The sequence below is a fragment of the Lethenteron reissneri genome, chromosome 19 (genome assembly GCF_015708825.2).
Source record: "Lethenteron reissneri isolate LAM-NWPU_2019-01 chromosome 19, ASM1570882v1, whole genome shotgun sequence".
Classification (NCBI taxonomy): Eukaryota; Metazoa; Chordata; class Hyperoartia; order Petromyzontiformes; family Petromyzontidae; genus Lethenteron; species Lethenteron reissneri.
Window position 1 is genome coordinate 7,551,301 of NC_083797.1, and position 60,948 is coordinate 7,612,248.

A 60,948-nucleotide genomic window follows, 5' to 3' on the forward strand; every position below is an offset into this window, starting at 1 on the left:
CCACGGAGTGTGTGGGGGTGGACAGAGCCAAACAAAGCGGCCGTGGTTTCACAACCGCTTACCAGCGTAACATCCAACCGGTAATGACTGCCGTGCATGCGGCACCTGATATTAAAAATCAAGTGTTGAATAAGGCTCCGTATGAATCTCAGCATGAAGCACTACTGTTGTGCGTTCAAGCACAACGTATGCATCACTGACAATAAAAATGGAATGAAAGCTGAATAGTGTGCAAAGAATCGTGGAGAAGCACCCCATCGATTGAAATAGAGACAGAAAGGACACAGAATCATGGCACAGACCAAAACCAGACGGCAGATTGTAAACGAAAGTGGACTTCGCCAGGATGATGCACTGCTAAGGATGATGACTGCTGATGGAATGGCAGACAAAGGAGAGAGTGGAGAACCAGCGCTAAGGCTGAGCTATGAGATTAGTAAATGTTTAGTAGGCGTGAGATGGATTGTGGCAATTCAGGAGCCATTCATAACAGCACCAGGCGGTCTTCATTCAGCAGCATAGACAATGGATTATGATGATATTCAAATTTTAATTGTAATCCCTGGGATGTATGTTGAACTTCTTTCGCAACATAACTAGCCAACCGTGCTAATCGGAAGTGCTATTGGAAAAGCAAATGGTGCAATATTATTCTTTACAATTCTATATTTTACAATGCAGTCGTAACTCTTTTAAAGCACTACAAAGCCATAGACAAAACCGGTTCACAGCATTTTCACAACATAGTTTACTCGCTTGTCAACATCTTGCGTACACAATCCCGCAATACTTTTACATCACGTAGATACATCACTGTATACCTTATGCAGTCGACACAATGATCAAACGGATATCTTAATAGGATCCACCAAATGTCAATAATATACACCGGGCATGACTTAGGGAAGGAATTAAAAAAGGGTAAATATTTATCAAAATCATGTAAAGTTTTAACATTAAAAAAGCACTCGTTACAACCATTCTACAATCCACCAGTGTTTGAGTGTAAACGAGCCCCATTGTCATGCCGCCGACATGACGTGGCATTTCCTACATCCCAAATGTGTGTCTTGTTCTCACCATAAACATTTACACCACGTTACCATGGCACGAACACACATTCGTAAATGTCGACTACCTTAGTGCATTCTCTGGAAGAAAAGAAGAATAAATAATTTAGGATGGTGCTTTGTCAATACATTTCTAGATAAAAGCCTAACCCACGCCCTGTGGATTGGGGTGCCCAAGATGGGTTCATATTTCACTCGCCACCGGTTTGTTGTTGTTGTTGTGGCTGGAAATCGAATTTGGGTCACGAGGTTTGATATGCAGTGCGCCAATCACTGCAGCACTGCTCCGATAAACTAGTATCTCTAGTAACCAACTAGTATCTACTGAAACAATAACCCATATTTTATACATTAGCGAAATAAAACATAACTGGTCACGATTTGACCACGATTGTGAGATTTAATTAATCATAAAAGTAAAAAAAGCATTTCAACTGGAGTCTCAAACTCTGATTCCACAAAGAGTAATGAATGACACCAAAACCATTTACAGTTGCACGTGAAAGAATAAAGACTGTTGTAAGCTGAACGCAGGACAAGAACATTGTATATTATGGAGAAGACACCAGCTTGCAGATCGTTTGTACAAATATAAATGGCATGACAGCAGGAATATTACGGATATAGATTGGTAAACAATATTGAGAGCATGTCGGTCTCCACTGCCATATCATGTGCTTAGTTGCTGACGCTCGCATGAGCAACAATGAGCGATGAGGCCTCCATTACAGAAAGTGCACTGCAAATATTGCAGACACGGGGTGTCTGCAAAAAAACATACGTGAGACACTCAAAGACGACGAACAATAACAGGGCAGCAACAAACATTGACAGTGATGGCAATGACTTGCCACAGAGGACGGTAACTGGTTTCCGGGAATGATTAGTGGGCGAACACAGCACGAGTTAGATTTTTCATGTGACAAGAAAACATCGCTTTATTTCAACAAAAAATAACAAATAGGAACAGTGAATGTCACATACTGGAACTCTAGGACACGTTGGACGATAATAAATAGGAACTTGCGGATTGCTCATTTTTGTCTGTCTGCTACATGGGTATCTGGAAGATATTTGTAATAACGGGGTACAGGATATGATATCCTCTCCTGGTGCCTGCCCTCAAATCGCTCCCACAAACGATCAACACCAGCATTTGCAATGCTTTATGATTGTGGAATGTGGAACCTTCCAAGCCTGCTCAATGAGTAATATCCAGGCAACATTTACCGCCACGGGGAGGATTTCAAAGCACTCCGGGTGTATATGGAGCATGTAACTCATTAAACTGGTGAACGTTTCATTGTTCAATACCAGCAACATGGCCCTGAGGTCAAATAGTGCGCGTGGCTCCAACTCCATTGCCCACCGAACTACTCGTCATTCTCATCGTCCATTTTGGTGCACCAAGACGCAAAATTAGCCGTCGATTGCCAGATTTGCCTTCACTGCCACATCCGTCGGGTTGGCTGTGTACAGTGCAAAATATGTTTTGTTTTGGGGGGAGTGAGAGGATGATCCAAAATTGTGTTCCAACTGCTGGGAGTGCTAGAGGGTTGCAAGCTCATCCATTTTGTGACCAGGTGTAAACACATTCAAGATCCGTTTCCCCGATACAATTGGGTTACACGCTGACCGTGCGCATTGGGATACTACCCCAACTTGATGCACGCTCTTTTCACGTCAGAGGAAACTACTGCACCGTCCCCATTGGAAGCATCCAACAAATGTGACCACATATTAACATGTTCTGACTAGACGCATTAAACTTCAGAGAATGAGGGTTGTGCTTGTTTATGTGCAAGCGATGAACAGTATGCCAGTGTTAACTGGACGTCATACAGGACCAGCTAGAGCAGTGTCAGAAAAAAGTAGTTGAACACATCTGCGTGAATGACTTACAGCAGACAGGAGATCGATGGCTCGTGGACAGGATACTCAACTACACGAGCAACAACACAATAACAGCGCTGTGGCAACAGTCTTAGTAAATAGCTGGTACATTGGCTATCAAAGGCGCTCATTTGAGTGAGCAAAGTGCATTGCCTGGCACGGCATGGCTTGCCTAGTATTGACGGCTCTCCTACAACCACGCGAAACTCAACAACGAGGCTTTAATGTCCTTGCAAATGGACAAAAGTGAGATGTGTTCGCCGATTCAAATGTTGTTCCATGTGGAAAACACACAGAAGATGCAAGGTTGGTAATAGCAACAATGGCAAAGGTGACTGAAGAATGTTTTAAATCTGTGCTTATTACCTGCTATGACAGATAGATCATCAAATACAGACACTGAAGAAATACAACATAATCCCAGAAGTACACAAGGCATAGAGAGATACGTGCTTGGAATTAAAATTTTAAACTACAAACTAAACTATTTTTCATTTTACCAGGTAAGGCCCACTAAACTACTTAGCTTTTTTCAGAAGACACAATTGATAGGTCAACGAAGTGGCTTATTATGTGGAAATGTATAGCAGCCAAGTAGTCTAAATGCACGTAGATTCTAAATGTGGAGGGGAAAAACTGCAAGACCTGGAGAAAAATCGACACGACCTAGGGGAGAATATGCAAACTCCAAATATACAGGTGTCAGGGTCGGGATCGACATCTCGCCACCGTGGCGCCCAAATTGCACTGACAGAAAGATTAAATTGTGCATCCGAGAATAGACACAGGTTAGAGACTTCTTTTTCACTGTGAACGAAAGTGGGCTTGGAGAGGACACACCGCCAATGAACGAGAATGGTAACAGAACAGCAGCTCATAGAACACACATCTGAGAATAGACCAACGACTAAATGCAGTGGCATTTGCTTATGTTGGCATCGTAACACCTGTGGTGCATGGGGAGGTCATTAGCCAGCAGTGAATAGCCAATAGCCGATGAATAAAATATTACTTTTTATTAAGTAAACGTCAAGACTCTGGTAATCTCCATGTGTTATATGTCCTAATTGCTTAAATCCTTAAAAAACATTTATCCTGTGCACCAGGAATAGACTTTTGGCACAAATCACAACTCCAAATATAGGTTATCTGAATGTCGACGACTCTCATGTGTTCATGTCATGATAACTTTCGAAAGCCACTGCAGCCAGCAAGTTCAGTCTGGCCTGTTTGTTCTGTGGGTAATCATTATTTATACTGCATTCAAAAGCAGGATATTTAACTGAAGCCGTCATGACCCGACCAGAATCAAGCTTCCTACCACGACGACAAGTCACAAAGGCCAATAAGACAACTCTTTTAGAGAGGGTGTCACCGACTGCAATTGAGAACCATTGTACTGAAAGGACCCTCACGAAGCAGAGATGTATCGATTGGGCAGGGCTACAGCTGCGCTATTTTCCAATTAACAACATCCAGAGAAGGCCTGAGTAGCAGAGCGAGGGTTAACAGGAGAGGCAAATAAACAGGGCACTTCCTTCTTCTGCTCCCAATGATCCACTCCACCATGGTGCACGCTGGACTAGCACTCCTTTTTGTGACTTACTTCAGTGGTTCTGCATTATTTGACAAAACATTTTTTTATCGTGTTAAACACATGACTTAAAAAATATATGTACAACAATAAATGATAACAGCCTCATGACGAAGAAGTGGATGCAGGATCAATTATCTTTCGAATTTACAACCGGTGCAATGGTCGTAGTATTTATCCAGAAACCAAAAAATGCCCGCAGCACATACTGTATGTCTAAGGCAATACAAAATAAAGTTTAAAACCCAGTTGTTCGTAATAAGACCTCAACAATTTATCTCAAACTTTTGCTCCAATTTCTGCAACTACAAAACATTTTAACTTTATGGCGGTACCCCGGCTCTCGCATAATGTCCGCGATGCAGTCATTTTTAGTCTATTGATGGTTGGCGATGCGGCAATCGACTCATCTCGACGAGCTGTACACGATGCACCACCACGGTGCGTTCGTGCGTGCAGGGTTTCAGCGCAATCGTCCTCGCTGCGTTTCGATATCGCGGAGTAGCACTGATTTCGGATCGATTGGTACCCGAGTTGCGGAGTTAAGTACACCCCTGGAAAAAATTGTGTCCCAGAAATAAAATATTTAATTGCCTCGGCCATTTTGTATCATTTGGTACCCCGGGGTACCGCCATAAGGATCATTTAAGAACCCCATTAATATGTAAAATGACAAACCTATATATTACAGTGGAAAGCTTTAATTCATGACTATTATAATTTGCCTTTCGTTTAATGTATCTTCCTGTAAATACAATAACGGTCTTTCCTTCTGGACTGCATAAAGTGCAATGGCCCTGTGTTTTGGTATCATCACATTTATCTTAAAACATCCCTGAAAGTCCACTTAAGTCTTCACTCATCAGTACAGAACAAAGTTTAACCAATTCATTCTTTCCACCGACTTTCTTGGGAACTTAAATTTCTCCATATGTGAAGCAACTTTATTTGAACCATGTTGACCCATCTATTTCTCAGACAAGCCTTTTACAGAATTCCAAAATTGAGATATGCAAACACTAATCTTGCATGCTATGAACTATTAGACGCCAAGCGGGGAATTATTTGTATGTCCACAAGGCACGAGCTCAAATCTTCCTGCTCTGAACACCGCGTTGTGTCTGTTGCCCATCGGCTCTCACTTCCCCATGCTGTTGAAAACCCTGGATATGCAAGGAATGCCCTCAGGGGGCGAGCGGCCAGTCACATTGCCACCGACGCAGCAGAGGGACCAGCGACAAGTAAATGCACATATATGGGCTCGGGCCCACACGCAATTTAAGCCCTTGTCATTCAGAGCCGTCTGCGGGTTGCAGGGTGCGCCCTGTTCACCGCCGAATCTTTGAACGTGCAAGCGGCGCAGCGTTAATTTTACTTAGAGGCGTAGCGCCGTTGTTTTTTAAAGACATTGTACTTACCGCAGAGAACTGTAGCGACACGGCCGCACTTAACAATAGCTGGTGCAAAACTGTGCCACACGCCCTCCCCCCATGGCCTTGTGGGAGCCTCGTTACGTCTTCCGATCTGAAGATGTACCCCGATAATGACATTTTCTTCCGATTCCGTTTGTACACGTTCGAATTCAATCGTACGTGTACGAACAGAAGAAAAACTGATGCCGTACAAGCAAAGCCAATTTTACACAGCACCCTCGTGCGTGCGAGAACAGGAGGCTTGCTTCTGCGAGTGGTTTACTGGCCCCTCGACGCTCGGCTCAGTGTCGCACAGAGCGGGCGAGGTCACTGCTCTCCATTGGGGGGGTCGCGGGCTTTCTCGAGTGAGGCCAACTCATTCTTCAGGCTGCTCACGCGAGCCTGCAGCTCCTTGTGGCGTGCAGCCATGATAACCACCTCATCCCAGGCTTCCTGCACACACTTGAAGCTTTGGTTCCAACGCAGGAACACACCTAGGGTGGAGATGCGGCACATCGCACAAAAAGGACGGGGAGGAAGAGGACACTTCGCACCATTGTATGTACGGCCAGTTACCAAAATCAACCATTTCATTAATCATCGATTACTTTAGCGCCATTTGGACCACATAGGTCCTGTCCAGCTTAGCACAGTAGGATTAAGCCCTGACAAGCATGGAATAGAGGAGTGTGATAAAATACCAAATTGGAAATGTATTCACAAATTCCGAATCACTTTCATGGGTAAAACCACGTAGCAACATTGTCCCCCTACCGCCAGACTATGTCCTTTGTTGTAGCATTGTGCTCTAAGAATGGCATGGATTCAAACATTATTAAATTATTATTTAAAAACACAACATTCAATTTTATCTAGAGCGCATGTACCGTGCGCTGTATATATTGTCGCAGCATTCACAACTGGTGCTCATTAAATGTAGAAAAGAGCCACATCGTCTCTCTTAGATTGACAGTATGAATACACGAGAGGGGGAGGAAAGGTGTTTGACTGGAGATATATTTGTTTACCTTCCCAGAGCACCAGGCTCTGCGGCGCGACTGACGGCCAAATGGCCAGGTTGTTGGGCTCGTACAGCGGGTTGAGGTACTGCTCCATCACCTCCGGCCTGTTCACCCACGACCACATTGACACTGTCTTTTGCTGCACCTTCATCTTCATTCTCTCGAGCTCACTGTTGCACAGGAAGGTGCCAAACTGAGAGGCGTAGGCGTGCTCAAACAGGAGGACGAGGAAACGCTCGCCAAACTCGAAGGAGCACGGGAACTGCCGTTGGATTTGTTGGCAGCAGTCGAGGAACAGCAGGAAGGAGGGCGCCTCCTGCCGTGGCTTGACGTTGGCGAATGCGGAGCGGCTGCACCTCTCCTGGAAAGGGTGGCCTGCCTGTCGTGGGGGTTGGGAGAGAGAGAGATTTACGCGGCTCGAGCACCAATTAGCCAACAATTAGTGAACTAGAAGCGGTGCAGCCCTGCGGTCGCTTGCTCACGCCACTGCTGGCACGCAAAGGACCTCCCCCACTACAGCAAGGTCTGTTTTGGAGAGTATTTGGCCTACTGTTTCACGCTGGCCAGACATGTCAGACGAGGGTGTGAGTACCCTTACTCTACTCGACCTCACGCGACCTGCCGATTGTTTTTACTGCGGTCACTGGCGGAGTGGGGGGGGGGGTGGCACGTGCCCCCCCATGATCCGATCAAAATCCCTAATTTAGATCGGATCATTGGGGTTTATTAGTAATAAATCGGCATTTTGCGACCCCCACTGCCACTGTGTAGCATATAATTACATGCCAGGGACTCTATGAGATGATAGGACAATAGTCTGAGTCCATAATTGGCAATAAGTAACGGCAAAGCAGGTATAAGTGACTCACAGAATTGTGCGCAGTTGCGTATACAGTACACGACTTCCCTGAAGGCATTCACCTTCAGCGAGCGCTATGCCGATCACACCACGGTTCGAATTTGACCCTCGATCAATGGCTGCGCCATTGCCACACATGCGTCAAATAAAAAGCAAGGGACAAGTCCTTACTTACTAACAACTCCTCTATCGTTTTTAATTGCTGGAGGGATTGCCCCCCCTACCTGAAAACCCTGGCTCCGCCATTGACTGCGGTGCAAACATATATACTGCTGGGCAGGCAGAGGTCGGGGGGGTATGTAAGAAAACTGCATTATTGTTTCAATGCTCAACCCTCCAAGAACCCGTCTGAAATCCCAGAAACCAATGTGGGATCATGCAAGACAATTGGATGACGCGGGGTCAACTGAAGACTGCTAGTGAACACTATGGAGTTCTGCAGAGGTTTCAAATCAAAGCCTCATCGACCACGCCACCATCGCGCCGCATGCTTTGATCTTCCAAGGGAACTATGGTGCTCCAACCGCTTCAGAACATCAACTGGTCGCAGCGCACACACCTCTCCTCCACAAGTGGAGAATTAAAGACAACCTATAAGTGTGACTGCGGCCACCCAAACAACTGCATCCTACTCTCCCGCGTTCTCCGCCCGACTGAGCAACATTAGTCGCCCAACTCTTGAAGCTGTCGCATGCCTTCATAGACTTATAACTTGGACGTGTGATTTGCACATGTTTGCCGCACGCTAGAGATTGTTTTCAATGGAAGTGTTAGGAGATCGCGTTGAACCGGTGACCTCTAGATTGCAAGACCAGTGTGCTACCGATTACACCACAGCAGCATCAAGATGAATTCAAATGTTTAAACATACATAGTTAATGCTATGTCCATATGTGCGCATGAAAACTATGTAACTAAAATCCGAGATGCTTTTGATTATTCATAACAAAACATTTTTTAAGGTACCTTCGAAATGACGTTTTCGTGCAAATGCAGTAAGTGCTGACTGCTGCTTTGTTATATAAACTGTCTCTTCTGTTGCTTGTGTGTGCGCAACTCAATACAGAAATCAATCTGACAACATGAGCACACGATACAACTCGACACAATGGATACCTAACACAAGGCAGACTTGCAGACCATCCCTGTGACATTCTCCTGCTTGGCCTTCCTACATTAAATATTCAATACACAATTTGCGGAAATGGGCTCTGCACATCATCCAAATGCACTCATCCTTTCTCCAAACAAATAAATCTGTATGGAGAAAATTATATTTCTATCTCCTGTCACTGTTCTGAATGGGTTTCCCCCAGGTATTCCAGTTTCCTCCCATTGCCAAAAACGCACACACAGAACTTGGCCATACATCCCTATGCAGTCTTCAGACTGTGTGGCTTTCCTGGGTAAGTGATTATTGTATTATTTTCACAATATCACTGCAAACCAGAAATACTCCTGCGCACGTGCGTGGTTAACGCACGTCAGGGTGGGGAATCGACTCAGTACCTGCAGCCACTCGCGCTCCACAAGCGCCTGGAAGCCACGCAGGGTGCGGCAGTCCTGATCGAGGATCACTTGGGCCAGGGCGCTGACTTGTAGAGTGGAGTCTGTGCCATCGGAGCCGTGCACCAACACAGAGGCACCCTCCCTGGTACGTGCACCAAAAAAAAGCAGCCCACAATCGTCAGATCACAGGAAAGAATTCAGGAAAATGTTGATTTATTTTTGTCCCCCAGGTAAGGCCCACTGAGCTATATAGTTAATTTTCAGAAGCAACCTGGCCACAAATCGTAGCTCAACTAAGTGGCTAATCATGTGGAAATTTATAGCAGCCAAATTCTTGGAACACACGTTTCTAAATGGAGGGAAAAACCAGAGGAGCAGGTGACAGACCTGTGTTGTATAACAAGACCTCTTTTATAAGTGCGACTCGAGTAGAAGAAATAATAGTAATATTCAATTAATTTATACAGAATACAGTACATTCGCCGAGCTTCAATACTTTTTCGTGTGGGTCCTGCCGTGACACGTTTGTACCAATCCAACTTCAATGTGTTGCATGTCAGCGAATAACATTCAAACACCCACACCGACTAGTTCACAACCCACTCTTCTCTGCATTGCCAACCCATGGCTTTCTCACAGCGCAGCAGGGCTTTGGGAGCTTTGTAAACCTGCACGAACCATCAACAAATGCCAAAATATTAATTGATTGCACGTGTGCATCATCATGTCCATCCCAAATCCTTTAGACAGCCATACAGCCTCTTCTGAGAGATAAATTTGTATTTAAGCATTGTAATAAAATAAAAAGCACATAAGTATGCTATTAATACCAAACAAATATACTGATAAATGCAAGCACTTTAAGTAGGTGTCAGTGATAAATCAAAGTCTGTATGTACATGTACGATCGGTTTTACAAAATATTCTCACGTAGAAATATTGCCAAAATGACTTCTATAAACACAGCAGATTAAAGTAGGTATGCTACTGACACATTTGACAGAGTTGTGCAGTGTTTTTTTTTACAAACACATTTTTCAGCAAATTGCGAGGAAAAAAAATATTCGGAAATAGTATCACGTGATCAATGGTGATGTCTAAAATGTTTTTTAAGGAAAATCTTTTTGGTAATTTACTTTAACCTGAATGACAACCTCACATTCATCAATAACACTGCCTTAGAGGAGAAGTATACAACAGGTGGCAGTTGAGCTATGCAGAATGGTCATTACCAGAAACATCATCTAGGATATACTTTTCATTTTAAGGCAGTATGCTTACCAAATGTGTTGAGTTTGTGTGACATGTGCACTACTGCACAACACAGTATCACCAAATACATTTGTTTACAATGAACGGTTAATGAATGCTGCCTACATTTTAGCAAAGCAAATCAATGAGACAAGAAATCTGCCCGTTTTTCTAGTAATCACACAATGCCCCCTGCTGTACAGAACGTAAAATGCTCTAAATGCGATCATGTTATGGTGACGTGGATTACACCCATTCCCATATAATTTGCTTCCATAACACTGAGCAATTATCTATTTTTTCAGAAGCGACCTGGCCAACAGATGATAGCTCAACAAAGTGGCTTACCATCATGCGGAAATTTAAAGCAGCCAAATACTCTAAACGCGTGATGTTCATTCTAAATGTGGAGGGGAAAAACCTAAGGGACCCGGAGAAAAATCCACGCTACCACGAGGAGAGGAGAGCGGCAGCCGAGGCATCATGGAATGCATCCGACAGGATGGCACCACCTGGGAGATGGAGCAATGAAATCGGGTCGTTGTGCATGGGGCTGGCTGGCTTTGACACGAGGTGTGCCTCGCTTGGTATATTGGTCATGGATTCGATCTCGACCCTGACGATGCCTGCTGCTGTATGTTTGGAGTTTGCATGTACATGGGGACTCTTGAAGGGATATAGAGGCCCAAAATAAGGACATAGGAGAGCAGGGAATGGCACGAGAAAGTCAAAGGGTCCTGCCAAATGGTGGCGTTTAAATCTGTTGAGAAATACCCCGTGTAAAATGTAGAGAGTTGGACGGCTTATAATGAAAATATATTTTGTGTACATTAATTCAATAACATCTGTTTCCTATGTTGGCCCCATGTCAAATAAAATGGTATACTTCTGTATACCATTCACGTAACATACATGAATTGCTACGAGCAATTCAGCCACTTGAAAACAGACATACCCAAGATACTTTTTACAACTCGGCATGTAATGATTCTCCAATTTAAAGTGATTGTTATGCGCATGACATATACACTCAATTGCTTCTATAAGAATTAGTGAACAATGTATGTAAATTGTGCCATTTGGCTTACGTAACAATACAGAACAATCGAAACATGACAAACGCGACACCACAAATCAGCGAAAGGTGCACCTCCGATCTGCACGGTTGGCTATGTATGGTGCGAAATAAGTTCTACACATATACATACATACAAGGATAATATAATTCTTGAATACATTCCTTATCGCCCAGTGACAACACTGGCCGAGGTACATCGCACTAAAAAACACACACATCGACGCTCTCAATCACTCCAGGCTTTATCAGTACAAATTGTATTATATCAAGCACCTGTCAAGACACTGTGCCGCCAAACAGGCAGGTGGTGAGGATGTCTTTGATGTGGCCAAGCCAGTTTGACGCCTCCAGTTTGCTGAGCCAGCGGTCCATGTTATGCGAGGGATCATTGCAGGCCTCCACAAGTTTGATGAAACTGTCCTGCATAAGATTGCACCTGACAGGCAGTAACAACAACAGAACATTGTCGATCAAAGTTAAATCATTCCAATTTTGAATTCTCACGTGAAAGCCAACCCTAAAGCACATTCAATATTTCTGAAAAGTTTTACGACCTTTTTCAATATTTAATTCTGAATAATGGTAAGATTGTGCAGCAGAATAGCGACTATGTGATATCCCCAAATGCACACGTTCAATGCATTCCAATTTTGACCACTGACAAATTGCGGTGACCCAGTGTTCTAGCAAAAAAACATTAAGATAAAACGGCTGCACTTCCCATCCGTAAAAATTAAATAAGATAACGTTGTGCACGAGTCTTAATGTTTTCCGCTTAAAATATATTAAAGTTGCTAAGTAATTGTATTGTCTATATATATATACAAGCAGGTATGTTATAAACACTTATAAATAATTTCACATTCCTTGTGCAGTGTTTTTCATCTGAAAAAGTTTTGCTAGCTGGACTCATTCTTGCCTGGCTGGATTACTGACTGGCTGGATTTCTGGAGCACGGTCAAGTGTACGTGTATGGGGGTGAGGTACCGTGCACATCTGCGTGGGCACGTCACCCACATCCCACGGTGTTGAGCCAGGTTCGTGCGTCGTGCTGACGTCATGCCTACCCGGCAACTACCTACCCCTCCACCCCGGCCATTTTTCCCGTGCAAATGCAATCGTCGAGAGGGAGATGATAGAGGGAGGAAGAGACAAAGAGGAGAGGGGGCAGGGAGAGAGTGAAACGGCGTTTCAAAATAGAGAGGAAAGAAATAGAGAGCAAAACGAAGAGAAGAGTAAGGGTAAGCGACACGCAGCCAAAGCTTAGGGAGAGGCAAGAGAGATTGAGATGGGAGAGGTAGAGTTGGGAATAAGGAGAGCAAGGTTGAGAGGTGAAAGACAGAAATATAGAGAGATATGGGGTGGAAGGTGGGTGAGGTACAGCGGAAGGAGGAGAGGAATCTAGAGGGAGAGCGGGGAAACAGGAAGAGAGAAACAGATTTTAACTGGAGACAGAGTGAGTACTCGACAAAATTAGGAGATACAGCACAGAGAAGGCAAGAGGAAGGCGGAGAGAGACAGGGCTCTATATATGATTAACCTACAAGTTTTTCTAGCTGGGAGGGATGGATGGTCACATCCAAAATATGTAATCTGTTGCTCGTTATCATACAAAAACAAATCTAAATCTGTTTATAAAGGTCAGAATTTTTTTTTTGCTTTATTGCAGAATATCTTACCAAACATTTCATGTACATGTTTGTTTAATCGGCCGCCTTTTTTCCCCCAGTACTACTGATATTGATAAGTAGTACTCGTGATACTGATAAGTAGTACAACTGATACTGATAAGTAGTACTGGTCCTAATGTGACGATCTGAATCGATCCTGGGCCTACCCTGAGATGATTCACTTTGTTTCCCCAGTACGACCTGCTCTTAGTGTCTCTGAGTCAGTCACTACACTAGTAATTAGTACTAATGGGAATCACCACAGATATTAGACGAGGCCGGGGAATTAAACTCAGGCCGCCATGGTCGTAGTGCAGCGTGTTAACCACCACGCCACCAGCCCCCCCTCCCTCCCCAGACAACAGAGAAAAGAGGCACGTGTGTGTGTGTGCACTGTCTGACCTCTCAATGGACTTGTTGATGCGACGCCACTGTGGGTAGTGTGCCTCAGGCTCATAGCCGCCCCCCTTGGCACGGGCCTGCTGGGCGATGTGCAGGGAGCGCGTATCGATGATGTAGCCACGCTTGCCGGGCCCCAGCACGGCGTTCACCAGCTTCTCGTCGTCTTTGCAGCGCTTCCCACCCGAGCCCGTCAGTGGCTGGCTGCAGCGCATCATTACCTGCGGCCGGTTTGCGTAACGAAGCGCGTTTTGTAAACAGTGACCTTTGTGAAGGTCTTGTTAAGTGCCCACTGTGCGGGATATGCATCTTAATGCAATCCATTACAGAGAAAAGCCTCTTAATCACCCTACCATTTTCTGATTTTTTTTTTATTATCAATGGTTATTTTAACATGTAGGCTTTCGCGACCAATGTTATTCATAATCAACGTTTTTGGGTTTAGATCGCGTTATTTATAAATCTGTCGTAACCCTCCACCACCCGACACGGCCAATCAGTAAAAAAGTGTCACGTTGACAAAAGACAAATAGTTCACTGCTTTAGCCCACCGGTGTGTTGAAGCCAATTGTAAATATAGTGGCTTCAACACACCGGTGGGCTAAAGCAGTGAACTATTTGTCTTTTGTCAACGTGACACTTTTTTACTGATTGGCCGTGTCGGGTGGTGGAGGGTTACGACACATTTATAAATAACGCGATCTAAACCCAAAAACGTTGATTATGAATCGATGGATATGTTTGGATATTTTTAAAAAGGAGTACCTCTCAAGTGGCAGCAGATCCTTCAGCACCTACCCCCTTCAACAACCTCAAACATGCTATACAATGCCGCTGCTAGACTTAACACGCACAACACATGACCACATCACCCTATCACTCCGATTCCTCCACCAGCTCCCAATCCCAGATTATATTCAACATTGCAATCGCAAACTTACAAATTCTCCACAGCCTCACCGTCTAATGCTCTCATCTCACTTTACTCCCTTCTGTCCACTTGCCACTCCAGCAAGCAAGGCCTTCATTAAAAACCTCCATTCAAAAGTGGGGGGAAATTCATCCTATTACCTACATATTTCCACGGATGGTCGACCGTCTAAGAGTAATTTCTTGTAACCAATAGCACCCTCAACATCAATTCCAAGTTTATTTGCTTAACCACGTAAGGACTCAAGAAATGAAAATAGTCTCATGTTCAAGCATGATGTGGGTCACCACATGGCAACATAGATCCGACGGACATACGAGCATGTAAACATGGATCTATATAAAACATAAATCACATGAAAAAATAAATTCAGATTACAGACTCTGAGATGCAATATATTCTTTACAAAGGGAACCTCAGATACGTGACAGGACTCAAACCCAGTCAGGACCCCTGCATGGAAGCACCATTCATGGACAGAGCAAAGTGTCTGCTTCGAAATGTGTCCAAGCTTAACGTAAGTATATATTTTGGAATGCAATATAATCTGTATTTCACAGTAATCCGAGCCATGCCAAGGCATGCATTGCTTATGATGGACTGTTTGTATGCTGCCCATACCGAGTGAGCTGCTGAAATGCGTTTGCATGTTGGTGCTTGCAGAAGAAACCCAAAGAGGCAATGATGTTTAACTTGTTTTTTGTTTTTCTTGTAAATTAAGCATACAAGTAAGCTTTACTGCATGAACTAGAGTGACATGCGACATTCAGATATATCGTTAAAGCGTGAATGCATTCTGAATAAAAATTAGTCCCTCCGTTTATCACCCTGCACATCTCCCACTGGCATGCGTAGAAAAAGAGACCAAAAAAGAAACAAGGCGAGCAATGCAGCACACAACTGGGCCTTTGTGCCATTGACTCGTTGGTACACAGGCTGTGAAAAAACCCATAATTCTGAAGCAGTAATCTCCAGCGATAGTAATCGATGTTCTAAGAGATGCGACATTTGTCAAGCGACTGACAAAAAGGAATAACCATCAGCGGTCGTGGTCTATCCACTGCTGGATGAAGATTTCTATACTCCGTCACCATAATCCATCTCATTCATGCAAGAGCTAATCTCATCCCTCCGTCTCTGTGGCAATCAGCCTCTGGGACGTTTTACTTCTTTGGCTGTCATTCCATTACCCGATGGGTCAGGCCCAAGTTCACTTTAGCTTTTAAGGGTCAATATAATGTCACAAACTTGTATTTGTTCTAAGATTAATGTGTTTCTCTCTCTGTGTCTCAGTATAATTCCACATCTGCACCTCTCCAAGCTCTCAGCTTTTGCACCACTTTCTTTGTCACCGTAAATGCTTCCGAGCAACATCATTGCAGGTAACATGTAGTGAATAAAACATCTTTCTTCTTCAAGCACACTGGTAAGTTAATTTTCATTTTCCGATTCAGTTTTACAAAAGGATGCCATCCTGTTCTTGTTTGCATTTGAGTTAACATTTTGATCCTGATCTGCCTTCAATAGCTACTTTGATCAGAATCGAGGTACTCAGCGGTGACCGCCGGACCCACGCGGCAACTTCAGAAGTCCATCTCATTCAATAAGTTACAATGCCCGCAGCTGTTTTGTTGGTAGGAAAAGTAACTTTGCACAGGAATGAAAGAAAAGGCACCAAGTGGGGCTTTTTATGTGTGGCAGCGAGGTGCGACGCACCATGCCATTGGTCTTGTGGTAGTAGCTGAGCACAGGGAATCGGCCGTTCTGCCGGAAGGCAGAGACCTTCTTGACCATCTCGTCGTCGATGGCCTTGGGGATGATGACAACCGGTGGGTAGGACGGACACACCGTGAAGTCCTTATTCACGTGACTCAGGCGCCAGTCGGCCGTCTGTGGAGCACATGAAAGTTTGTTTTTTTTACTTTACGTTTAGAGTGAATTTACAAGGTCTGAATACAGACGCACACACAAGCCTATTACATATTGTATTAAAACATTTTTTGACAATCTTGATTTGATAGATTGTGACCGAGGTAAATTCTAACATTGTTCTAGGACTATAAAAAAAATTGGAATATAAGCACGTTTATGCTTATGGATATAAAAAAAAATGTATCTGGGTTCCCAACATATATCGGAGGTTCATTGGTTTGACTCAGAGAGGGTCAGCCTAAAGTTCTATATCGCTTTAAATCTTGAACACCTTCAAGTTTAGATCTGGGCTTGGGAGAAGAGATTTGGATATAAACTATTATCAGGTGTGCGATTGAAACTATGAAACATTTTTTTATATTTTACCAGAAAAGGCCTAATGAGCTATACAGCTCTATTTTAGAAGTGACCTGACCACAAATGATAGCTCAACGAAGTAGCTTATCATGTGGAAATGTATAGCAGCCAAATACCTTAAACACATGTTTCTAAATGCGAGGGGAAAAAACCAGAGGACTCGGAGAAAAATAAACGCGACCAACGGGGAGAGAGACACGAAAACTCCAAACATACAGCAGGCGTCAAGGGTCTGGTATCAAACCCACGGCCTCATGTATACCAGGCGAGGGAGTTAACATCTCGCCACTGTAGAGCGTCGCCAGCGAGGAAACGTGGAGCTCACGTGCGAGGTGAGGCGTGCAAACTCGTGCTCGGGCAGGAAGGAGTGCCAGCCGTCCTCCAGCGCCTCGAACATAGGGCGGTAGAAGAAGGGGTAGTACAGGTTGACGGCCGCCAGCGTAGACAGCACCTGCACGCAAGTTACAACCAAACGTTTGCCCATTTATTAAAGAGCAGAGCAAGCAGAGCAAAAGTTAAACACGCGTCGATTTTTCACTGTACTCAGCCACTATTACCGCTGAATGAAGGCATTCATACTCCACCACCATCATTCACGGTTTCCTAATGCACCAAACCAACTAGCTTCCATACACGAGCGTGTTCTGCAATGCTTATTGGTGTGCTTTTGTTCCTTTTTCTTTGTCAATGTCTATGTTTCTGATCTCTATGCTATAGCAGGCACTGATGGAAAAACACTTCTTCTTTAGGCGTATAAATATGTTGCATTCCTTGAACTTTAGTTTTCCAAAAGTAATTCAACCTGGTCTCATCCACCATTTCATCAATTCCATCCTGATTTGCTTTCAACAACTGCACCTAACTATATTTAATTGCTTTGCAAACTTGTATGTGATTTTTGCTTTGCTCATTTATCTTAAGCCCCACATTGCATCTATCTTTATCAAGTTCTACTATAATTTCCTGTAGTTTTGTCCCCTCCCATTTAGTTGTTTTTACTTTACATTGGTTCATCTTCTTGGTTCTTTCGGTAAAGTCACGTAGAAGGGAAGTAATTAAATAATAAAAATAAAACATAATAAAACAATTCTCACGACGTTTCGGCCACAACGCAAGCAGCCGTCCTCAGGTGAAAACCAGGTCCGTCGAGGCGACAGAGTCTGAATGAAACAGCACACGAGCTTGGAGCATATATATAAGCTGGGCGCATTGACAAAGGAATTTGCATATCAAAAGGAATTTAGCATATTTATGGGAAATGCAGGAATGTGATTAGTACTGCATATGCATGTGCATTATGCAGGATTAACAGCATCAAAGGGAGCTGCAGTTGCTGCTGCTGCTGCAGTTGCTGCTGCTGCTGCAGTTGCTGCTGCTGCTGCTGCAGTTGCTGCTGCTGCTGTTACTGCTGCTGCTGCACTTGCTGCTGCTGCTGCAGTTGCTGCCTTATCCATTTTAATATAACACTATGTATTATTCTACCCACCCTAATGTGTATCACACTGCTATATGTTTACTATACAATTACGACACCATACATTACTCTGCACACTGCACCATGCCAGTGAGTGGAACGCGGTCTGAAAGTCACCGTAAACGTGAACACAATCAGTTAAGATCCGAAATGGTTTATTACGTCCTTCCAATGATTGCTAAGCCAGAATCCATCTTCTCGGTTGAAATTGTATATGTGGATCGCCTCATGAACGAATCTCTCATGATAGCCAGATGGCTTGCAGATAACCTCTGTCTTGGAGAAGTCAATATCATGTGAGCCCACTGAGTTGTAACAGTGATCTGCCACGGCTGAGGTGTTTGTCCAGCCGTGGCAGATCACTGTTACAACTCAGTGGGCTCACATGATATTGACTTCTCCAAGACAGAGGTTCTCTGCAAGCCATCTGGCTATCATGAGAGATTCGTTCATGAGGCGATCCACATATACAAACACAGAGACAATTTCAACCGAGAAGATGGATTCTGGCTTAGCAATCATTGGAAGGACGTAATAAACCATTTCGGATCTCAACTGATTGTGTTCACGTTTACGGTGACTTTCAGACCGCGTTCCACTCACTGGCATGGTGCAGTGTGCAGAGTAATGTATGGTGTCGTAATTGTATAGTAAACATATAGCAGTGTGATACACATTAGGGTGGGTAGAATAATACATAGTGTTATATTAAAATGGATAAGGCAGCAACTGCAGCAGCAGCAGTAAGTGCAGCAGCAGCAGTAACAGCAGCAGCAGCAACTGCAGCAGCAGCAGCAACTGCAGCAGCAGCAGCAGAAACTGCAGCAGCAGCAGCAACTGCAGCAGCAGCAGCAACTGCAGCTCCCTTTGATGCTGTTAATCCTGCATAATGCACATGCATATGCAGTACTAATCACATTCCTGCATTTCCCATAAATATGCTAAATTCCTTTTGATATGCAAATTCCTTTGTCAATGCGCCCAGCTTATATATATGCTCCAAGCTCGTGTGCTGTTTCATTCAGACTCTGTCGCCTCGACGGACCTGGTTTTCACCTGAGGACGGCTGCTTGCGTTGTGGCCGAAACGTCGTGAGAATTGTTTTATTATGTTTTATTTTTATTATTTTATTACTTCCCTTCTACGTGACTTTACCGAAAGAACCAAGAAGATGAATCCCTGCAGTCACGAAAGCTTTAAATCGAAATTTACATTGGTTGTTAAAACGGCTAGATCATCAATGGATGGCGAATATTTTGTAAACATATCTATGCCTTCAGTTCTCCAATCTAATTTTCATAAAACTTTTACGTAGCTGTGAATAATGTTGGCGAAAATTCATCTTGTCCCAATTCTCTCCATTATCTATTTTGTTACTTTCTTCATGCAATCTCGATCTATATATACGTTGCACTGTTGTAAATTAATGTAATTGTTTCTACATTTGTTTCATTCAGTGGAAATCGATTCAGTCACCCAAGCTCTCACAAACCAAAGCCACGGTATTTGCTACATTACAAAACATAGAGCAGATAACCATAACAAATACCCATCACAGCATTACTGAATAATCGATTAAATACTTTAGAAACAGTTCAACCTGCAACGCAAATATCACGACGTTGGATTACTTCAGAAAAGTGGAAAGTTCAGTTGATGGGAAGAGCACAATTGATGAACAACCTCGGGTTTACATTAACCTAGCCCGTATAAACTCAGCTTTCAATAATTAACAAGTCAACCTAGAATAATGGAGCTTCAGGTTTTCAAGTGAATAAAAAGTGTCATATGCAATTCATACGAGCAGTGGTAGCATGCACGTGTATTCCAGAACTGTGGAGGCGAGGGATGGTGGATTATACAAATGTATTGAATCTCCCTTCCTGTAGGGATCGAGGTACCATACCCTGGCTCGCCATGAAAGGGCAGTGCAGCAAGTGGACAAACCGCCATGGGTTTCCATCTGTATGGGGATAGAGTGTTGACCCCTTGCGCGCGTGGGTTTTTTTCGGGGGTTTAATCCCAGTTGAATGATAAACACTCATCTTTAATTGGCCGAAAACATCTTAAAATAACAAAATGCAGGATAATTCCTAAAAAAAGAGTCCTATGACTCAATGTGGCTTTCATGGATAAGTAAAGTAAATGTACGAAAGTGAACAAATGAGAATATCTGGGCAAACTCATGCATTGCCACTAAGAAATGTAAAAGGCTATTCTTGCATATGTGCTATCCAATCTTATGCTGCCACGGTGTAATGGTTAGCATGCTGGATGAGTAATCCAGAGGTCACCAGTTCAATCCGAACTCCTAGGGTGGCAGTTTAAAGAATAGGGCAAGTTTCTTAAATTCCCACCCACCCACTGCCACCGTCCACCCAGAAGTATGAATGGGTTCACCAGACAGTGATCGGCAAGTACCGTCTGGTGGGGTAAAGTGTGGGAACTCCCACATTTTACAGAATGTATTTGAAAAAGTGGCTCTCTAAAGCATGAGCAAGAAATTGCAGGGCTACACCATTCTGCATTTTACCATCCCATTATGGTTTCAAGGTAAATTGATAAGCTTAACATGTTAATCTCTCATTAACATGCTAATTTTCACCTGGCAGCCCTTTGATTGGTGGAAAACCAACCACCTTCGGGTTGGCTGCCCACCACTTGCATTAACATTGGCTGCTGACATTTGGGCTACGCCCATTTCAAACCCTTATAAACAGTTTGCCTTTGGACGCTAACCCCCCTTTTCCTGAAGACGACCGCCTGTGTTGCGATCGAAACGTCGTGGTTTTTTGTTATTTTCTTTGAACCTATCTACGTGATTTTACCGAAAGACCCAAAGAATATGAATTCCTGCAGTCTCGAAAGCTTTCAGTCAAGATTTTGGGCAATTGTTTTCAGTTGAGTAGGATTAAAAAGCATGGCTTTTAATACAGCTGCCACCTTTCTGCGATGGTGCACAGCTTACTTCAATGGAGCTGGCAATGTTGTGGCACTCTTCCATTCCAGGGATGTGCAGCAGTATGATCCGAAGGTCCTTGCACTTTATTGTCAGAGTCCCTACAGTCCCAGCAAATCTGATGAAGAGGAAATGTACCTTGGGTTAAAGGCAGCACAACAACTAACGTCAACACACTGTGTTTATGCGAATTCTACTCGAACATAGGTTCACGTGAAATTTGTATTACCTAACCCAATTGCACGTTTAAGTTAAGGTGGCAATGTTAATCCGTGGGATAGTCAAATCTAGAAGTTATTTCCTCCTCAAATGAACATTGAGGGAGGGAGTGCTCATTTGAGGTGGAAATTCCACTTTCCTATATTTTGTACATAAATAATAGTAATAAACACTAGGGGAAAAATATTAATCCAATTATTGTTTTAATCTAAACAGAGGTGAAATAATATATTCCTTGGGAACGTTCAACACAATGTAACCATCTATTATATGATCAATGCTACATGTGTAAACAACCCTGAGTGGAGTGAAGCGGTGGTCAATTGGTTAGCGTACTGCGGTTTGATCTTAGCGACACGAGGCTTATGCCCGGAGGCAAGTCATATTTGAACCAATCTGTGCTACCCCCTGCACCAACTGACACTCAGCAGCATGGTGAAGTATTGTCAAATAACCCCCATGGTGGACATGGTGTGGCGGAGGCCTTCATGCAAAGACTGTTAATTATTAATATTTTGTTAATCAATATGTACAATACTGGCATGCAGAGACTGGATAGCGCTCTGCTTTATATACTTTCATACGCAAGAATAGCCTTTAACAAATTTTCGTATGGCAATGCACGAGTTTGCCCAGATTTTCTCATTTGTTCACTTTCGTACCTGTTCTTTTCAGTGACGTTTAATAGGTGCACATAGGAAACCCTAAAACAAAGATTCTTTGTTCCAGTTCAATTATCTTCTTGGTTATTGTGGTTAAAGTGGGTTGACCCATTTGGTCAGCTAATTGGGCTCATTAATTTACAGTCTTATGTACATAGAACATTACTGGCATGCAGTGTGATGAGCACACTGCTCGATAAACTTGGCGATATGAGTTCAATGCCCGGCCACAGCTACTATCAGTGACGAGCAGTGTCTTATTGGGCAGTGAGCACTCTCCTTCACCGATATGCACTGATCAGCATATTGAAGTCAGGTCAAACAACCTCCTAAACCGACACACTGGGGAGAGGCCTTCATCTTGTTGGAGATTAGCAAAGGGATGAAAAATATTACTGAATTAACAGAGAGAAACCAAAATAGTTTTAATCTACCCATTGCAAACAATAACATCATATTTGAATATAATACACATAATTTGTTGTTTTGACCAGTCATGCTTTTTTCCAAAACCTCTTTTAGTAATTAATTGGCTCATTATAGGTCAAGTTCAATTCTGAAAGTTAGAGAGTTTGCATGCAGTTGGTTAGATATATTGTATACCGAGGAAGAGAAGAACTGATAATTCCCACAAAACTAAACAATTCAGCTCAGCGCTTAAAGTATTATTGTTACTTTTGAATAATATTCGAAAAAGATCTGCATAGGACCAGTCCACTATCAACAGGGCAGCGATTTAGTAAGAATTGTTCTATAAAGTATGCAGCTGTTGATTAACCATGAGAGTAAATCATTGCGTACTATGGAGGGTGCAAACTATAATTAAATAAAATCATCATTATTTGAATTTTAAAGACATGCCCATAACAGACACATTACCAACAACGTCTTTGCTATGGCACATCGGATTTAATTAAAATGTAGATAGTAGTTGAAATACAGGGTGTTTCATGTATAGATATCCTACTTATGTAATAGAATTAAATTAAAGAGAAAACGTTGCTTTCCAATTCTCTACATGTCTCGGACTCATTTCAATACCCTTATTAAAACTTTAAACACTCCCCATTCACTTTGTCCAACGTTGCTGGTGTGATGCAATGTGGGGCTTACGTTTTGTTGCATGCATATGATGTTGGATGTACCCCCGCAGGGTTATGTCATGCAATAGCCACACAACTGATCCACCTTGACCAATTGAACGCAAAAATGTATCTTGTAACGGCAATCAAAATAACAATTCGAAATGTGTGAGATGTCTATAAATGGAACACCCTGTACATGCTGCACGCCCACCATAGCACTCCAAATGGGTTACTCTTAAGCAGAACAGAATGGGAGCGGGGATGACAGCAGCTTGAGGCCCACATGGACAAAACACTTGAGTGTCCCCGAGGTGAACACTTCCAAGCATTTTCTCACCAAACCACATATCTTGCATTGCAAAAGTATACTAAAGGGCACAGTGTGCATGACAAATGATTATAGGACACAGAGCAGAAGAGGCAAACCTTTCCTCCTGCAGATCGGTAAACTTGACGACCTGGTTTCCACGGCTCTCAAAGCTACAATACAATCATGGAAGCAACATTTACACGCACGGAAACTTAAATGCAAAACAGGAAGCACAACGCACAAAAAAACGTAACGTTCATTGAGAGTGTGTGATTCTGTGGTGAAGTTAGGGCACAGGGAATGTGTGGATAAGGTAAACAAGTAAGGTAGAGGGTGATACTTTATTGAGGTGTGCAGACTTAAAGGAAACATGGAGTGGAATTAGTAAAATGAGTTAGATTTGAAATCTGAATAAATTTGGTTGAGTGCATAATCGAGGAGGCCATTGGGACGAACAACTTATCTATGGAAGCAACAGAAGGTGGTAAATAAGGGATAGGTGAGAACAGCGAGCTTATGGGAGATAGACAAGGCATCAAGTATGCGAACGAACCGGCCACGTTAAGATGATCAGAATCACGGTCATGGGAAGGAGAGGATGGGGCAGGGACTCGGTCAACTTCCTAGGGCAGGGGCCGGAAACCAAAATAACAAGAAAAGCCATTCTGTAGCGGCAGGTTGCCAACCCCTGCTCATGGTAAACTGGATTTCCATGGTAAACAGCGCTTAAATTGTGAACTGACTTCTCCAGTAAACTGGACTTCCTCGATACACTGGACGCCCGCGGTAAACTGGACTCCCATGGTAAATTGGACTTCCACCGTAAACTGGACTTCCACAGTAAACTGGGCTTTAATGGTAAACTGGACTTCCACTGGTAAACTGAACTCCCAGGGTAAACTGGACTTTAATGGTAAACTGGACTCCCACAGTAAACTGGACTTTAATGGTAAACTGGACTCCCACGGTAAACTGGACTTTAATGGTAAACTGGACTTTAATGGTAAACTGGACTCCCATGGTAAACTGGACTTTAATGGTAAACTGGACTCCCACGGTAAACTGGACTTTAATGTTAAACTAGACTCCCATGGTAAACTGGACTTTAATGGTAAACTGGACTCCCACGGTAAACTGGACTTTAATGGTAAACTGGACTCCCACAGTCAGGAGTCAGCAACCGAAATAACCCGAAAAACATTTTTTTCGAATTCAGAAAAGAAAACTAAATATTTAAAGAGCCGCAAAGCAGTCCTTAAAAGAGCTGCATTCAGCTCTGGCGGCGCATGTTGCCAAATATCATGGCTATGGAATATTCACCGTGCAATATCAACAACAATAATTATTATTTCATGTTACAATCACAATGCCAGCTTTGTTGACAATGAGGTGGTCACGAGACCATTAGGTTGCGTGGCGGGTGTAGATTAGGAGTAGCATGGTTGTGTGAGATACGGCAAACGAAAGAGAAACACATTTGAAAATATATTAGACACTCACACTGCTGCAATACAAAACATTAGTCTTACAAAACGTGAAAACAAGAGTCACGAGTTCAAAGCAAAAGCCCTTTTGCACGCCAACCACAAAGACACAACACAAAAGGTGGCTTTGTTGGGAGATGGCCTTCTCAAGCTCGTCCCTAAAACCTATCACGCCCGGCCGCCTTTGTCTCCCTCGTGGCGATGTTTACACACCACACAAGATACAGTACTCGTGCAAGGAGGCCCAGGACCGCTTCGCATAATTGTCACCCAATGTTTGTTAGCCACGAGTAGCAATCGAACTCGGGTGGCCGGCCAGGTTGTTCGTAGAGCGACACTCACACAAACAACAACAACCACCATTCGCCACACTAAGTAGCGGCACGTTTCGTCCACACACACACACACCACGACACTCACCTCTTCTCCACGGCGTCGATGGAAGACATGAGTAGCCACATCTCCTCGGCGTGTTCCCGACGCGAAGACACGATGAGGTGGTGACCGGTGATACACAGCGTGCCCTCCAGCGGAGCGGCGCAAGGCCGTTCCAGCACCGCTCCCTCCACCTTGGGCGTCTTTATAAGCTCCACGAACTCCATGGAGAGAGAGAGAGAGAACGAGAGAGAGGTAAGAGAGACACGCTACCTACAAACACCCACCCAAACAACACCTCCTCTTCCTGTGTCCGCCTCTGACTGGCAACCCCCACACGCTCTCGCTTCGCTGGGTCGACGAGAGAGAGGTGAAGACGACGGGGTCGGGGGGTCACAAAGCCACAAACACTCGGAGCAGAAGGCAAGCAGGAAGAAGACGGAACGATGATGATGAGGAGGAGGAGGAGGCCCCCAATCCTCCTTGTCGTGCTTGGAGCCGGTTGGGTCGCGTTCGCGTTTTTTTGGGGGCCTGGGGCTTGACTCGGTAGACGTCTTCCGGAAGATGCCGCGCGCTTCGGAATACGGAAGTGACACGTGGGGGTTGAATTCTCCGAGTGAATGAATGGGGGGTGGGGGTGGGGGATATTAATGAATGAATGGGGGTGGGTGGGGGATATTAATGAATGAATGCGTTGATTGATTCACCACACTCAATGACCAGTGTGGTAAAATCACGTAGGTAAAAATAATAATAATATAAATTAAATAATAAATCACGACTTTTCGGAGGCAACACAAGTCTCAAGTGCTGTGACGGTCCCACCTGATGCCTCCGAAACGTCGTGATTTATCATTTTATTTCTATTATTATTTCTATGATTATTTTTTACCTACGTGACTTTACCGAAAAAAACTAAGAGTATGAATCCTTGCAGTCACAAAAGCTTCAAATCTAGAATTAAGTGTGGTAATAAAAATTAACCCGTAAAAACTAAGTTTTTCACTATAAATCCTTTATATGCGTGGCGGCTAGAGTCCTCTCGTCCTCTGGCTTGAGATGGCTGCCACCTATGGGTCAGATGATTGCCTGCCACCATTAAGCAATTGGTAATTAAATATAATTAATTTTTTCCTAAAAAGTGTAAAATTTTGGAAAAAAATTTTCACGAAAATAAATTGTCACGCACAACGAGTCTGTGTGCAAAATGTCAGCTCGATTGGATCACGGGAAGTGGGTTAAAAAACGACCGAAAGATTTGCACGGTCGTAAGCGCGCAAGAAAGCAAGCAAGTGAACTTAATATAAAGGATTTAAGAATAAACATGGCCAAAAACAGTGGTCTGCGGAAACCAAGAATCCTTTGGGCGTCCGTGGTAAACTGGACTTCCATGGTGAACTGGATTTAGAATGCCCTGGTGAATGACAGAATACGGCAAGAAGTGATGAATTAATTAATGAAACAAGTATGTAAAAATGTATTGGGCTGACTGTATTGGTGTGAAACATAGATTCTGTATCTGCAATGCAATAGAGTATGAATTATAGGAAAAAGCAAAACCAGTTTTCTATATTGTGATGTCTTCAGGCGTCTTTATGTTCACGGAGCGGTGGCGCAGTGGTTAGGTCTCTGCAACGATCCTGGTTACATGAGTTAAATTCGCAGCTGCACCTCCGATTAGCACGGTTGGCTACGTATAGTGCGAAATAAGTTGAGCATACATGTACGTGAAAAAATAATGGTGCTGCATCTGATTATTGAAATATTAAACTTAAATATCGATGCCATGTACTGTAGTGCACTGTAGCATAACGCTAGTGATGAACTTGGTAAACAAACGCAACAGAAAAGGGTAACAATAATCTTTAGACTACGTAAACTTCTAGGAGCTTTACAAAAGATCAGAGATGACAACTAAATACAAAGTGCTAATCTTGAAGAAAGAAATTGAACCAACAGTAAAACATGTCATATATGACCTTTTTTGTTAATAGATAATCATTTTCATTTATTAGGTATAACCCTGTGAGCCATGCGGCTCTTGACTCGGGTGCAACCGCAACAAACAAAAACATGAACAAGAAACATCTTAAAGTGACTACACGCAAACAGAAAAATCCAGGAAAAAATAGCAAAGTCTTCCAGAAAAAAACACCGTATTTCAACGCTGTGTGCAAAAATCCCAGTGGGATACAAGTCAAACAATAATAGCCATAAGACAATTTAGATTAAAGTTATCAGGCTAACTCTGTACTACAACAAACAAACATGGCTAAACCAAAACGTTTTCAAAATCACCAAAATATAGCTATAAAAACATTGTAACAGTGATCGACCTCGGCGAGGCCATAGCTGATTCAGACAATCGTCACTGGTCTTTGCCGTGAGCGGGAATCTAACTGGTTGGCCGACTTCGTGGCGAAGTGTGTTCATCACGACACTACCGCTTCCCACATTTACACACTCACGCAAAGACAAATATCCCGCAGGACCTGCAGTTAGCGAGCGCCTGTGAAGGCCAGCACGGCTTGGTGAATGAGTTATTGTGTGTGTGTGAGAGCTGGAGAGGGTGGGTTGGTGGTTTTGTGAGTGATTGATTGGTATAAATACATATTTTGATTAATTATTACGTTGGTATCTGATTTCAATATTTGGAAAACAGAACATGTATTTACATTCGTATTCATGCGTGTTATATATGAAGTGTATTTGTTGGGGTGTGTGTGCACCTTCTACCAATAGTCTGTTCAGAAGGGTGCGCGAGGCGCGTGCGAGTGGTTCGTGTGCTGGGTTCCTCTCTGATTCGTGCACCACGGAGCACGCAGCTATACATGATGAATAAATTTACACGTGGGAAGCAACTTGAAAGTTCTGAATAGAATGTGGTAAGAAATTACTGCAGATGAAAGTTCTGTAAATATATGGAGAGAAGTTTGTGGTGGGTGGGACACGTGTGACGGATGGATGGAGCATGGCAGGTTACTGCGGCAGGCAATTGAGTGGCAATCAGAGGTTGCTGACCACGGGGAGACATTAAACCGAATGGTGGTGGTGATGAGGCTTTTACAGTGATTATTTAGCTCTTGAGCCACTGGCCCAACAATTGCTTATCTGATACCAACCAAATTCTCACTGACTTTTACAGAATTTTATTTCCAAATCACAAATATATATAATAAGTTCACCATGGAAGCGTTTTATGGAAACAGGTCGTTAACAGTGAATAGCATTGAGGCAGGGGGGGCAATGTGACATGAAACATCTAGGAAATGTGACAATAAATGGAAATTGTGTGTATAAAACAGAGAGTACATACGCTAAGCTTTCTGCCCCTGGTGAATACTGCCCATGGTGCATTTTGTCAAGCATTTGTCAAGCTCCTTGGCTCATGGGTGACTTGATGGACTTTTTGTCACCAGAGGCATAAAACTTGATTTGAGAGGCATAACTTGATGGTGAAATACTCATAACGTAGGAGCGATGGCGAGTAGTGATGGCATAAATGGCTTTGGCGTTGTCACGCGAGTATGGCATGATAATAGATCATCCTTGTGCCAACAAAGACTATTAGGCAGTTAGAGGGAGAATCACATGTACAGTACTTCATTTCTCAAAGAACTGTCTATGGGTTTGACCTGCAGATTTCTGTATATAAGATATGCATAATTTCTTGTACTATAGATATTAAACATGAAACAATGCAGTCAGACAAATAAAGTCCCATATATATGCAAGTCTCAATGAATTCTCAACAAAACAATTATGCTTCTGATGTGTACACACAATGTTCAAGCAAGTGTGTTCAAGAGGCTTGCAGCCCAGATTTGAGGTTGCTTATTTTCGGCTAAGTGGTAGAGTGAGTGGCTCACAATGAGAAGAGTTCAAATGCTGGTTGGTGGTTGACTCATCATCCCTCCAGGGTCGATATAACAATTACCACTTTGTTGGGAGGTCAACAGTGATTGTCCTATGGATAGACTCAGCCGCACCATAGAAATTTTGAATTTTCATCACTCTTCCAGGGCTGTCACCAGGAGATGAGTAACGCCTCGATGCTCATTTGAACAGGAAATCATTGTGACATTTCTGAACCACGTTAAGGCCACATTACTTGTTCCCTCTCAACTAGAAGACAAGGGTGCGCCAGAGGCCAGTGTTCCACGCTTGCAGAGTCTACACTTATCTGTGTATGCTCATGCCCGTAGTGATTGTGGGGTGTATTAGATGCATTTGTAATTATCAATTAATGGTTCAACAATTACATAAACATGTTATAATCATAGAATTTACAATGAACAGCCGTGCTCAATTTACTGTTGGAAGGCCTCCCCAAACCACCGCTATCTCTCACTATTCTGTGATGCAACAATCCACCAAGGACATTATTTCTTCACTCCATTTCCTCATTAGATGTGCTATCGGACGCGTTTCATCCATTAGCTGCCACTCCATCGTTATTGTATGTATGTTGAATGTCTTTCGCAGCGTACATAGCCAATCGTGGAAATCGGAGGTGCGTGGGGAGAACAACTAAACACAAAAAGCAGTTCTAGAGAAATTAGTTTTCAATCGAGATTTAAAAGTGCATAGCTCCAGTGGCTTCCTAATCGGAAGGAAGAGTGTACCAAACGAACGCAGAAGCGCATCTGAAAGCACACGATATGGTGACCGTCTTTATTCGATGGCAAGCCCAAAGCCGCTGTGAGAATGACCACAGTTCCCGAATGTGTTATGCTCTTAGATCATAGGCCATCATCCTTTATTGTGGTATGCCCTGCCCAAGCTCACTTTCCTTAATGGTCAATAAACTATTTAAAACTAAGCTATTTTTATTTTATTTTATCAGATAAGGCCCACTGAGATTTTTAAGCTCTTTTCAGAGGCGATCTGGCCACAAATTATAGCTCAACGAAGTGGCTCATCAAGTGGAAATTGATAGCAGCCAAGTACTCTAAACGCATGATTCTAAATGTGGAGGGAAAAAGCGGAGGACCACATAGAGACATGCAAACTCCAAAAATACAGGCGTCAGGGTCGGGATCGAACCTACACGAGGTGAGGTAGTTAACATCTCGCCCTCCGTGGCGCCCTATGATGTGTCTAACTTGTATTTGTTCTCTAATATACGCCTTCCTCTTTCTATGTGCAGTACTTCCAAGCTTGCATCTCACCGTGATTTTTTGCATACGTTTTCAATTTTTCAGTTTCATTTAGTAGGTATAACCCTGTGAGCCATTCGGCTCTTGAATCGGGTGCAACCGCAACAAACAAAAAAACAAAAACATGAACAAGAAACATCTTAAAGTGACTACGTGCAAACAGAAAATCCAAGAAAAGACAGCAAAATATTGCTGCAACCGCAACAAGAAAAAAACATGAACAAGAAACATCTTAAAGTGACTACACGCAACAGAAAAATCCTGGAAAAAACAGCAACGTCTTCCAGAAAAAGCACTATTTCAACGCTGTGCAAAAAATCCCAGTGGGATGCAAGTCAAACAATAACAACCATAAGACAATGTAGATTAAAGTTATCAGGCTAACTCTGCACTACAAAAAAACAAACATGGCTAAACCAAAACGTTTTAAAAATCACCAAAATAAAGCTATAAAAACAATGTAACAGTGATCATAGGAACTGTGATTCAAATTTAACAATAAACGATATACATAGTTCTAGATTTGAAGTTTTCGTGACTGCAAGGATCCATACTCTATGGTTTTTTCGGTCAAGTCACGTGGGTAAAAATAAAATAAATTAAAATGAAAACAAATAAATTAAATCACTTCCGAAAACGTCGTGATTAAATTTATTTGTTTTAATTTTAATTTCTTTTATTTTTTACCTACGTGATATACATAGTTTTAATAGCACGGATCAATTTTCTCCGTCAGTTTCCTTGTTTCTGAAACACATGTTAAAGCAGGTGTAGGGCTGTTACAGAGGGGCTGTTTGTGTAGGGCTGTTTGCATAGGAGCTAACGGATAACAAACACAGTGGGCGGGGACTCCGTGAGCACACGGGGTGGTGCCCGCAACGACGTCCGCACTGGACGGCGTGAGGGGGGTTTCGATCCTCTAGGGGGATATAAAAAGGGATGAGCCAGAGAGCTCGGGGTTGAGTCTTAGAGTAGTTAAGGGAAGACGGAAGACCGGCCAGATAGGCCCTGGACTCCCCCTGGGACGCCGCCCTTGTAAGGGCAGCGCAGGCTGGAGCCAGTGGCGTGGTCCCGGAACCAGAGTTAGTCCTCTGGGATTCCGGGTACCGTAGCCCGACTGACCAGTGTCGGGCCAGACAGCCTCCCCTAGCCGTTAGTGGAGGACTCGGCTAGGAAGGCTAGCTAGAGGTGAACTCCCAGTTATACGGGTGAGGGGGCCGATACATCCCTCCAGTGCTGTACGACATTGTGTAAATAAATACGTGTGTCTTACTACGGTGTCCACGCGTCTTCAAGAGTACTTCACAGGCAAGTTATGCACTGAGCAAAAACTTTCTTCATAAGCCAGCGGTCAGCTCAACTTTCCACGTTCCCCGGACGTGCACAAAAGATGGTTGTGTTGTCATGGGGGGGGGGGGGGGGGTTCGGTTCTACACGATGGGGGAGCAGCAGAGGGCAGTGCACACAAAACAATTGCACTTGCGCGTCTCCTCAAATCAGAATCGTTATACTGGAGGAATCCGATGAGCTACAAAGCGCTTTTTGTCCCCCCCACAAACGTCCAGTAATCTGCGCGAACCGAGGCCCTCATCCAGCAGTGGATCGGACAAAAGGGGACAGTTTAATAAGGGGGCAGCCCTGCCACAAAAGGGGGCAGCCATGCCACAAAAGGGGGCAGCCCTGCCATAAAAGGGGGCAGCCATGCCACAAAAGGGGGCAGCCATGCCACAAAAGGGGGCAGCCCTGCCACAAAAGGGGGCAGCCATGCCACAAAAGGGGGCAGCCCTGCCACAAAAGGGGGCAGCCATGCCACACAAGGGGGCAGCCCTGCCACACAAGGAGGCAGCCCTGCCACACAAGGGGGCAGCCCTGCCACAAAAGGGGGCAGCCATGCCACAAAAGGGGCAGCCATGCCACAAAAGGGGCAGCCATGCCACAAAAGGGGACAGCCATGCCACAAAAGGGGGCAGCCATGCCACAAAAGGGGGCAGCCCTGCCACAAAAGGGGACAGCCATGCCACAAAAGGGGGCAACCATGCCACAAAAGGGGGCAGCCCTGCCACAAAAGGGGGCAGCCATGCCACAAAAGGGGGCAGCCCTGCCACAAAAGGGGGCAGCCATGCCACACAAGGGGGCAGCCCTGCCACACAAGGGGGCAGCCCTGCCACACAAGGGGGCAGCCCTGCCACAAAAGGGGGCAGCCATGCCACAAAAGGGGCAGCCATGCCACAAAAGGGGACAGCCATGCCACAAAAGGGGGCAGCCATGCCACAAAAGGGGGCAGGCCTGCCACAAAAGGGGGCAGCCCTGCCACAAAAGGGGGCAGCCATGCCACACAAGGGGGCAGCCCTGCCACACAAGGGGGCAGCCCTGCCACACAAGGGGGCAGCCCTGCCACAAAAGGGGGCAGCCATGCCACAAAAGGGGACAGCCATGCCACAAAAGGGGGCAGCCATGCCACAAAAGGGGGCAGCCCTGCCACAAAAGGGGGCAGCCATGCCACAAAAGGGGGCAGCCATGCCACAAAAGGGGGCAGCCATGCCACAAAAGGGGACAGCCCTGCCACTAAAGGTGGCAGCCCTGCCACAAAAGGGGGCAGCCCTGCCACAAAAGGGGACAGCCATGCCACAAAAGGGGGCAGCCCTGCCACAAAAGGTGGCAGCCATGCCACAAAAGGGGGCAGCCATGCCACAAAAGGGGGCAGCCCTGCCACAAAAGGGGACAGCCATGCCACAAAAGGGGGCAGCCATGCCACAAAAGGGGCAGCCATGCCACAAAAGGGGGCAGCCATGCCACAAAAGGGGGCAGCCCTGCCACAAAAGGTGGCAGCCCTGCCACAAAAGGGGGCAGCCCTGCCACACAAGGGGGCAGCCCTGCCACACAATGGGGCAGCCCAGCCACACAAGGGGGCAGCCCTGCCACAATGACCCCACCCCCCTGCCCACCTGCGTGAAACACCTTTGTTGTGTGACGTCATCGCCTAACTCGTCAAAGGGGCGGACACCGGCAGAATTCGCGTGAAAATGACGTCATCGCCCATCGCTTCAAGTCGCGATGTCATTCGACCGCGGGGGAACAAAGCGGCGGGTGACGTCACTGCCCAGCCTTTCGCGGTGACGTCATGTCTGCGAGGAGGGGTTGGCGGGGGAGGATTACGTCATCCGTGGCTGGGGGATTGCGTCATCCCGAATGCGCGTGCACTGAAGGGGAATGATGAACAGTAGTGAGCAGAAGGAACTCGTAAGCCGGGTTTGATTCTCGTTATAATTTCTCATTAGCCGTGTTAATGTCCGAGTTAATTGTTTAATTTTTTTTTATTCTTGTGCATCTTATGTTCATTTTTGTGCGTGCGAATTTGTGTGTGTGCAAGCTTTCGTGCGGGATCTTTGTGTCCGTTTTGCGATGTTCAACGCTTCTCTGTGGCGATTTTTGACGCTGCGTTGACCTGGGCGCTTTGATTTATTTTTTCGTATTCCCTCCGTGTGTGGCAAATGTACGGTCAGCGGTTTAAAATTGTTCTAATTATTGCTTTTGTTCGTGAGATGGGGAAAAAATGGGATTAACCCGTTTTTCTGAAGGAAATTGATGATTTCGTGTATTATGCGCTGAATTGGTACTGTATATTGTATGTGTGTAATTGTGGCAGTGTTTGGTAATGTAATGACAAATGCATCATTTGCGTCTTGGTTATGGTTACTGATGGTTTTGGTGATGAGCATGGATCTGATGGAAGTGATGGTAGTGGTAATCATCTTGGTGGTGATGGTTGTGATGGTGATGTTGGTCATTATGGGTGTGACTGTTTTGCTGCTGATGAATGTGATGGGAATTCTGTACTGTCATGCTCATGATCCATTCTAGGTGATGGTGATGATGATTGTAGTGGTGATGGTTTTGCTGATGATTTTGGTGAAGATGGATGCGATGGTAATGATCGAAGCGGTAATGATCTGGGTGATGGTCATGATTGTGGTGATGGATGTGATGGTGATGGCAGTAATTTTTTTTTGTCAGGATGAATGGCGATGTTGGTAGTGGAAATAATCTAGTTAAATTATCTACGCGTTGGTGTGATGATGGTGATGATGGTAATGGTGATAATGTCATTGATGAAGTAGTGAACAGGATGGATGTGATTGTAATTATGGTAGTAAACATGATCTGCTGTTGGTGATGGTGATGATGGGTGGTGGTGATGATGATAGTGGTAATGGTAATTGGCATGACATATTAATGACTGTAATGGTAAAGACGTAAGTGATGGTGATGATTTTGGGCCTGAAAATAGTTAACGGGATAAGTCAGATTGTAATGGTAGTTGTCTTGGTGGCGATGATGATGGTGTGATTGGAATGATAAAAATCGATGTCAGATGGTGGTGATGTTGATAGATGTGGTGGTAATGATTTCAGACAGTGCTAGTGATTTTTGTTGTGATACGTGTTGCGATGAAGATGGTGGTGATGGTTGCAATGGCGAAGATCATTATCTATTATAATAGTCTAAGGACGATGATTGTGTTGGTTATCGTATTGGCTAATCTTGATTATGGCTGTGTTGACAGTAGCGTTGATGATGATAACTGTGATAATAAAGTTGACGGTGGTGAATGTGATGATGGTGCTTATGAGGTTGTGGCATTGGCAAGTTGTAGCACTTTTTCCGCTTGTTGCAGACGTTTGTGGTTCAGGCCCAGTTGCCACCCTGGATAACCCTGCATGTATAATGACCGTAAATTAAAAAAATAACCATCCTGTCTGCTTTAAAGTGACCATTAAAGATCCCATAACATTACTCGAAAAATATCGGGACATGGTGCATGCTCCACATTTGTCAAATTTAATTTAAAAAACACTCGAAAATGACTTAATTTGGAGATCACATAGTAACATTGCCCCCTCCTGGCAGCTAATGTCCTCTTGCTGACCAGTGCTGCATTCACCATGTGCCTCACCAGGGGTCCCTTGCCACAGGGCATCCTGAGATGTACTGCATGGCAACTGCAATATAAATATTAAGTGATGTTGATGTTAACACAATTTGTCTGTCCACAGTTCTCTTCAACATCGACCACTTACACTGCTTCTCACCAGGAACCAGAAGCAGCAGAAACACCAGCACCGTACCACCTCCAGTTTTTTTAAGTAGTATCAAAAAGAAACAAAAAAAATGTGAGTGGTGGGTGTGAAGAGAATATGAGCAAAGAAGTCTGTGGCGAGCCATGGCGGCAGAGAGCTGGACTGGGCAGCAGCAAGGGCAGCAGAAGAAGCAACAACAACAACAGCAGCAGTCTCAAGGACAACAGTGGCCCGTGCAGCAGAAAAAGCTTGTGGAAGGAGGCCAGGTGTTGAGCAGGCTGCAGCAGCAACAACAACAGCAGCAGCAGAGAAAGCAGCACTTCCAAGGGCAGCAGTGGTCTGCTCAGCAGAAACTCGTGGAAGGTGGGCAGGTGCTGAGCAGACTGCTACAGAATCAGCAGCAAGGGCAGCAGCAGAGGGCGGGCAGCGTGAGCGTGAGCGCCGAGGGCCGGAGCTCGCTGGCCGTGTGCCGCTGCACAGACTCGCTGTCGTGCTACTGCGGCTGGCGATCGCACTGTTGCCGCCGTTGCTGGGAGCGGCTTGGCCGCTGCAATGTGGCCGCACCAGACTACGCCTGGGTGGCGGGTGCCCTGGCCGTGCTACTCTGGGACGTGGGGACGGACGTGATGCTGGCACTGAGCTACCTGGGCCGCGGTGAGCGTGCCCTGTTTGCGCTCACGCTCGCCTTCGTGCTCGGGCCCTCTCTCGCCGTGCAGGCCCTCAGCTTCCGCTGGTTTGCCAGAGACTTTGGAGCCCGTAGCCGGGCAGCTGTGGCTTCTGCTTCCGCCCTGTCATCGTCTTCGGTTTCGGCCACGGCGGTTTCTGCAGCCTCGGCGACCTCGGCGCTGCGCCCGTGCTGCCGGGCCGGCGTGTGGGCCTGGCAGGGCCTCGTCCACGCTCTGCAACTCGGACAAGCTTGGAGGTAAGGTGTAAGATGTGTGGAGGGGATGTTGATGGTGGTGTAAGGTGATGGTTGTGGTAAGTAAGGTGGATCTTACATCCTATCTTTCTTTATTGTCTATCTTTGTTGTAAAATTGTTGCAATCGAAACGTATTCTATTATTATTTAATTTAATTTATTTCCACGTGACTTTACCGAAAGAACCAAAGAGTAATTCCTGCAGTCACGAAAGCTTCGAATCTAGTTTCATTTTAGGGGTGTTAATGTCGCGTTCATACAGTGCCGGTGAGGGGTCTAGCAGCAGCCTTTTGGATCATATAAAGTTTGTACGTGCGGAATTTGGGGAGGCCGTAGAGGAGAGAGGCATGGATCAGGGTTTTAACAGCAGGTGTTGCAGGTGCTGCGAGAAAGGTGCAGATGTGGGATATGTTGTATAGGTGGAGGTAGAAGGTCCTTCAGAGTTGAAATATATGGGAGGAGAGCTCCGGATTAATGACAACCCCAAGGTTACTTGCAGTTTTTGACAGTGTAATGACACAGCTTAGGAGGTACAATCCCAAACTAGAATTATTACTGAGTGGGCACTTTTTTCTGATGTGGAAAACTTTTGCAACATTTTTCTGGAAAAAAACTTGGAACTAATCCACAATGAGGTTGCATCAAGGCACGATTTGAGATTGGCTATGGAAGTCGAGGAAAATTAGGAGTGAAAGCGATACGTTATCTTCAGAATAAGGTAATTTACCACGTGCCGAAGAATGGTTTCAGTGGAGTGGCCTGGATCATGCAGCTCAAGGAGGGAGAGGTGTTTAGAGAGGTTGGAGAGGATTGCATTTTTTTGGACTTTTCTAAGGAGAGAGATGTTTGAGATCCAAAGATATTAGGGTCCAGTGAAGGGTTTTTCCAGGATGGGGTTAACAACAGCTGTTTTGAGGGCAAGGAGAACAATTTTACCTGTGTATTTCAAAGTGGCTCAGATGGATTTAGATGAATACTCAGCACGTGTATTTAAATCACCAGTAATGATTGGAGATGAGAAGAAACCCCAGACGAAGGTCCGATATTAAAAGAGTCTGATTAGAAGTTTGGGTTTGCTTTTGGTGAATGGTCGACAGTAGGGCGTTTGAGGTTGGTGTTGGGTGGGAGTTTGATACTCAGAAGAGGGGAACTTTGAGCGTTTACTGTTTACCTGGATAACCCCTTGAGATGGAACATCTTGTTTGCAATGTTGTCCAGTGTAGAGATTACAGGAATTGCATCACCTCTGCTGGAGGAGCGAGCCATAGCAGGTGGCTTCAGTAAGTATCCGTGAAAACAGAGGTTGCCAGTCATAACCCTTGCAGGTAATTGTGGATGAGTACTGACTCAGAATTGATTGAGCTGACATTTAGGAGGGTAAAACAAACAGATGGATGGGGTATTTTGAGGAGAAGGCCTTAAGGTGAGGTTCCTGGGGAAAACTGAATCGCGAGCAATTGAATGTGCAGATGGATTAGACGTGTGTGTGCTTGTGATTAGTAATGTGGGTGCTTGTGACTGGTGAGGCTTAGAGATATCATCGGAATCATCGGGCACACCTTGCTGGACATGGATTGTGGGAGGGGGGGTTCACCTTTGCGAAAACAGACTTGATCACTTGTCTGGTCTGTCAACGAGAGTGACATTTTTGGAGTTAGGAGCACCAACAATACTGATCTGAGTACCCCCGCCCCACCCCTCTCTAAAACCATCCTACATAACATCTTATGATGGAAATTTCGTGTTTGACAGTTGATAACATTGTATGCTCCAGGAAGTAGTGTATTTTTGTGTTGAATCCATGACTCGTTTCACATTTCAAGTGTATCACCTCAACAGCTTAATCAGGTAGATGTCACCACATTAACATTATGCAGCAATACACTTTTCTACCTATGTGTATGAAATTGAGTGAAAACCAAACCACGGTCATCTATGGGATAAAATATACTGTATGTGCCATTTTTTTATCAGCAGAAATGCTTATAGTAGTGAATATCAAAGTTTATATATTCGGAAGCAATGTATTATTCCAGTGTCAAGGTCATGAGCTAGTTTCTCACACTAAACAGCCCTGCATTTACATGTTCTAAACAGTTTAACATTTTACCGCATATTTAAACCAGATGATCTGCTTCAATGGTTGGCTTAATAGCTGGTAAATGTGTTTCTCTGAACCAAGAGAATCTAAAATACATATTCCATATATATTTTCATGAGAGGAAGATGTTAATAGAATGGTCTCTTCAGGAGCATATGCAAGCATTTTTTTTTTACAATTTACAAATGTTTGGAGGTGATTGTAATGTGGTCGTGTAGACTGTAATCCGTAAGGCCTTGAAGTGACTCAGTGCTGTAAGTCTTTCATGCGAGGTCCACGATAATTACAATTATGGATTACCCAAAGTTGACCCATAAAGTAGCACCTTCGCTAAATCACGAACGTATTTTAAGTTGTAACATTAAAGTATCATATATTTCAAGTGATGCATTCATATTTTGCATAGTGAACAGAGCACAAGTGTTTTTAAAAAAACAAATTGTTATCTTTAAAAAAATTGTTGCAATGTCCTTTGTGAACTTTAAGGCATTTGAGGGGCGTGAAAGTGGGTAAATGGGCTGTACGCTTTGATGTCAATTAAGGTTCTCAGACAGCCCTGTCCTTCGCGACAATTAGAGCTTAACCAGAATAAATAAACGTGGCGGTCCAGATAGCTTCAAGTCGGCAATAGTGCCCAATCATTCCTGTATCTTTAACAAAAAGTAAGGCATAGAAATATAGCAGTGTCTTTTATTATTTCAACTTTGCTAAATAAGTGGTGTTGCGTGTACGTTATCGGTCTTGGGCTTTTAAACTGCATCCACTTTGTTTTTCTCAGCGTGGGGAAATGTTTCTTAAAACGGATAAATGCATTATTAATGGTTTCTTGGAAAAGCAGTGCATTTATGATGAGAATGCAGCACAGTGTTAATGCATGGAGCCTTTAGCAGAGGAGTCTTGTGGAGGGCATATACCGCTAGCCAGAGCATGCTGCACAATGCAAGTTCGCGAGAACAGATTGTTCTGTTCAATGTGTTCTGTCCTTTAGCGTGTGCGGGAGGGGGGAGAGTGAGGAGGAATACATTGTTCAGCGCACTACATCCAGTACTTTGGAGAGACTGAGAAAATAAAAAAAGACATTGTTCTGTACAACATGTCCAGAAACATATAGTTGAGAAGTTCCTTGGTGCCTATGAAACTTTCACTTGTTTTTTTTCATGGAACAATAAAAAAAGAATTTCCTATTCCTCATTAGGTATTCATGTGGGGTGTTTTCTCTTTTTGTCACCATTTTTATAGCAGGATGCACATTATTGCTCATGCAGTATGTGCCGTAGGTGAATTTAAAGGCAGTCAGTCATGTTCCCGTCCATTTTCTGTTTTCTCCATTATTTTGGCCTGAGTCTTTTACATGGTTTTAACAACATTAATTGATTGTTGTAATTGAGCGTATTGCTTGAGTAATGTCCAGAGCATAAAATGAGTTTAACATGAGAGCACATCTAATCCGTATGCGTGTACTGTAGGTTTGTCCTGAAAACTTCTCGTACACCGCACCAACAATCGCAGTGAAACGAGGTGTCATTTGAAAGCCTTTGAAATGTGCTTCATGCCAAATTACGAAATAAGTACATTGTTTCCAAGAATTTGGCGACTTCAACTCAATGACCCGGTGCTGCTTATCCGATCTTACCAACTCTTTCGTTTCCAGTAGCCTGGCACGTGATGCCAACCCTCTTGTACAGTAATAGAACGGACGGGCATGTGCATGGGAGGTGTGCGGCGGGGTATGGGGATTTGGACCTCGGCACGCTTCCTGCGAGTTGATTTACATGGCCACACTTTAAAATGTCTAAATTGTTTGTGTTTTAAAACTTAAATTTGGTCATTTCATTGAGTAAATCTCATCTACACTTTCATTCCTAAAATTCTGTTAACTATCATGTAGCTAACGATTTGTAAAGATGATATTCGAAATAATTTGAACGGTGTTATTCTACTTTAAAATATGAGATTATCACCTAATCATACGGAATATTATGTGTGTCATGTTCTTGACTGTTTAATTAGTTTGCAATATAATTGGTGAGAGTAATAATAATATAAATATATACAACAGTGCATTTAAATCGACAGGGCTTTTTGCAACTGCTAACACATTACATTAATTGCTGCTTTTAATATCAATTAGCGATAAATAAAACTGACTCTGGAGGGGAAATGCATGATTTTTTTTCTTTGAAGATTGTGTCAGTGTTTGGCTCTGAATTAAAGGGCTCTTAACCAGCATATGATCTGCTTCATAGAGGGAGGGAGGGATATGTTTCATTTAACTACCATGGTCAGCGGACCTGTAACAGTTTAATTCTAATTCTAGATTTGAAGCTTTCGTGACTGCAAGGATTCATACTCTTAGTTTTTTCGGTAAAGTCACGTAGGTAAAAAAAAATAGAAATTAAAATTAATAAAAATAAAATAATAAAAATCACGACGTTTCGGAGGCAACACAAGTCTCCGTCATCAGGTGGGACCGTCACAGCCAGATTTGCTGTATCAAGTGAGGCAGGGATTCCAAGATGCAAGTTCTTAAATACAAGTTATGGGGGAGGGGGGGAAATAAAATCTGTTTAGAGTTCGGTGAGGACACGTCGTTATTTTTATTATTTTATTTTTATAAAAAAAAATTAAAATTTTTTTTATTTTTATAAAAAAAAAAAAAATTTTTTTTTACCTACGTGACTTTACCAAAAAAACTAAGAGTTGAATTCTAATCAATTTGAAGCACTGCTATCAGTATCTACGACTGGAAATATTGCTGTTCTTCTCACAGTTGCAGAGTAAATGCTAAATGGCTTAATTTGATTTGTTTATAAACTCAGTGCCATTGAATATGATTGCGCGTGAGTGTCTGCATGTCCCTTCACACAATGGCACGGTCTATTGCTTTGTGATGGACATACATTTAAAATACTTGAGGTTACACATGTAGGGCAGCCACTATATTTAGAGATCCTTTTTAACGTATTGTTTTAAAAACTGTGATCATAGCCATTCCCAAACGAAGTTAAACAAGAAAAGTAAAAGCCATATAACTCCTGGTTACTCGTAAAAATTTGTATGGCAAATTGTAAAAACCTTAGAACCAACCGTCTAGGATAACGCAAGCTCTATTGTAGATATGCACATGATTCGAAAAGTCTTTCAGTCTGGAATGAAACAACGATTAGACAGAGGTTGTGAAAGGGAACATTTTAATGATGCTGCATGTTTCTGTATATTAGAGGGGTGGTTTCAAAGTTACAGTAATATATTTATAAAATGTAAAACTTTATTATCCAGTTTAATCCGTGAAGTCAACACCTTTTTTCTATTACAATGTATGAATATTATATATATTTTTTTATATTCTTGATTCTTTCGGTAAAGTCACGTTTCGAAACGTCGTGAGAATTTTATTGCTTTATATTTGTACTAGCTGTACTACCCGGCTTCGCCCGGGACTTGGATCCACCACGCCCGGCCGCCTTTGTCTCCCAAGTGCCGATGTTAATACGCCACACCAGTTACTCGTTTGAGGCTGAGTCGACCTAGGGGAGGTTCAAATAATCGTCACCGGTGGTGGCCGTGAGCGGGAATCGAACTCGGTTCGCCGGGTTGGTAGCGCAGCGTAGCGTTAAGCACTACACCCACCGCTCCTCACACACCACACACGCACAGACACACACACAGACACACGCAGACACACACAGACAGACACAGACAGACACACACACACACAGACACACAGACAGCACGCTAAGCACTACACTACCGCTCCCCACACACCACACACGCACACACACAGACACACACACAGACAGCACGCTAAGCACTACACTACCGTTCCCCCTACACAACACACGCGCGCGCGTCCATAGGTACACATACACGCGCTTGCTGCAGACACACACGACTTTCAGGGTGCGTAAGGCAGTAAACGACTGAAATAATAAAGCGGCAATGCTGTGCGAGGAACGCCTTAGACCAGCAACACATTTGTGTAATGCGAGCGTAAACACACAAACACATACAAACACATACACACACATACATACACACACATACACACAAACACATACACACACATACAAACACACAGACATACACATACACACAAACACACACATACATGCACACAAACACATACACAATACACACACACATACATGCAGACACACAGACAGACACGTAACACACATACATACACACACATACATACACAGAAACACATACACACACATACATAGACACACACATACATACACACAAACACATGCACACACGTACATACACACATACATAGAGACACGCAGACATACACATAAAGACATAAAAAAAAACCCACATACATACACACACACATACACACAAACACATACATACACATAATTATACACACATACATAGAGACACACAGACATACACATAAACACAAACACACATACACATGACCCGGCTTCGCCCGGGACTTGGATCCACGATGCCCCGCCGCCTTTGTCTCCCCAGTGACGATGTTCACACACGACAGCAGTTACGCTTTTGAGGCTGAGTGGACCTAGGGGAGGGCCAGGTCCGTTTCAAATAATCGTCAGCGGTGGTGGGCGTGAGTTGGAATCGAACTGGGGTCACTCAAGCAGCTTAATGACTGTTTGTACAAAGAACATATAAAGAATCGATTATAATAACCAGGCAAGAGTCCACATTATAGACTGCCAGTACACGCACTCAGCTTCATAAGCAGGCTAGAGTGTACATGATAGAGTGGCAGTACGCTCACCGAGCTTAATAAGCAGGCTACAGTGTACATGATAGACTGGCAGTACGCTCACCCAGCTTAATGAGTATTTGTACAGTGAACATTAAAGTAATCGATTGTTGGCGCGTTGGGTTTAAAAGTAATATTAATAGCACACATTGTGGTGGGGGTGTAGTGAAGAGTAGGAAAAACTTTGATGAATTTACCTCAGAGTGGCGTGGTGGGTGTCGAGGCCTAGTAGCGTGCAAAGCCTGCGGCCTCGCCTAAAATTGTCGGCTTGGAAAAGGCAGGGTACGGGTGGCGTTCCTTCCCCCCCCCCCCCCTAGCGCTCCAACAATACTGTGTAATGGCTATTATTTAATTAAATACGGAGCTTATGAAAGTGGCGAAGGCGTGGCTAGCCGTTGGCAGGGGCAACCGCCGTCCAATGAAACTGCAGCCCTTGGCGAAGGCGTGGCTAGCCGTTGCCAGGTCCAATGAAAGCAGCGAAGGCGTGGCTAGCCGTTGCCAGGGGCAACCGCCGTCCAATGAAAGTGCGTATGGGCCAAAGTCCACACACAGACAGACAGACATGAACGATTTTATATATATAGATTATTTTATTGTTTCCCTTCTACGTGACTTTACCGGAAGAACCAATAATATGAATCCCTGCAGTCACGAAAGCTTTAAATCCAAATATATGAGTAGTTTGCAATATGACTATTCTAAATGACCATTTGTGACTTTTTCAGAATCCTATTCCAGTTTGTATGTGTACTTCTTCCTAGGATGCACCTTCGACATTTCCACCACCTCCACTTGCTTGGATTTATTCCGGGGGGGGAGGGGGCGATACCATGGACATGACTAAAATGTTTACGTGAATTAACTCACATAAGTGTGTAGTGTTTATTGTATCGTGTTGTAGTCTATGCAGGACTGGTATATCATAGGTACATGACTGGTAATTCTTGCAAGAATGCAGACGTTCAGACCCGAGCCTCATTACATGCAGAAATGTTTCTTTTTTCATTTGTGCTAGAATTAAGGCATTCCCAAAGGTTAATTTCCATGGGTTTGTTTTATTTTGTATGCTGCCCAAGCATCTTAACGTTTAGTACTGGAGAGCATCTTGTTTCATTTCTTGGTTGGCTCTGCTCTAATGGTACAACTGTCAATCAAACAAAGCAAACTCAAGTGCCAAATGTGTGCTCATTTGCGATCCTGTACTGTCATGTTTGGCAACACAATTCCGTGCTGCTTGGGTGATTATATTTATCGAGTTATTTCGACTTGTGCGCGTTTTGGGTTTCGCTGAGCACATGTATGAGTCTACGCATGTGCCCATTATCGTCTTCTTGGGCACACTTGGATTTTGAATGCTCTCGCCAAACACTTGCCTCCTCTCTATTGCAATTTAAGGGAAGGTTTTAAAGCCTTGAACAATAAGGAGTATATTTTAAAGCCTTGAACAATAAGGAGTATATACACAATATTGTAACTGTACACGAGTTATAATAGTAGGTTTTTACCCTTTTAACTGGTACAAAACTGACACCTTTATTCAAGGCATCATGTTTGCAATGACCACAACACTTGTGTTGTGGTCATTGCAAACATGATGCCTTGCAATGACCACAACACTTGTGTTGTGGTCATTGCAAACATGATGCCTTGAATAAAGGTGTCAGTCATTGCAAACATGATGCCTTGAATAAAGGTGTCAGTTTTGTACCAGTTAAAAGGGTAAAAACCTACTATTATATTTTGCCACTGGTAAAAGAGATCTCATAGTGTACACGAGTTGTTCCATCTTTTAGTTTATGATACATTCCAGTGTATGACATTTTATTGGTTTTCTTGAACATTTTTTGTGATTTTAAGTTAATTTGTGTTACCAATGCAGCATTATGTTCAGTTGTGGGTGAATCCACCACTTCTGATCATCCAGGGCTTGTAAGTGACATGTCTGTGCTTTTCCTGTAATTTTGTTCAAGATAAATTAGGTGCTTTCTCAAATGTTCCAAACCTTATAACTGACTTTGAGGCCTACATGATATATACAAGGGAGTGTGGGCTGCTAGCACTTGCAACTGGTGTATGCTTGCAGCAATTTTTACGAATCTGCACCTTTGTAACCTGAAGGGCTAAGGATGTGCATTTTTTTGCATTTCTTTATGCACACTGCGGAGACAAACCATATAAATATGTTAGGAATAAATTTTTACACCCCAAAAACAGCAACGATTATTTTTGTTCGACCAGAGATTAGAACTCTATCTCGTAAAACAGAACATTTGGACTGATTGTTTTTATATTCTTTTTGATATCAGCCTCCAAAAAAGTATTATTTTCATGAAGTTAGCAACATACTGTGTCTACAATGTAATTCGCGAATGCACTAAATTGCTCAAACATCTTTATTTTGAATTGCTAATTTCATACAAAGCACATTCAAACACCATGGAAATATCTTTAGATCTACGATTCTAACTTGGTTGCATATTTACAAATCTTGTGCCACGTGACTATGGCGCAGTGAATCCAAGACAATTGCTTCTTTGGTACAACTCTGGAGGCTGATATTACAGAGAATACGGTGCGATGTAAAGGCACAATCAATGACTTTATAAAACTCTTTTTGAAAGTTTGCTAAATTCAATGCAGCATAAATAAAACAACTAATATTTGTTATTTAGTGTATGTAAGCGAATGCACAACATTTCATATCTCTAATCTTCTGGTTGCCATGGTGCATATTTTTTTAATGCTTGCAAGAAAACACCATTTTTACTAGTGCCTCTAACCTCCCTCCTCTCCCTTGTGAACAACATTGTAGGATCGAGGGCAATGGTAAAGTGCTGAACATTTGTGAAAGCACCTCATATCACCCGACTTACAAATTTAAAGGAAAATAAAAGACATTTCACTTACAGGATATTACTTATATGTGATGGTGTGATGTGGAATAACCCTTGTACCGCTTAATTGCATTGACACTTCCAGACATGTGTACTAGAAGATGCACCAGATATTAAGACACACCTTCAACATTTTTGGTAATTTTTAAAGAAAAAAATATTCTGCAAGTCCATAGAACGTGGGTAATTGAATAGCAACGTTACACGGACCATGCGAATTACGGTACCCAGTACGAAATTCAGTGTGAACATTGCATTGTCTTACAAATGGTAGACAAAGCTGCTCGTCTCTAAACTGTTACATTACCATTAAAGCATATATTAAGAAAACTCCACTTTGTCTTTATTTGAGTGTATTTTATGAGTTTCTGTACAGTACCTTAAACATTTTTTTAAGTCACTTGTACAAATTGTTTCATTGGACCGAATGGCTAATAAATTGGATGCTGAGCTCAATTGTAATTTGCATGTCCAGGGGCCCAGTTTGGATGTGTGTATGTTGAACTTCTTTCGAACCGTACGTAGCCAACCATGCTAATCGGAGGTGTGGGAAAAGGACACCAAACTAAACGCAAACAGTTCTCACCACACATCGTGCTTAGTTTCAGGCCACATACCAGATTATACAGGGTGTTTAAAAAAGATGGACCTAATTTCAAAGCAGTACTGCTGTATTTCAAAGCAGTACTGCTTTGAAATACAGGGTCCATCTTTTTCAAACACCCTGTATGGTGCACTCCCAACTTATGATTTAATTTAAATTAATCTAAATTAACTATAATATCATCGGATTTGCTTTGCCAGTACCAAAATATGATAATAGGGGTTTCCCCTTTCATCTGGCAACAAAACAGGTGTTTATGATGTTAAAACACCAAACTGAAACCTTTTACAAGGAATAATGTCTGCATTAACCACAATGCTTGTGGTCAGGAGGTCCCATGATGTAGATGCTCACCCCGAGCTCTAGTTACTCTGATAGTGCATTGTCTTTGGGCTGTACGCCTTTTGGCGTCCTCTGGTCTAACACCGTTTGAGACGAGGCTTAAAAGAAAGCTGTCTCTGGTGTGGACAAATCCGTTTCAAGGACAATGCATATATCATTAGAGTATGTTTTTGTTTGCATTGTGGTTAGTGCACACATGATTCCTTGTAAAAGGTTTCAGTTTGGTGTTTTAACATCTTAACACCTGTTTTATTGCCATAAAAAATGGGAAAAACCTATTATAACTATAATATATTTGGTTTCAGATTGTTCTCTGACCCCTTCCCTGCCGGTGGGGGGGTATGAATGAGGAGTCAGCAGGTACATACCTGGGGATGCCAGGCCCATGGAGTCCCATGGCAAATCTAGCTGAAGCACCAACCTCCCCAGACCATGCTGCTGCTGTTCCTCAGCCGGTTTTGAACCTCCAACTTTTGATTTGAAAAACAAAATTGTTATATTTTAGAGAATACAGCTATGAATGGTGGTGGCGACATGCTCACTAACTTGACCTTCTGGCCCTACTGTCGTGTGTGTGTGTGTGCGTGCGTGCATGCGTCCCGCAGGTACGTGCGCGTGCTCTACCTGGGCGTGCAAAGCCAGCGCCGGCGGCCATACCGCCGCCGCTTCCAATGGGCACTCATGTACGAGTACGCCGACGTGAGCATCCTGCGCCTGCTGGAGAGCTTCCTCGAGAGCGGGCCTCAGCTGGTGCTGCAGCTCTCCATCATGCTCCAGCGCCATCGCGTCGAGCCACTGCAATGTGAGTTGCACCAGGTCTTGCTCACTGCGCGGCGTGCTCAGTGCACGACACGTCCGTCCCGTGTTGCCAGAACCATTTGCTGTGGCTGTGGGAAGCCATTCTGAAAAAATAAGTATTATTTTGAAAAGCAGGCAGTACATTCACGTGAAAGATGGCCTAAAATGGTAATTTGACCTTAAAACAAGAAAATGGGGAACTACAAAGTTTCATTAGCTGCCCGTATATATAACAGTTATTTGCGATCGAGCTACAATTTTGGGACATCGTAAATATTGCATGGAAATATTTCACAATTATTTCGAGCTCGGTCAATTGATGATTCTTCCTCGTGGCCTTGCAAAATGTACTACTCCTTCCACCAACCAACCAAACAAAAGACTTTCCCCATCATTGTTGTATAGTAGCTGATATTAAAAATCATTGTTTTATATTTTATATTATAAAAAGTCTACCTGTAGATTGCCTTGGATTTCAATATAACAGAGGGAAAGCAACTGATTTGGAATCACTTATTTTGGCTGCCTGTTTCCTGGTGCATGCTGTTGGTCTGTTGCCAGAGCTGCTCAGTACAGCAGGTGGCAGCATTGCACTGAGTTTAGCTCTTAATTTTCATCCCATTTAAAACATAACATTTCAGCTTGCAAGTATACGCTGCGTTGCCAGAATGTTCATATAATGCATGTCTTATCACCGTTATTATTTTTGTTCCATAACAGTAAATTATATCCATTTCTAAATTTACCTAAATTTATTGTAAGACAGTATGAGGTAAGTTTTGTATATTTGTAAGTAAGTGGCATTTGAAATGCACTGCCTAAACATAGTCCAATCACTATGTGTTGGCAGTTCTCATAAAAGGTCAAAATGCTACGTTGAAATATGTTTAGTGATTTTTTTTTTATATCACATACTCAAAAACACAACCTTTAAAATAAATTTCAGTGGAAATATGATATCAACAGAGATTTATATATTTTATTTGGTATATATTTAAAACCACTAGAAGCCGTTCACACTTTTTTAATGCACACTTTATTTATATATGGTCAGTATATTACATATTGTGTCATTCAACAAAGTAAAACACAATATGGCACGTGCATTGTAATTTCAGTCCCTTTATTTAAAAGCGGATTTCACAATTGTGTTCTGTTCTGTGCACGCATATTTGCACGGTCTGCACATCCACAGGGTGTAAATGAATTCTGCTCTAATATTGTAAGGCTTTCATACTGTAATATGAATTGTTGGGTGGTATAATGGTTTCTCAGATTGCCATGCAGCAGTTTACAATTGGATGTTAACTGAATGGTTAAGTTAAAATAGGACTATTTCCTTTGGTCGCTTCGTGGAGGGGGGGAGGATGAGTAGCTAAGAAATGGGAAATATTCGGCTTATTTATGTTGTAAAGAAAGAAAAAAATGAAAGGAAAGGCTGCCTTGCTCAAAGGCTAAGAACATGAAGAGCTACTTAATCTCTTAGCAATCCAAGGGCTGTGGTGGTGGCCCAGATATTTTCTGTACAATGGCTGCAAGATTCATGATTGGTGACATCTGCATTAGATGGTGCTTTGAGATTATGACTTTTGAATAAGGCAGTATATCCATCACAACATGCCCAGTAGTTTAGGTTTTGTTAATTTGGCATACATTCTGGCATTTTCCCCATATTGTTATTATAAGCTTGTGTCTTTAAGTATTTGGACTCAAATCGGGCTATATTTGGCCAAGTTTGCCTTTTCATGGTAATATTACTTGCTAACACTTAATTTTACATCAACAGGTACATTAATACAAGTAGTAATTGTAATGTATTACAATGGACAAATCACAACAACACATTAATAATGTAATTATTGAACATTTTCATGAATGCAATTGCATTCAATTAGATTGTAAAACACAAATTTCATTACTTGATGTTTTGACTTCGGTATATGTGTGATTAAATCGTATAGCCTTTAACAGACTTTTGAGGCAAGTGCTGTTAGCGAGCACCTATGAAGGCTGGAACGGTACAAGAGGGGGTGGGTGGCCAGCACCATCCCGGACTGCCTTTGTCTCCCCCAGTGACGATGTTTACACACCGCACCAGGTCGACCTAGGGGAGGCCCAGGACCAGTTCAGATAATCATCACTGGTGTTTGGCTGTGAACGGGAATCGAACCCAGGCTACCGGGTTCGTAGCGCAGCAACTCCGATTAGCCTGGTTGGCTACGTACGGTGCGAAAGAAGTTCAACGTACATTCCCACTTGTAATATCACTGATAATACCACTGAAAACACTGACACTTTTTGTTCAGAGCATATTATGTTAATATCTTCCATCCTCTTCTTGGACCTTTTTAAAATATATAAATGGAAATATTGAGCTCTTAAGTATTCAGTATTGAGCCATGCTGGGATATTCAATACAAACTGACCCTATTTTCAGCATGGATTGGCCACAACCTAAAATAAATACCTCTATTTGTGCTACATTATAAAAAACAACACCCCAACAGCCTAATTCATAACTAAAATAGTGTAAATTATAATAGCTGCATCGTGTGGTGGTGATATTATGTCAGTGGGCAACTGTCACATTGCAGACAGGGGCTCCTATTTTCAAATCTTGAAATTTGTCTCAGATGTATATAACACGTTCCTTCGGAGTGGGCAGGTAGGAACTTGGTCGGACAGCACATTCGTGCACGACAGACAGACAAATAATCCCTGGTGGGCAGTGTGGAACCTGTTGTTCCTACCTGTATAAGTGTATCGTGTCGTGTATAGTGTAGTGAGTAGGTTAAACGTTGAGTTTTATAAGGACACCACGGGGTGACCAGCCCCTCCCCACCCCTCCCACCCCCCACTCAGCCCCACCCTCCCTCCCCACCCAGCCCCTCCCCACCCTCCCCACCCAGCCCCTCCCCATCCTCCCCACCCAGCCCCACCCTCCCCACCCAGCCCCTCCCCACCCTCCCCACCCAGCCCCTCCCTCCCCACCCAGCCCCTTCCCACCCTCCCCTCTCTACTCAGCCCCAACCCTCCCACCCCCCACCCTCCCCTCCCCATATGCACGACAGACAAATAATCCCTGGTGGGCAGTGTGGAACCTGTTGTTCCTACCTGTATATCTAATAGTGAAGGGGTGCCACGGTGGTGAGATGTTAACTACCTCACCTGGTATACAGGAGGTCGTGAGTTCGATCCTGAGCCTGCTGATCCTGATGCCTGTATATTGTGAGTTTGCATGTTCTCCCGGTGGTCGTGTGGATTTTCCTCGAGGTCCTCCAGTTTTTCCCTCCACATATGGAAACATGCGAGTATTTGGCTGCTATAAATTTCCACATAAACCACTTCGTGGAGCTATTATTTGTGACCAGGTCGCTTCTGAAATAGAGCTATAGATGGATGAAGAGCTCCTCATGCCATCCCAGTCATGTGGGTTATTTGACCATGTTTCACCATACTGGGCATTACGTTTTGGTGAAGGGGAGGTGGGGGGAAGGCAGGATTGGATTAGGTATCACTCACCATTGACTTTGACGTGGCTCAGACTCAAACTCAGGTTGCCGAGTTTCATAACACAGTGCTATAACCACGTTGCCACCGCGTTGGCCCCCAATGACCCTACTGAGAGTGATTATTACCCCACCACTAATGTATTGCGGTAAGTACGGTTCACACCCAATAATACATATCTTACATTATACACAATATAACATGTGATGGTGCAATTTATTATGCATGTTACATTACGTAATAGATGATTAATTATACTGGATGTCAAAAAATCTATTTAATGTTTCTGCATTTAAGATACGTTGAAGCTTGTTCTTGTTTTTATCCGGGATTAGTCAGGCGAAATCCAAAGTCTGGCCAGCTGGGATATACTGTAATTGTGCCACGGTGGCGAGATGTTAACTACCTCGCCTGGTTCTAGATTTGAAGCTTTCGTGACTGCAGGGATTCATATTCTTAGGTTTTTTCGGTAAAGTCACGTAGGTAAAACATTAAAATTAATAAAAATAAAATTAAAATAAAATTAAAAATCACGACGTTTCGGAGGCAACACAAGCTTCTGTCTTCAGGTGGAACCGTCACAGCCACGACAGAAAAAACCTAAGAATATACCTCGCCTGGTATACAGGAGGTCATGGGTTCGATTCTGACCCTGATGGCTGTATATTTAGAGTTTGCATGTTCTCCCCGTGGTTGCGTGGATTTTTATCCGGGTCCTCCGGTTTTTCCCTCCACATTTATAAATATGCTTTTAGAGTAGTTGGCTGCTATAAATGTCCACGTGATAAGCCACTTCGTTGGGCTATCATTTGTGGCCAGGTCACTTCTGAAAAAGAGCTATATAGCTCAGTGGGCTTTACCTGGTAAAATAAAAAGTTTAGCTTAGTAAGTTTAGATTTTCATATGATTCAATGCGTGTGTCATGAGCGTAAGGATATATTTTAATCTGAATAAATGCATCCTTACATGCCGACTTTTAATACATTGTTTGCTTCTGTGCTGTGTTATCACTTCCTAAAATTGTTATGCAGGTATGATAGAATGGCTTAAACATATCTTCAAAATAGCTAGTCCTTAATCATTATGTTCTTTGCTTAATATGGTATTCATATGAATGCAGTCATGTTGAATGTACAGTCCTCATTGGGTCAAGTTCACATGTGAGCTGAGCAGTTGTTAGTAACATGCTTCATTTGTCATCATTTGTCTGTCTCCACGAGCTGCCCAGCTTACCCGTGACAAAGGAGCACCCCTAAGGCCGGTGATCTCAATCGCTTGCCAGCTCGTGTGCAGGCGTGACCCAGTCCAATTCCCGATGCCAACAGATGCTCTCCAACTGGATACTCCCTCTACCTGCTTCCTGTCCGATATAGTACCCGCAGTGTAATAGATCACACACGCCATCGTGCACATGCAAATCATTTGAAGCATTCAAGTGAGCTTAAGCAATTCTGAGCGAAGAACGGTGTACAAGCGCCACTTTAAACGTTGGAACGTTATCGTTGTAGTGCGCCCATTTTTTGCCTAGTTTTCAAAACGACGAGGGACTAGGATCTGCTGGCTCAAAACTGGCTGAGGAACAGCACCATGGTCTGGGGACATTGGTGCTTCAGCTAGATTTGCCATGGGGCTCCACGGGCCTGTCAACCCCAGCTCTGTACCCGCCGACTCCTCATCTGTCCCCTACCAGCAGCAGGGGAGCAGTCAAGGGAGTGACTTGAAACTAAATATATTATAGTTAATTGTTAATTTAGGCACGTTTTTTAATTAAACTCTAGTCTTTTTGTAATTTTACATCTGTAGCTCTTCAATTTGCTTTCAGGTTGTACCGGGAGTTGTTCAGCATGAATGTTATGCTCCACATGCATGTGAGCTTCTTCGGGAATTGAATAGCAGGAACTCAAATAAGTTCCTGTAGAAGCTCTCAGATTTTAAAGAGGTTCCTAGCAACGTGGAGGGAAATGTTGGACATCATGGCGAACAACATGTGGTACAACCTGAAAATATGCAGGAGAGCTATGCAACGCAATCGTGAAAATCTACGCAGTAGTATATTCCATCTGTATTTTTTAGCAGTAACTCAGCTGGGAAGTTAAACTAAGTAGGTGCATTGTGGTGCACATCAATATGACATCACAAATCGCTTCAGGGTCAGTCTGGCAGAGTACAGGTTGACAAGGGAGCCCACGTGCTAATAAGGTCTGGGATGTGTTTGGCAGGTCTAAGCTGCCATGACAATGCAGCTCTCCGATACCAGACCCAAGCTAGCACTAGAAAAGTTCCTACTGTCTGTCGAAACAAGGTATTTGTCATTATGTACCCTGTTTTAAAACTACTAACCTGCCAACTCTGAGCAATGGCCCATTCCACCGCTGCTACTTAGCGTCTCTTACGCAAACCTTCATTATATTGACGTCCTCTTGGTAATCTCTGATGTTTATTTGTACACTCAGGTGTGTCATCAGCTGCCTCTTTGCTGTCGCTCACCATGGTGCTGGCCTCCTACCAAAAGGCGCTGCGGGACTCGCGAGATGATAAGCACCGCATGAGCTACAGAGGCGCCTTGCTGCAGATGTCCTGGAGGGCCTTCACCATCTTTTCCCGCGTCCTCTCCTTTGCTCTGTTCGCCTCCATCTTTCAGCTGTACTTTGTCATTTTCCTGGTGGTGCACTGGTGCATCATGACATTTTGGATCATCACAGAGGAGACCGACTTTTGCATGTCCAAGTGGGAGGAGATTCTGGTCGACATGCTCATGGGCGTCATCTACATCTTCTGCTGGTTCAACGTCAAGGAGGGAAAGACCCATCGGAGAATGTTTGCGTTTTACCTTATCGTGTTGACAGAAAACTCGGCCATGATGCTACTGTGGTATTTCAACAGAGACCCCTTGGCAACTGACGCCTACGCTCTGCCTCTCCTCTGTTTCAGTGTGATCAGTTTCTCGCTGGGGATGGCCATAATGATGGTTTACTATGGCTTCCTTCACCCGGGCGGCCGACGCTTTCAGGGGATGCCTGGCTCTTGTTGCTCGGCCGCCCTCAATGGCATGACCATCCCTCGGCCGCCCAGCCCACCACACCTGGTGCCACGGCCCCAAGTGTCGCTGTCTGATGCCGCGCTACGGGGCAGCAGGGAGCTGAGCGAAGCGGATGGCTACACGCCCGTTTTTGAAGTGCGGATGTCGCCCATTCCACCCTCGCCCGCCATGCAGTACCGCTCGGAGGGGCCCGTGATCAGGGTGGACATCCCGCGCAAGAAATACCCGGCGTGGGACGCGCACTTCATCGACCGGCGCCTGCGGGGTAACATCTACGTCCTCGAGTTCCTCACTCCTACTGCCACCGCCATCCAGTACCGTGACGTCACGCTCTCATACGAGATGTACGAGTACGAGACGACTGTCTGAGCTGTCGCGGTGTCCGGAGTTGTCTGCGCATTTCGTCTAATTATATTTTATTGGTATTTTTTGACGTTTGAAATTTTTATTGCAATAAGCAGGAATATGTTCATGGTTGAGGTATGTGCTAGGCAAGCTTAATCCAAACCAATTTGGAATTGTCCGATTTTGATCTGATCTTTTTTTTTATGATCTCTGCCGCAGTCTCTTACACACTTCTGTTGTCAATGAAGCACTGTCATCACGGTTGTCTGCGCCAACAAGATTCTCAACGTTTTCCACTTCTTCCTTCTTCCCCATTGTTTTTTAAAAGAAACGCCTTTTCTAGACGTCGATATTGTTATTAAATTAAGTATGCTGCTAACTGAATTTTACTTGGTAAAAATGTGTTTGTGCAGGATTTAAATGTTGGTGCAAAATACTGATTTCAATTGCGTGGTGTCATGAATTAGAATGTGCTGCATAGGTTTCATCACCTGTGCCTCACACTAGACCAGGCAGGGCCTCATTACTATCTCAGGCCAGGTGATGATTGCTTTATTTTTTTCCTGAAAAAGGTTAGATAAAAAAAATATGAAGAGTTAATTTTATTAACAATGCTATTTTATAAAACATACAGTATATATAAATTATATTTTTTGTCTCGCTTAAGCAGAATAAGCATAGTTATATTTATTTCACAGTGCACTTTAGTGAATGTTATAAGAAATTATAAAAAAAATCTATAACATTTTTTTACAACAATTATTTAACTCTATTAAGGGTTTCCAGTAAAATATGATTACACTGAGTTTAAATGAATAAAATACACAAGCACACAGTCTTTTCATTTCACATATACAGTATATGTCATGAAGATATCTGCACCTATTAGCACGGTTGGCTATGTATGGTGCAAAAGAAGTTCAACATACATATCACACTTTATGCTCAGAGAAAATTGCATACATTGCTCTGAAGATTAAAACCTTCTGTTGAGCACTACTTGGTAGGTTCACACGATATAAATATGATCCGTTACTTTTAGGCAGATATGGGTTCTTACACTTCATATATGTCTACTTTATAATGTCTGACGTGCACTGTCAAGCATTAAAACCCATTTATCAATCTGTAACACGTTTATTTTTCCTTAAAAAGGCAGATCTAGCAATGGTGCAACATAATGCATCACAAATGACTTATTTGTGATTATACATAGCAATCATCGACCGCTACTGGCAGACTAATGCCCCAGGTCACACTTGCAATGAGACTATCCTGACCACTTCAGTTCTCATCTGGTTAAACAAAATAGACTTTAAAATCAACGTGAATCTTGATAATCCCATGAAGTAAATATAGTCTGCTCCAAATGTAATTATCTGTCCACCAACTACCAGCATGGTGGGTTTAATCTCCATTGGGAGTGATGCAGTGTTGTGAACCAAAGTTAAATCTGCCACTGCCATTTCACACACGTATTGGGTGCCACACCAGATAGTGGGCATGTAACGATGCACCGATTGACCAATTAAAATCACTCGCGATACGTGCATCAGGTAGTTTTTGATTTATGCACGTTATGAGAAAATGATATTGCAATGTTGCATTTGGGCTAATGGTAGTAATGAGACAGACCGTAGAAACTAGATGGACAAAACAAACGAGACGGTGCCGATGGATAAGAAAAAACTAATTCGATGGACAAAAAAGGGTACATTTGAGAGGATACTTGCAAGATAGAAAATTCGACTGAGTCATTATAAATGAGATATTACAAAAAAACAGATCAGATGAAGAAAACTTAACCAACAGGAGAGTATTTACAATAGAGTACAGTTTACACGGTACAAATGAGGCAGTGAATAAAATATGTTAGCAAAGTAATATTGAAATCAATTCCGGAATCATGACCCCTGAATTGTGACAGCTAGTTTGTAGTAGGTAAATCGTTACTTGCCAATATAGGGATTATCGTCAGTTCAGCTGCATTCACATCTCTTGTTTTAGTGTTAGCAAAATGTAGGGAATCACATTTCACCGATATAAAAAAAGCAAATGGTAAAGGCTCAATAAACCTTAATCGTTTGAAATATTCCCTAGTTATTTTGCAAACTATCAAATGCTGCTGAAGCAACCAGATCATTTGGTTCTGTGCAGGCTTGCTAGAAATGACTTCAAATTAAAACAAAAATTTAATTTTTATTTATTATGAGACCAAAATCTTAATAAAAACTTACTATACTTTTAAAGAGAAGCTACATTTTCTCCTGGAAAAGCATATAGTGTGACAAAAAAAAAAAATCCTAGCAAGCCTGATTAGAAATGCATGCCAACCTAAAACCGTAAAATCAACCCATCACTAAGCCATAGCAGACATTGGTTAAAGACACGTCTTGTGGTGTGGTTGGTTTAACTCCAAAGGTGCCAGTGTAGTGTGCATTGGAGTATGGTTGTGGTGTTAGCAGTGCCTTTTTATATTTACTTTTACAATGCAATACTTCAGCATTATTTTTGTTTAAATGTTATCGTGAATACGAAACACACCTTATGCTTGTACAAACATATTTTCTAAAATCTTTATTACAGTGTATTTAAAATATATTTTCATTTGATGTTATGTTTACAAAGTTGGTCTTAAAATATTCCATAGTGAAATGATAAGTGATCAAGTGGAAAACTGCACACACTCACACACATGCACACACAAGCACAGTATATCTGCTAAAGCAATAACATCATGTAAAACAGTTCGATTTTAGAGCATTATACAATCCAATGGTGCTAAAACTTTCTTCAAAAGTACATAGAACAACATCAAGTTAGTACTTTGCTTTCTATCTGTTTGTATTGTGCAGTCATTACACCAGACGTGTGAAAGGCTTAGCAGAAGTGCTCTGTGATACAGGACAGAGTGCTCAAAGAAACCACAGACATAAACTAAGACTACCTTTGGTGTTTTTTTTTGTTATTTCCCACCTACAACTCTCCACTCCACCCCCCTGTTACCAATTACACCAGTACATTAAACCAATGGTGCTCAATGGTGCTCAATGTTGGTGTTAAATATCAGGTGCTTAAGAGTGGATGGGGGGATTGCTGGTGTGAAGGTTGAATCTTGAGTTTGAGGCAAAAACTTAAGTTTGCAACAGCCTACTTTGTTTCCACGACCACTGTTAACTGCTGTCTTAAATAAAGTTCCCGTTTAACAAGGTATTGTGTACAAATTAAAATAAAAATTTGTTGTAAAATGTTAAGCCATTCTAAAGAATAGCGCGGCTTGTGAAGTTGCACTCTGCCAGAGATGTTACTGACCGTGCGTCATTTTCTGCATTAACCCTGCGATGTCACGACTGCTTCCGAGGTTGGCCCACTTAACAGTGCGTGGCTTCCTTATGAAAGCGATCTTCCAGGCCCACTTCGCAGACTCACTTGTACCCCTTTTTCCACTGGCATATCTAAGTCACGCCAGCGCAGGGACCATCTAGGTATGGATGGTTTTTCCACTGGCTAATTACGTAGCCGAACCACTGGCCTCCCACCGATATCTGAATTTGGCTTGAGGCCAAGCAAGGCCAAAGGTGGAGCTAATCACGTTCGTCTTATGTTGCACGAGTTAATGCACTTGCAAGTTTTATGCTTTATGTCGTACATGCATTGCATGTGACGTCAGCAGTATGGCTCTGCTACTGCAGTGGACAAAAACCTGGCACCTTCCAGCTGTACCGGGCCGGCTCGGCACAGCCCTGTTGGGTTGGGTCGGCATGTGAGGGCTGCTGTGGGAACTCGGTCCGACAAGACAGTAAACTTTTCTCGCGAAATTTGGCCAACACGCTTCCCCTTGGTCGTGGAAAAGTGATGTAAGGCTGGTCTGAGTGCTTACTCGCACTCTTGAGTAGGAGCCTTTGGGATCGGTGGGTCTTCATTATTTTATTATTTCCATTCTACGTGACTTTACCGAAAGAACCAAGAAGAAGACAACTGGTGTTAACATAAAATGAGAATCATTTGATGGAAAATAAATCCTGTGTAACCAGGGCCAGACCGACTTCAATTCCAAGTGCACATAATGTAAATGGAAACTGAGGTCATGTCTGAATTGGTATAATAGAATTGTTATATTGGGGAATTGGGGATATCAATCGCCCTGTTTAAACCCAATGCAGTACTGCAGTTGCGTTTCTGTTTTTCTGAGTGTATTTCAAATCTGTGTTAGGTAGTTGTTTACATTACGAGTATAACTTTCTACTTTAGATACTGGTGAATAGTGGGATATACACGTGGTAGAAAACAATTGTGACTCATGTGAGTATTAGTGTGGTTCATTCTTCCAGAAGTGCTCACGCAAAAAGGAAAATTATACCCATAGACCGATGGTGCTAAATTACCGATGCATTTGTACAATTTGCCGATTGTATTCCTAAAGCCTTATGAGCAGAAATATTACATTCTTATAGGCATAAGGAAATACATTATTTTATAGCCAACACAGATGGCCTGAAAAACCGTAAAGGTTTTGGACTTAAAAGCCAAACCATTTCAATTTTTAAGGACTAATATGTTAGACGTGACTGTTCACTATTTATAAAGCTTGCTCATTTACAACATCTTCCTGGTCTACAGTTCCACACAACAAACCTTTTACACATGCTTCATTGTATGTTCACCGTTACTTGAAACTGTGTTGTGCACATCTCTTCTCCATTGCCCATTCCCTTCCTCTTCCCTCGTCCCTCCACTCCTTTCGGTCCCTCCCCTGCCCTTTTGTGACCTCCACGTGCCCTCCGTTGCCACGGTCACTCATTCCTCGGCCCTTGTACGCTCCTGCCATCTCAATCGCTCTATTTTTGTTACCACTTTTTGAACTATGTAAAGCACCTTGAGTTAAGGCGCTGTATAAATATAAAATAGGTCAAGTCGGTTTTCACCATGCTCAAAACCGTGTCAGAACATCAGACGTTCTCTTCCCAATGTTTCTGCACTTTTTCACCTTGACACGAAGTTGCTTTTTGCAAGTTCATACCTCCAATGGTTATCCTGCTACCCTGATGATAAATTTAAGTTTATTTCTATAATAAAATACTCCTGATGTAATAATGCGTTCAGAAGTGACATTTTCGCAAGACGTAAAAAATGAAAGTGGCATTTTGATCAATTTATGTTTTTTTCTCAGTCTTGCACAACTGCTCAGAAACATTTCAGTAAAATGGCATGTGTTTCACACTTCAAGGTGAGAAAGGTTGCATGGCTAAAGGGGTGAAGGAATGATACATGGTCCGTCTCTCCTTTTGCTAACTGGTTGCATAAACCACCTTGAGTATGTTTTCCCCTCTTGTACTCTGCTAAATGACAACCAAGGGGCAATTCCCTGCAGGTGTTTTAATCAACTTGCTACATACAGGTTTGTAGGCAGTGAAGCATTTATACTGAATCAGAGCATAGGCTCAATGTGTGTGTGTGTGTGAAACTTGGGAGAGTTCAAACTATAGAACCATCCTTATTGATCTCTGAAAACACGGTTACATAAAAGCATGAATTTACCCTATGACCCAATATATTATTTTAACACGTAGGCTTTCGCGACCAATATCATCCATGATGCAGGTTTTTTTCGGGTTAAGTCGTGTAAATATATAAATGTGTTGTTAAACCCGCCTCCACCCGACAGCCAATTAGTAAGGTTTGTCACGTAAACAGAATATGCCAATTCGTTACTAGTACAGCACACCGGTGTGTTGGAGAGCCAAGCCACAACATTTACAATCTGAGTACAACGTTTCGCCGGTAATTACAGCTAGCTTCATCAGGTCGCCTGATGAAACTGGTATTAAGATTTGTTTGCCTGATGAAGCTAGTTGTAATTACTTTCGAA

General features: G+C 43.2%; 2 protein-coding genes across 2 annotated transcripts; one reads left to right on the top strand and one right to left on the bottom strand.

Moving 5' to 3' along the window:
• Positions 1–3,567: 3,567 nt before the first annotated feature.
• Positions 3,568–26,065, bottom strand: LOC133344223 (myotubularin-related protein 9-like). The gene is given in 10 exon segments (XM_061554280.1): positions 3,568–6,463; positions 6,998–7,370; positions 9,360–9,501; positions 11,962–11,990; positions 11,992–12,124; positions 13,761–13,978; positions 16,405–16,578; positions 17,303–17,428; positions 21,420–21,528; positions 25,591–26,065. Coding segments are annotated over 10 exon segments (1,653 nt in total). The 5' UTR covers positions 25,773–26,065; the 3' UTR covers positions 3,568–6,296.
• Positions 26,066–33,871: 7,806 nt separating this feature from the next.
• Positions 33,872–60,733, top strand: LOC133344226 (XK-related protein 6-like). Its single transcript, XM_061554283.1, has 4 exons — positions 33,872–33,944; positions 35,759–36,704; positions 47,992–48,188; positions 54,148–60,733. The coding sequence occupies exons 2-4, from the start codon at positions 35,926–35,928 to the stop codon at positions 55,101–55,103; spliced, it is 1,932 nt and encodes a 643-aa protein (XP_061410267.1). The 5' UTR covers positions 33,872–33,944; positions 35,759–35,925; the 3' UTR covers positions 55,104–60,733.
• The last annotated feature ends 215 nt before the right edge of the window (positions 60,734–60,948 follow it).

Bases quoted from the DNA above. Each gene is read 5' to 3' on its own strand.
- LOC133344226 (XM_061554283.1), top strand. From the start codon at position 35,926: ATGGCGGCAGAGAGCTGGACTGGGCAGCAGCAAGGGCAGCAGAAGAAG. The intron at 36,705-47,991 runs GTAAGGTGTAAG...TGCGTCCCGCAG, and splicing joins CAACTCGGACAAGCTTGGAG to GTACGTGCGCGTGCTCTACC. The intron at 48,189-54,147 runs GTGAGTTGCACC...TTGTACACTCAG, and splicing joins TCGCGTCGAGCCACTGCAAT to GTGTGTCATCAGCTGCCTCT.